This window comes from Poecile atricapillus, chromosome 6, assembly GCF_030490865.1.
Source record: "Poecile atricapillus isolate bPoeAtr1 chromosome 6, bPoeAtr1.hap1, whole genome shotgun sequence".
Lineage (NCBI taxonomy): Eukaryota > Metazoa > Chordata > Aves > Passeriformes > Paridae > Poecile > Poecile atricapillus.
In genome coordinates this window covers 33,492,870-33,564,958 of record NC_081254.1, presented here as the reverse complement: position 1 = coordinate 33,564,958, position 72,089 = coordinate 33,492,870, and the positions used below count along the sequence as shown (strand labels likewise).

Genomic DNA, 72,089 nt, shown 5'->3' with positions numbered 1-72,089 from the left:
TGGGCTCATGTGTTTGCACCCATGGATGGGCCCAGCACTGCAATGTTGGTTCTTAACCAGCTCTCTCAAGAACTCTCAACCTTTAGGTAGAAATTTAAATATTATCAAAGAAGTCAATAGCTCAGAGCTGTGTTCCAAAGTGGTTCTGTAGGGAATGAGTTTCTCAGGTGTTTTTTTAGGAAACCAAGCACCAAGAGCTTTGGGGGAGACCTTGGAGCCCCTTCCAGTGCCCAAGGGGGCTCCAGGAGAGCTGGAGAGGGACTTTGGACAAAGGATGGAGAGACAGGACAAGGGGGGTTGGTTTTAAACTGAAACAGGAGAGGGATAGGTGGGACATTGGGCAGGAATTGTTCCTGGCAGGGTGGGCAGGCCCTGGCACAGGTGCCCAGAGCAGCTGTGGCTGCCCCTGGATCCCTGGCAGTGCCCAAGGCCAGGCTGGACATTGGGGCTGGAGCAGCTGGGACAGTTTGAGGTGTCCCTGCCATGGCAGGGGTGGCACTGGATGAGCTTTAATGTCCCTCCCAATCCAAATCATTTTGGGATTCTGTGACTTCACCTGACAGAACCAACAGTGACAGGGATCAAACAAGTGTCCCCAAAGCCTCCTTGGCCACAAGCCAAGGATTTCCTTAGAGAATATATTCTAACCTCTGGTTACTTAACATGAAAATGTTCAAAGGAAATGGAAAATATCTGTTATACACTGGGTTATTGCAAGCTAGAATAAGTATACATCAAATACTAGCAATAGAGAAAGAAAAAGAAGTTTGGAACAGCAAATATTTCCAGTAAATTATAAATATACTTTAGGATATCTTGAGTTACATTTCAAAGAACTCAGAATATTCTCCCACTAAGTCAAGTATTTACTCTGGATCCAGTCTTGCAACCTCCAGTCATATGAGAGTCTCATCCACAGTAACTGCACAGACCATTCAGTTGGGTACGCAGTTTTAAAGCCTGCTGTTATTCCCTTAAATGCCTTAAAATTAAAAATTTCCATTTACAATACCATTGGATATGAGAAACAGGTTTTAAAACACCAGTCTCCATTCCAAGCTGGTCAAAATTCACAGATAAAAATCAATCATAAATGCAGCTATTACCCTTGTAAATATTTAGATATTTCAACAGACTTTGAATGAAATTTTGTGTAAACAACAATTAAAATCAGTATGTAGCATGCAGAGAAAAAAAAAACAATTAAATAAACCATCATATTGTAACAATTTATATTAAAAATACCTTCTCCTCAGGGAATTTATTAAATAGCCATGAAGTCTAACCTAATGACTGGTAGGTACAGAAAAGCTAATGTTGTTTTGGATACCTCCATCCTACTTTCAAATCCCCCAAAGAGGTCAGCATCAACAAGGAAATAAACCCCAAATTCCTACCTCCTACATTCCCAAAGACAAATCAACATCGATATTTGTATACAATCAGTTAAGCATATTCTAAGAGAAGCATAAATAAAGAAAGAAAAAAAGAAAAAAAACCCTGAGGACTCATCAACAAAGCTGAAACTGCTTCCAGACATCCAGCATTAATAATACACACCTGCTTTAGCAGGTATTAACTTGAGATGTGATTATACAATATTCAGAGTTCTTGGCTTTGGTCAGCCATGGTTAAACAGATGCTGAAACTGGAGTGTGTGAAGAGTGGTGTTGGAACATCCTGTGTGCCGAGCACTTGAGCTCTTAAGGCTCCCCCAGACCATCATTTTGCTGCTTTTCAGCAATTTTCAGTGGTTAAAGATGAAACCTGAGCGCAGTTTCTGTCCTTGGCTGCATCTTTGCAATGAATAGGAAATAGGAAATATAGCAAAAAGGAAACCTGTCCTGTGTTTCCCCATGCAGGGCAGGCAGTGGGGGCCACACCAGCCACAATTCCTGTCTGCTGTCTTCCTAAAAGTGCCCAGCCAAGATCTTTCCTAGAGATATGGAACAGCTCCATCAGGACAGGCTGGATAAACGCTCTCCCAAAACAGAGCGGGCAAGTGACAAATTCTGCCCCCCAAACCCCAAAGCTGTACATCCCTGCCTCTTCACAGAAAGAGAATTGTCTCAAAGGCCACCACTGGTCATATTTTCTCTTGGTTTCCAGTGTCTAGAGTCAAGGACCTGATAGAAATCTCTCCCTGGTAAGGTCAGGCTGCCCAGGGGGCTGCAAGCCTCCATCCTTTGAGTTTTCCAAGACCAAACCACAGGAAGCTCTGCACAACCCAGTGGGGTCCCAGAACTGACACTCTCAGAGCAGAAGGCTGGACCAGAGCTCTCCTGGGGTCCCTTCCAACCTGCCCTGCCCTGGAGTGCTGAGAAATCCTCTCCCTCTCTCCCCTGTACTCCTTCTGCCCCCAAAATCATGCCTTCTCTAGGAATATTTTCATTTGTGCCTTAATATTTTCTTCAGGAAGTCTGCTGACACTGAATTAAAAGTTCAGTTTGAGAGGGAATTATGTCTTTATGAACAGTCAGCTATCTCACACTTTTACTGTTATTTCATTATTGTCACAATCCTTTTTCCCCTTAAGCAAGAGCTGCCAGCTCCATCTTCCAAATGACCATTGTAATGAAACACTTGATTTTCAAATGTTCATTGAAGCAGGAAATATTTTACACCCCCTTAACTTTCCAGAAGCTCAGGAGCACACTTCTTCCCCCTTAACAAAAGTTTCTAATGGCTCAGATGTGTGATCTGTGTGGAGGAGTTTATGGCTGAGCAGGTTGGGATACCTGGATCCCGACTGAAAGGCAGCATCTCTTTAGATAAACTAGAGAAAGTAATTTATACAGGCAGTGAAAATGTAGCTTTCAGACATAAAACTAGAGTGTAAGAGACCATGAGATGCCAGTCAGTCAACCTTCTGCCCTTGGACAATCAATCTGTGCTGCTCCCAGCAAATGTGTACCCTGGTTTCTTTAAAAAACAAAATTTCTCTGGTATAGATTCCAAAATCTCCCTTAGAAATTTTTAATTCAAGAGGCAAGGACAATATAACAAGCTCTGGTGGTTTTGGCTGTTGTCATTATTTGAAATGTGTCTTATTTTTGTTCTATTTTCTATTTTCTGCTTGTGCCCTATGCAGTGGGAGCTTGGACACCAAGTGACCTTGTGCTAGCAGAGGTGATCACAGCGCTGCCTCTCTGCCTGTACACCTGGGGAAACAATTCCCTGCCAGCCTGGCAGCTGTTCCCTCCAGAGCTGAACCTCTTGACCACTCAGAGCTGAACATTCATTTGGCAGGAGACAATCAGCAGGGACAAGCAGGGGCAGGCAATGGGCCCCAGACACAGAACGGCACAGAACCTGTCAGAGCACGAGTTCCTGCTGCTCCAGGACTGCGTTAGCTCACACATTCCTCTCTTGAAAGCTTCTTTTTATTAAGTGTACACCGTGGATTCCTCCGAGCTAGCACTCCCTTTCTGGCTGCATCCCATCTGGAGTGGGAATAAACCACTTCAGAGAAGCTTTTCTGGGCATGATGAGAGAGGTTTGGCTAATGCCTCGTGCTCCCAACCTTCACCTGCTGGCCCAGGGCTGGCTCAGGGTCAGGGGACCCGGTGCCCCATTGCAGGAGCACAGCCTGGCTTTGCAAAGGTCTCCTGTGGGGTTCTGAGTCAGCAGAGGCACAGCAGGGCTGCGAGCTGGCTCACCAAGCCAGCTACAGAGACAGGAGGGAGGGAGGGATTCAGGAGGGAACCATTGCTGAGACAACGGGAATTCATCCTGCAAGAGCTTGGAGAAAAAAAAAGGTGGTGGATGCAATGGCAAGGCAAATTTTGTTGAGAGATTTAACAGCTTGGTGGCCAGAATTCACTGGGGCCAGGGGCTCACAGGGACCTCCAGGCTGCTGAATTGCCTCTGACATCCTCATCCACCATCGGAGACACAACTCTTAGCTGCAAGGTCTCTTTTTGGAATCAGATGCTAAAGGAAACCTACAGGAAAGATGGAGGGGGATTTTTTACAGGAGAGTGTAGTGACAGAACAAGGGGAAATGGCTTCAAACTGAAAGGGAGTAGGTTTAGATTAGATATCAAGAAAAAAATTCCTCCCTGTGAGGGTGGGCAGGCTCTGGCACAGGGTGCCCAGAGAAGTTGTGGCTGCCCCTGGATCCCTGGCAGTGCCCAAGGCCAGGTTGGATCAGGCTTGGAACAACCTAGATTTTAAATTTGGGCTCAAAACACTGCCAGAGGAAAGTTATCAGAGCAACAATCCCCAATAAACTTGCTTCTATAAAGATCATCCAATTGTAGTATGTTCTACTCCACAATTTTTTTTTGGTATGAATTCAATTCCACAAACAGAGAAAAATGGAACTTTATAGAGGGATCCAGGTCCAGTTTAGAACAAGGTGTTCTACTAAATGCAGCCTTTGCATTTAATCAATATTAAATGTCACTAACCTGTTGTGCATTTGTGCATGCCTGAATCAGAGAGGATGAACAGAATTTAACTGTCTGCATTTAAACAGAATTCTCAAAGGTTTGAGAGGGATTTTTAATCCCTGAACAGCAAATCTGACCCTGATTCAAAACCATATGCACCAAAAAACTCCTCAGGCCCCACTGGCCCACACACCTGAAAGTTTTTACCGAAAAATAATTTTGCTGCTTATGTTTTGGTGAATTTTGTGTGTTTTTTTAGCCAAAGTTGAGTCAGACAGCACTGGAAGGATCACAATGGGCAGTGATTAAATGTGTAAGCAGAGGGAATGGCAGTGAAAGGGGCAGGGCTACATCCACGGTGCCTACACCATGTGGGAGCAGAAATTTGGGATCTGGGTGCCCCTGGCAGTGGAAGATGCTGTCGGGATCACCCTGCCCAGGGGCCAGAGCTGCTCCCACCTGGCTTTGGCCAACAGAAAAATCCTCAGCTCCACCTCAGGATGGCCAATTCCTGGAGAGGAATATTGGGAATATTGGAGAGGCAGCACATGGGCTTTTAGCAGAAGCTGTAATTTTAAATGAGACTCTAAATCTGGGGGGGTTTCTAAGAGCCGACCTGAAACAGAGGAGCAGACACGGGATCGTGTGGCACCTTGGGAGACAGGCTGGCTTTTCCACCTCAGGAATTCATGTATATTAAATATGGACTTCATTTTTATCCTCTCCCACTGTCCAGAGATGTCAGAAATCAGTATAATTGCACAGACTGTCCAGACTCCCTGGGAATTATGTGTACTTTCACTCTTTCTTTCTCATACAGAATCCATCTTTCCTCTGAATAATTACTGCCAGAGCTGAATCAGAGCCTGCCAGTGTTGCAGAAAAGAATCCAACCCTTTTCTACAAACTCTCAAAACAAATATGACTTCACTTTGCTGATCTTTTTTTTTTTCCTCAATTTTTTTACATCCACTGTCATTTGATTCTCTTTGAATAACTTGAATGAGTTTAGGGAAGGCGTGGTACATAAGGAATCTTTGGGCAGACCCTCAGCTGGTGCACAATTGGCTTCAGAAAAGCACTGCTCAGTTACATCCTGAAGGTGCCTCACAGTGAATTTGAAAAGCTCTCTTGGAGATTATTCACCTCATGTGAATGCCACTGTTCCCACCAGCTATGTCATTTTAAGGATTTCAGCTGTTAAGTCAGAGAGCAGACAATAGGATGGGACAGAGCCCAAGCAATTAACTCCACTGGGTTTTATTACTGAATCCTCAACTGGACTCCCACAGGGAACCTGTAACATTTTAGTCAAAGGAAAAAGGGCAAAACGTTAAATAATTAAAAGTTTGGAAGATGAAATTAAACAGCAGCCTATGATTTGCACACAGAAACTTTAAGAAAAACCCAATGAAACAAAAAAAACAAGCCAAAAGAGCATTAATTGAAACCTTTAATCCCAACAAAGTATTCATTCTGAGATAATTACCACCATAAAACCCTCTGACACTGACAAGAGAACTGTCTTCAAAAGTTACATACGTAAGCAGCTTGGAACTTGAGAGAGGATCTGGCAAATCCTACAGAGATGTGAAAAGGAGGGAAGATTTTGGAGGGAACTGAACCTTTCAGTGTTGTCATTCCTCTGTGAAAACATGTTTTCATCTATAAGAGACTGAAAGAGGAAAAGGCTGGAGAAGATTTGCCTGCAGAAAACCAGTTCCTCCAATAAATACGAAACCAGTGGGTAAAAAAAAAATAAAATAAGTAGCAACAAACTGGACTTTGAAAGGCATTTGGGACCAAATGTCAGCAGTACAAGGTGGTTAAAACTGAAATCACACAATTCCTTACTCATGGTGCATGAAGTGCTGCAATCTAAAAACCTCCTGCTGCGATTCCCCTGCTCTTCCCAATTACAAACATTTCTGAGATGCACAAAATTAAGGTTGTCACTGTCCTTTGCTCCAGTCCTGCTCATTTTGGCACTTCCCCAAAGATGACAGCAGCTCTTGGAGCACAGCAGCGCTCAGTCCCTGCTCCATAAATTTGGTTTGGTTTGTATTCCTGGGAAATGACACCTGCTTTAAATAGAGACAAGGTTGGCTGATACCTTCAATCACCTTCTCACCCTCTGTGAACTGGCTAAGAAGCTTTAGACTGACAGATAAATATTCTTGCAAAGATTCCAAAGTCTCTTTTCTTCTCCAGGAATATTGTTAAAGTCCCCCAGAAGTGGAGTCCATCAGTGCTGCCTGTTGTGCCAAGAGCTGTCCTGGGAAAATGCTCCAGTCCATGCTTATGGGCCTTTCCTACTGATTAGTTATTCCTATATATCTGCAGATAAAAAATTGCTTTGGCATGTTTTTCCTGAACATTCCTTATGGCAAAGGGATAAACTTATCAGCAACCCACTTTGTTGATGTGCTTTTAAATGCTTTTAACAGTTGTATAGTTAAACATCTCTGTAACAAATGATTATTTGAAACAAAATAATTTGGGTATTTTTCCCTTTTTTTCATGAAATCTGATCTTGTACTTTAGAAGTCACATCAATACTTGATATGCAGAGGGGTAGTGCTCTAAAAGTTGCACTTAGTTACTTTGAAACGAATTCTTACTTTATTAAGGTCAAAAATCAGTCTGCTTGTTCCCATGGGCCTTCTGGCCCTTCCAGCAGTCATGGCATTTTTACTTACCTGGGAATAAATCTGCCAAAAGGCACCTCCAGAAGTTCTCACCTAGGGAGCAAGAAGCTATTAGAAATAGGTATTTTAAAAAGAAAAGGCAATGGAGATTTTTAGAGCAGATATTCCTGATTCACGTGAGGTTAAATGACAGAACCCCAGACAGAGCCAGACCTGTGGTCACAGACCAGGGGCTCTGCAGCAGCCTGGCCAGCAGTGGCCCAGCTTCGATACTGGGAGAGGGAAATTCATTTCCTTTATGAGAAGAGAGCTAAGCAAAAACTGCATTACTGAGCCCAGAATTGCTTCTGGGAGGGAGCACCCCTGGCATTGCATCCTCACGTTTATGTGAGCAATGGATCCTCTGCTGGGTGCAGGTGCTGTGGGTCTGAGCTGGCTCTGGGCTAAATCTGCAAGTGAGGGAGTCAAGAGCACTCAGAACTCAGAGCATTCACCCCAAACTCCTGGGAGAACAAGCACAAGAGCTGAGCCAAAGCAGCCCCCAAGCCCATGGGATGTGGGGGAGCTTTTTGGGCAACCTGTGCCAGGGCCTCAGCCCTTGGAGGAGCTGTCAGGGTGAAGGGGAGGGTCCTGTCAGTGTCAGATTCAATGTTCTCCTTCTTTTCCTGCCGTTTCTGACCATGAAGAACTGGATGCAGCAAGGGAGAGGCTTTGGTGGCAGCTCAGCAGGAAAGCTCCCGGTGCCTGCTCTTCTCAGGGACACACACACAGGCCTTGAACAAAACCATGTCCTTTGCAGAGCTGGGCCTCAACATCTGCCACCACCCCGGACTCTTGTCACCAGTTACAGACATCTGATGCTCCTGCCAAAAAATGAAACCCACTGCTGTGTTTGTTTTCCAGCTGCAAATGCAGAGGTTGCTTCCTGCTGAGCTGAAACTGCCCCGGGCTCAGAATTATCTCAAGCAGAAATTTAAGCACCATGGCAGGTGCACATTGAAAGAGAAATCACTTGGATTGGGACCCCTCAGAGGGGATGCTGTGGAGATGAAGGGACAGTTTAGTTCCTCATGCAAGAGTTCAAAGTTTTAATGACAATAATAAAAGATTATTCCAGAACATCTGTTGGCCACTACACCAGTGCCTCTGCCCGGTTGTGTTGCCAGTACTTTTTAGTTTACTTAAATATACTAAAATCATATAAAATTCACAGACAACAACTTGCTGCTGACCACAAACACCCACAGCAGCAGGTGCTGAGGGTTATAGCTTTGAAACCCACCAGAAAGAACTTTCCCTGCGATAACTTTTCACTGATCCTTTCCTCTTCCTACACACAGACACAAAGGATGAGGAGCTGTGCTCTCTGCTGGCACCCAGGAATGCTGCCAGCAATTCACCAGGGATTGTTGGCACCAGCAGCCTCAGATCCCCAGGTTAATGCACAAAGAGTTTTCCTTCTGCTGCTCCAGCTCAGGACTCTCTTTGCCATTCCTGTGTGTGCATTAGATCTGCTCCCAGCACTTTCTAGGGAGCAAATCTCCCCTTGGCTCTCAATAATTAAGAGACAATCCCTCAGCACAAAAAGAAACTGAACCAGACTTGACCACAACCAAGTTCTGAAGCAAACCCCACCTTTCCAGCATTAGATGCAAAATAAAGCTTTAAATCACGGTTATTAATGCATTTTCAAGCATTTCCTTTTTGCCAAATCAGAACAGATTTCAAGTGAGACGTGAGCTCGTGTTTAATGACAACTTGAGCTCCTACTTTTATAAGAAACCTGCAATCTCTCAATGCCCTGCTTTCCTTTCCTGTAGCTATTTACAGCTGATGCTAAAATCCATATCTGAGATGGGATACTGCCTGAGAGCTGCCAATCCTTCAGGACTGAAAATAAAAGGAAAAATTTAAAAAAAACCCGGCCCCTTTGACTGGGGTGGTTTGGCTGCTCCCAACCCTCTCCATTCGCTGATCTCTGCTGCCCTCTCCTGCAGCAGCTGGAAACTCCCAGGATTTCAGCGAAATAATTCGATATTAAAGCTGCTGTAGTGGGGTGTTAAAGCTCTGAGGGGATGGAGCAGGAGTTTTAGGAGTAGGGAAAATTTAAGCTGAAATTGGAAAGCGCTCGTGGCAGCGTATTGAGCACAGCAAGGGGCAAATTAATGATAATTAACAATGATGCTAAAATTATAATAATGCTAATAGTGATAACAGTAATTATAATAAAAATAATAGGAACCATGGTAATAAATTAAATAATAATATAATCATTAAAGTTGGAAAATACATCCAAGATTAATAAATCCAGCTTTTGACTTAATACCACCATGCCCACTAATCCAGATTGTCACCAAGTGCCACATCCATTTGTTTTTTGAGCACTTTCTGGGATGGTGACTCCACCACTTCACTGAGGAGCCTGTTCCAGTGCTTAACCAGTCTTTCAGTGAGGAAATCTTTCCTAATATCCAACCTAAACCTCCCCTGGCCCAGCCTGAGGCCATTCCCTCTCCTCCTGTCCCTGTTCCCTGGGAGCAGATCCCAAATTCCCCCGGCTGTCCCCTCCTGCCAGGGGCTTGTGCAGAGCCAGAAATTCCCCCTGAGCCTCCTTTGCTCCAGGCTGAGCCCCTTCCCATCTCCTTCATCCACTCTTCCTGGGACTTATGTCCCTGAATTAATTGAAGATGTTATCTCAAAGCGCTGGAGTTTCACAGAAACACAAACATTTTGAAAGTTCATCAAACATGAAAATGTGGAGGAATGGGAAAAAGGAAAATTTGCTTTGCAAATAATCTTGTGGCTGAGGAATTTGCCTGCAAAGCAGTCAGAAAGGATAAACAGATGATTTCAGTTCAATTAGAAGAATGTGCCTTGGCTTTTTGACGAGATGGTTGTGGCACAAAATAAGAATAAACTCGCTCCACACTGACCTGGTCCTACTGGGAGAAAAAGCAGCTACCAGAAAACATCACATCCAGGTGACCTCTGGTAAATTCCCTGATCTATTTCCATATTAGCCAGGCTGATTTTCCTTGCATTAATCTGCCTTTTAATCAAAGCCAGGCTGAACTCTGCAGTGGAAAAAGAGAACAGATGCTGAGGTAAACCACAGAGTAGAACTGGAAGAAACAGTCAGAAGGAAAAGGCTCCTTGGCTTGATAAGGATTTAAGAACTATTTTTCTAGAGGGAAGGGAGAAAAAAAAATGCTCCATTTTTTTTCCAGCTTGATAAAATGGCTATGCCTGCCTTGTTTTCCCAAATGTAGGAAGCATGGGCTGGTTTGCACAGTATTTTGCATGTGCCAGCTCCTATTTAGTTGTGCAACATAGAAAAAGCCAAAAATCAATGCTGACAATTTGAAAATCAATCTCCTGACTGTGGAAATGAAATTTTTGTGCTGTCAGCAATTAAGAAACAAGCCAACAAGTACCCCAAATCAATCAGCTGCTCTAGGGAGGGATTGTGTGCAAACAGCCAGAGACTGGGATCCAGTTTGACCATTACTGTAGGTACCAGTTAAAATTCCAGATGCAAGAAATTATTGAAACAGAACACAATAGGAAATAAAAGTCTCAGATATTTGAGGGGAGGGAGGGTTTGTGTTGGTTTCTTCTCTTGGTTGTTTTTTGTGTGTTTTCAGGTTTTTTTGGGGCTGTTTTTTGGGTTTTTGGTTTTTGTTGTTTTTTGTTTGTGTGGGGGTTTGTGTTTGCTGGCATTTTTGTTGTTTTGGGTTTTGTTGTTGAGATCCCCAGCTGCCTTTCAAAGATTAAGGCCATTGCTTTAATAAATGTCCTCGTGTTCCCAGGGCAATTTTCTTCTGTAAAAAGAAAAGTGGTTGGTCACTAAACCACTGAGGAAAAAGTTCATTTAGGAGCCAGGAAGATAAGACCAAAAGCTAGTCTTAAAAAAATGGCATTTGCAGCAGCAACCTTGCTGGTTTTCCCTAGCACAAGCAAATACTGGAGCTGAAGCAACACAAAAGAAATACACAGTAAATTCATAAAGTGTATAAAAGCTCGCAAACAATGCTGGAAAAAAGTATTTCCAAAGGCTCACCAAATTACACCATTATTCACGAGCCTGTGGTTGGATTCCAAAAGCAGGAAGGAAAAAAAAAAAAAAGATTTACTCAGTAGGGTCATAAATATGAAACCAGTTTGAAAAAATGACCACACACAAAAAAAAAAAAAAAGCAGAAAGATGACCTTTTTTTTTGGCAACTGAAATTTGTTGCCGTAGCTTTTTATTAGTCACAGCGAGTGAAATAAAAGCCAGACAAGTTTAATGTAACTCTATTATCTCCTGCTACACCAGGGTGAAAAGCAGTAACACTGCTTTTTTTTAAAAGCACCTGTTGGCATCTGTTTTGCCCCGTGTACAACAGAATCACTCAATAAAGCTCTGGAAACAGAGTTTGCCAAGGGAACCTCCCTGAGCTGCAGCCTCCCTTTGCTAAAGGAAGCAGCCGTGACAGTGACATGGAAAACAAAAAGGATCTTCAACCTGGGGATCTGATTTGCAGAAAGAAAACCTTTAAGTTGGGCCAAGAAAGTCACATTGGGGGAATATTTAACAGCCTTGCCTTCACCAGCTGCTGAATTTGGTCTGGCAGGAACTTTGGCTTTCCCTGCAGGATCTGCTGATGTTCCCTCCCCATCATCCACAAATCCTCCTTCATTGGCAGAGCAGGAGGACAGAACTGGAAAGTGGAGGGGGAAGTTTAAAGCTTTGAAAAGGGACCAACAACTTCAATGAATAGCATGGAAACAAACTTAGGATCACCTAATTGTAATTGCTTCTCTAAGATTTTCAAGACTGAAATCAACTTATCACTTACCTTCTGTGACTGCATTTTAAATGTGCTGCTTCCCTCCTTTGGGGATCCACACTTTTCTTCCAAATTGTTACATCCAAACTAGAAAGCCATTTTAAATCTCAAAACAAACAAACAAACAAAAAAAACCAACAAAAAAATTCCACACTAATAGCAAGTTAAATACAAATAAATTGTAGAATTTATATTAAAAAAATCTTTAACTTAAATCTAGATGTGCTATTTCAGCTACATTTGCATGTTTTCTGGTTTTGTTCTGCCAGAGCAGATGGATTCAGATGGATGAGGTGCCAGCTGTAATCCCTCAAAGAGTGCCTATGACTTCCACCTGGATGTTAAATTTTTCCCTTTCCACTATTTCCCCTTTCAGCTGGCCATCCCACACCCAATCATTACATCTTAATTTGTTCAGATGGGCTGAGGAGGCAGGAGAACAAGAGAGAACAGGGCAGAGTTCTCTGTTACAGGAGCTTGGGAACCTTCTGATCATCAATTCTGTAGAACAAGCTGTGTTTATGCAACTCCAGCCTGTTTGTTACTGATAGAATTCGGAGGAAATCACTTGAATTGTCAGTTAAGTTGTGAGGATGTGCTTTGGTAGGAGGGTTTAATTCATTACACATAATAAATATTAACAGAATAATTAAATACTAATCACACAATACTCATCAGAAACCAGGCATGTTTCAAGAGGTGGATTTGGTCTTTTGGTTAAAGGAGCAAATATGAGAGGGAGGAAAGGAGATGGACAGCAAAATTTGACTGCATTTTCTACCAAGCTCTGCCCATCCTTAGGGCAAGCACGATTCAGATCTGCAAAGAGTTTGTACTGTCCTTCCACAGAAAAGAAAGTTCAAAGAGTCAAAATCCACCAGACTGCTTCTAAAAAATTAATTTCAGGGTTTTAAGGTGTTTCTTTTCCCCTGGAATCAACGGGAGTGGACAAAATGCACCTTCCCTCTAAGGTAACTGTGAGATCCCAGCTACACAAAGCAATGACAACACACCACTAACTCGGGCAAGGGGGTGTGGAGCTGGAAAAGAATTTGAATCAGCTTGGGAAATGAACAGCTATTGACTCTGCAATTTAATCTTTCAGTAGTCCAGCCTTTGGAGAGGTGAGAACACAGCTCTGCTGAACCCCTCTGTGAATACCCTACATTAAAGCTGTCACTTTTAGCAAAATGCTTTTGCCTTGAGTATCAGCAAACACCTCAGCAGCACCCACCTCCTGCTTTTGTTTTGCCATTCTCCCATTCCTACAGGAGCCTTTTAAACACTTTTTCCTCATCCTCATTTTTCCTCATTTTTTTATCTTTCCCCTTCCTAATCTTCAGTGTTTAGGTAGAAACTGAAGAATTTACTATCAGAATTCCCAACTCAAAAATATCAGTGGCTCAGTATCGGTCTCATTAAAGAATTTTTTGCCACTGCTTGGATCTATAAGTTTTTTTTTACCCTGAACTCATTAATGAATGGTTCACATAAATATCAAGGTTGTGATTAATTATTCTGAGAAAGAAATAATGATAAAAACTCCCAAGCCCTACTCTTTTGTAAGCTATTATTATTCTCCTTCTCCCCAACAATTTAATTTTTAGTTGAACATTTAGAATACAATTTTGGGCAGGAAGTGATCATCCAAACCAAATCCATTTCCCATTGAAGAATCTGTGATTGTCCTCATTTTCTGTTTCCAGACTCAGCTGCCCCAAAAATGAACTCTCAGATTATTTGCTCAGACACTCAACATCAACACTCCAGGCCAGGTTTCTTGATGTATAATAAATGCCTCTCTCTGGCTGTGGTGTCTCTAAACTGGCAGACTGCATTTTAATGAAAGCAAATGATAAACAATTTGCAGTACAGTACTAATCATTTTTACACTGCAATCAAGTATTTTGTGTTGTCATTTTCCCTAATTATTCCCCCTGAATCAATTCTATGTGTATGCGTGTATATGAACACATGCACACACCATTAAACTGAATTTTTTGAGAAGTACTTCAGAAAGTGACCCAAGTTAGACAATTTTAGACACTGTTGGTCCATATGTTTAATTTACAGGCTGCCTTTATTGTGAAGCACATCGTGATCCAATTAAAACTCTAATTAGGGCCTTTACTGAAGCTAAGCTGAAAGACCATTTTCTAGACTTTCCACTGACAATCCATTATCTTAAAACTGAAATAATTTGGACTTTTTTAAAGAATCACATCAGGAACTGAAAAGAAAATAAGCCCATTTTTAAAATCCAGCTCTGCCAAAAGAGTCCCACGACAATATTCAGTGTAAGCTTCCCTCAGGTTGTACAACCACCAGTGGAATGTGGGCACACAGATTTGGAGAGAAAGCGCCTGTGGGACTGACTGAGCTCCAGAAATGTACAAATTCCAGATGCTTCACTGAACTGAAGACAATTTATGCATCCCTGCACTCCATCTTATGCTTTTGTTTTTTGCTGTTGATCATGGAAGGCCAAAATTATTCATATCAAACAATGAGAGGAGTAACCAGCACTAGTTGTGCTGCAAGATTTTCTTCAACCAGAAGTTTCTCATCTAGACAACCTAAATGCCCAAAGAATTCTGTATTTCCAAAGGTCCTGGCCTTATGCAAAAGAACCCTTAAACAGTTACTGAATACTCTGCTAATTAAACATCCCAGTTAATTAATACAGGGCTGGTGTTCAAAGACAAATGCACAAAGAATCTCTGTATATTGAGGTGCAAACACAATTTTACCATTTCCTCATTGCCAAGCATGGTCAAACACCAGTTCCAGTTATGGCTTCACTGCTGACAGAGGCTTCAAAAGAAAAAGCTTAGAAAATACAGATTATAAATGGTAGTATTCACAAAGCTTTGAGGAAGGAATTCTCAAAGGGGTTTAAAGGAGTTTAAATCATATTTATTTTAAAAACTCATTCAGTTCACTTTTTAGGCTGTGAGAACAGAAAGGGAGAGGATTTTTTTCATTACTTATTTCTGTGCTTTTCAAAACTCAGGATGTGCTGACCGTGTCCTGCTCTAATTTAACCCATACAAATTTTATGTTTGCTGCTAAAGCCTGGGAATTAATACTGCTCAAACACAATGTTTCATTAGAACTAATATGGAAAATGTGACTCAGATGTACAAAGGATAATCACTTCCTCTATTAAACCCAGCCCTGAGCATTGTTCCTGTCCAGAAGGCAAAATGACAACAGTTGCACAAGCAGCACTCAATTCCAGGGCAACAGATGATGGGTTTGTATTAAATCAAGACACACAGAGATTTTAAAAATATTTTTATTATTGTAATGAGACTGCAGTATTATCTAAATAAACTTTTCAATCACTATTACACTCTATTTTCCTCATGAAGGTTCCAGTTGGGAATGCCACAAAGTACCCTGAAACCTGCACACTTAAAAGTTTATAGAAACATTCAGTATTAAAAGGCCTTTGCAATATGTTGTTTTTTTAAAAAAACAAACATCAGAGTTACAAATCCAAGTGTATTCTGAAGGAGATTTACTTCAGAGACCCACTGACAAACAGCTCCATGACCTGTCAAAGAAAAGTTTGGGTGTGCTCACAACTCTGTGGGAGCCTTGTCCACAAGGGCTGCTACAAAAGCAAGAGCAGGGACTGAGCAGGGACTGAGTAGAGCTGTAGTAGTCAGTGTGAGGCAGAATTTAGGCCACTGCTAATTACAGCTCATTTTGATTCATTCTGTTGCTCATGTAGTACTTAAGGCAAATTTCCTTGTATACTCATTTTCTCAAGCTAAAGCAACACAATAAGCATGGTTCACAATACACTGAACAAAAGGTATTTTGTGGTTATTTATGTAAGATGTGGCAAGAACAAAAACAACACATTGCAGATATATCTCCTATTTTTCTGTTTAGAATGATGAAACTCTCTTTTTCAGTTTGTACTCAGAATGACTTGAACAGTGTACTCTTTCCCATTTTATCACAAATATTATTTAAGATTTGAACCAAAAGTTTTCTGGAGCTGGAGATGTCCCAAAGCTGATGGGGGTTCTCAATACATATCCACAAATCCTTGAACAAAAGGAGAATCCAATGCACTGTTACTGTAAGTAGACAACACAAAAATTACATTCAAATGACAGACATTTTATAGGATTCTTTTCACGACAACAAACTCAACTTCAGTAGCTCCAACAAGCAGGGAAATAGAAGAATTTAGGATTTTAGCCTAAATGCCACAGTCTTCAGTTTGCAAGGGCAATGTAGCATCAGCATCCACTCCTCAGCTGTAAAATTTCTCAGCATGGAAAAGACACATCTGACATCAGAAACAGTAACACAAACAAGTACTGAAATACTGGCAAAAAATATGAAAAGAGTTTTTTGGTGGCATCCTTGTGTCTGTGGACCATAAGATACGTTAGCAGGAGAAGTATCTCATGAAAAGCCATTGTTTTGGCTTTGCACAATGCTTTTTTCACCTTTTGTTAATCAGACATTCAATAACAAAACAGTGACAGGGGACAGCACCAGCAGTGTCCTGACCTTGCTGCTCTGGAGGTAAAACCTTCTCCCATCCTCTGACAGGCAGAATTCAGTCCCCAGGGTGTGCAGGGAGTGCACAATTGAGAATAAAATGGATTGTAACAATTCCTTAGCTGAAAAAAGTGATGTTTCATGGATTTCTGGAATGTTAGGAGAGCAACATTTGTAAGTTAACCTGTTAAAGATTCCATCCCAGGCAGTTATGGAAATGACAATACAGTGAATTGATTTAAAATAACAGTAACTTTAAACAAGAAATTGGACTGAAAAACCCATGATTTTCCAGGAAAGAACTGTGTGCTTTGTGATCTCTGTTTTTTTAATATATTTATATTTTTACAGTACAGACTCAATAATTTTTACATATAAATACAACAGTATTGAAGTTCTACTAAGATTTGATTTTTAGAAGTAAACGGGCCAGACTTTTATACATGTATGGAACCCTTTCAGCACATTTTTCAATTTTATCCCTACTACATTTGAAAAAGTGGAAATACTATTGTATAATTTTACCATAAGCTTTTCTCCCCTCTTGTGAAAGCAAAGACAAATTTAACAAAAAGCAACACCACAGTTCTTAATCCTGACTTTAAACACATTTAACAGTATTTGCTCAAACGACACAGATCAGTTATTACAGTGATTCAAGAGAAAAATGTATTTTCACCCCGTGGAATCCCAGTCTGCCAGACAACCTCCCAACACGGAATCCTCACTCCTGTGTCACCTCCTCCTTTGGCTGTTTGAGTTCAGCCAGAAGCTCCTTCCCACTTTCTCCTGCTTTTGAGGCAAAGAGAGCAGCTCCCTCTTTAAAGCCCAGGAGCTTCAAGCTTCTGGCATAATCTGCATACACAGCATGGATCAATTTATGTAAATGAAGCATTAAGGAAAACACAAATTAATAGCAAAACAAAAACAACCTCAGAATCCCTTTTTCCCCCCTTCTTACTCCTTGCCTCTTCCAAGGTGAAAATGCTGAATGTTGCTACAAATTGTGCTAATCCATTATTTTTCAGCACAAATAATAACAAAAAGGTTGCTTCTAATCCTCCTTTTGAACTCATATTAGTATTTATAAAGCAGCATGCAGAGTGCTGTAAACTAAACCAGACACACTTCAGATATCCTTAAGTACCTACCATGATACAATGGGATAAATTGCAACAGAAATTTTAATGTCACAAAGATTTTTTTCATTACTTAGACCTGAAGTTACTTACATGACTTATTCGTGTATTTTTTATTTACAGGGTGATGACTCCATAGAACAGGATCAGGTATTATTTACATATACATTATTATTTATAGTATATAATACAAAAGTTTGTGTAACTGCTCAGCTTTCCAGAACACATGTGAAGATTTAGTGAGCAAAGACAGGGTTTCAGAAAAAGGATATTTGTATCATCATTAACTTCAAATGCCCCGTACTTCAGACAAGCTTCTACAAATAAAGCTGCTCTATCAAAGTACCTCATACTGTTAAATGGGAAAAAAACAAAAAGAGAATCATTTGTTAAGATACAAACCAGAAAAGTATTCCAGGACATCACACCAAAACACTTGCAGAGAGGCTTTGTAAAACTTTTTTATATCACCCCTCCCTCTTTGCACTCAAGAACTGACACTTGCTATAAATTTTTCTGAAAGATCAGGGCTGAAGTTGCTCAGAACAAATCATAGATACTATAAATCATTGCTGCTTGGTCCATGGGTGCTGGCAGTCTTAAAGCCTGTGCTAAAATGAAATACCAGTTGTAGCCCACAGGTTAAAATTAATTAAAGATAAACCTGCTAAAATAGAAACAGATGTCAGAAGTGTGGACAAGAGAAAACACAGCTGCTGTTTCACCTTTACCTGTGCAACATCTCTGCAACTTTTGTGAAGCAGCCAAGAGACAAGAGGACAAGAATGGCCTTGGATTTCTGGTTGACCTGTGGGGAGCAGAGGTGATCCACCCAACGCCGGAGCACGTCCGCGCACTCCTCCGAGCTCAGCCGCACCTGCGGGACACAGCAGAGCCTGAGCGAGCTCCCAGCTCCCACACACACACACTGCTCTCTGCTGCTGCTGCATTCTCCTCAGGGAAACACTCTGGGCAGAAGCAAAAGCATCTGCAACCATCATTTTTTAATAAAAAGTAAGCATATTCCTTGAATTAATATGACATTAAGGAAAATCAGAGATATCTGGGTATAAAAATACTTCACTTGGGTCACTTCATTTTTACATGTGATTAACATCATTTTTACCCCAAGTTTTTCTTAAGTTTTTTTAAATAAAGAAGTTACTCTTCATCCTTTACTGAAGACTTAAGGACAAAAAAAATCTTTATTTTTCTGAAAAGCAGCATTCACTTATTTAGAAAATCTAAGTGCTTTTTCCATTCCTTCTTCAGGAAACATAACAGAAAGTTTAGTTGAGAGACACTGAAAAATCCTTACTAACCCCTGCCCATTTTTAATGTGGAGAATTAATGCTGTGTCTGGGTAGCTTTGCTGTAATTATGGCTGCACACCAAAACAGAAGATGATGCAAATTTATATGAGTGTTGGTAATTTTGAAATCAGCTCATACACTACATAGAGCTCAGCACAAAGTCACTGCCCAGTTATTTACCCACATCCAGGAGTGGATTTTTATAGTTTATTACCAACTTTATACTGCTGCAGCTATATGGACCTTCCCAGACTACTGAAAAATTAGGAAATTGAGTATTCCAAGCCTTTTTAAGCCTCAGTCCTATAACACAGATGAGGGCAGAGCTGTGTGGTCAGAAGGCTGAAGAATCTGCCAGCGCTGATTGAACGGACTGGCTTTGTGTAGCTAAATGGTATTTCTAACTGATGTTTCAGTTATTTAGGGCACTTCAGCACCCTCCTCAGCCTTCCTAAGCACAGATGCCAAGCAGGTGGTTGGTGTTACCAGCCTGGAAGCGAGGAATTGCCCACCTTGGCCAGCCATGCCGCGCGGTTCCACTCGCCGTAGGTCTGCAGGTAGCGACAGGCGTCTGCGGCCTTGTCAATCAGACACAGCAGCTGCACCCCCTCTGGAACACAGAAATTCACTCCACTCAGGAAATCCAGGGAAAAAGGAGTTGCTATCTCAGTGTGGAAAGGGATCTCCATGTCCTCAGCACCTGAGGATGCTGAGACTGCCCTCAAATAACCCCTGTGCCAGTTATTGCACCTTTGTTCTGGGCGACAGAGGCCAAGCAAAGCTCTCATTTATCTTTATTCTGAACACAAACTTAGGGGCTCACAGGACTGCTCATCATAAAGACATAATGATCTTTGCAAATGAAATAAATAGATTTCATAGGTAGTTCTTTGTTTTAATTTCATGTTGTCCACAGTGCAATTATTAACAGTCTAAAGAGTGGAAAGTAGTTTTTCCAGGCAAGTACAGACTTTTAACTTTCTCGGCATGTCTGAGTATTTCAGTTTTATGGTTATAACTGAAATATTTCAATTATGTTGCAGCTCTTGCATTAAGCAAAATTAACCTGTACTTGTAAGGAAACACATATTATGAACAAAGTTCTGAACTGAAAAGGAGACTAAATCCATGTTTCATATTTTGTAACAGGACATCAAATTTTAGTTATTCTTTAATTAGAAAAGTGGAAAATACATATTATGTGCTCAGCTTTTTTTTTGTGCAAACAGTTCTAAACAATTTCCTCCAGAAGTAAGTTTTCCAGTGAAAATAAATCAAGACAAGCTGGATTTTATAACTCAGTAACTGATAATTTTTGTGTTAACTACTCTGTGTAATGTCTGCTACAGCACATGCAACATGTAAGATCTATCACAGCAGGATTCGCTCCTATTTCCACTGGCATCCTTCAAAATGATGAGAATTATGAGTTTACAAGCAAAGAGAAGGAGTTATTTTACCTGCAAGCTTTCCATTGGCTATCATGTTGGTTGCTACCAGTTTGATGGTGCTTTGAGATGGCCCTGACGAGGTGACAGTTGTGACCAGGCAAGCTTTGAGTGAGTCACAGTAATAATGTGCATTCTCTGAACTGGTTTCTAGCAGCAGTTGCACTGCTCTGTCAGTCTAGCAAGAGAAAAAAATACAACTTTGACCACAACATATTAATTTTGTTTAAAAGCCTTTCTATTTTTACCCTTTTTAAGACATGGAGCAAACAAAAATGGAAGTAATTCTAAAACAGGCTACAAAAATACCTCCCCATCTAGCAATGACTAAGATTCTGATTCAATAGGATATTTGAAATAAGGACAGCATTGAAAACCCATCATGAATTTAACATAAGAATGAAAAAAACTCTGCACTGGATTCATACAAGTATGAAACAGCAAATAAAGTTAGCAAAAGCCGTCCTTGAATAGACTAAGTACATGAAACAGACAGGGAAGAAGAATAAAAAATTCAAACATCACCCACAAACCTGGCCCAAGAGAAGAAGTTGATCAGCACATTTCCTGGTATGATCATATGTTGATCTCTTCACTTCCTGGAGATTTACCCTTTCCAGCTGGAATTTCTGGACAAAGAAGGAAAAATATTTTAAATGTAAGCCTACCATAAGAAATAAAACCAGGCATTTAAAAGATATTTACATATCTTGCCAGTTTTTAGAACAGCCTCTATTTTTAAGCACTAGGAATGTTTTAATCCAGACTGGTATGTTACTAATAAAAGTGAAATATGTACAGGGAAGTGAGTGTTTATTGTGTTGATGACATTCCTATTAAATTTGGTTTCAAACTCTTTGACATACCTGGAAGTAAGAATTTTCACACAGTACATCATAGCATATATCCAGAGGATTAACCAGCTGCTCTTGAAGGACGGCTGTGTCTGGTTTTGCAGGCTTCTCCTGGCATAAGCTGTGCAAATAGTGGGCAGCAATAGTCCAGAAATGCAGCTCAGATTCGTCCCCATACAGTCTGAGAAGATACAAAGCAGGATGTGAAACAGGTTTGTATTTTTCCATAAACCACATAAAAATATGATGTATTTAATTTTCTCAAGGACTGTGCACAAGTACTTTGCATTATCAATGGGACAACATTATGGAATGACATTCAGCAAGGTAGGTCACAACAGAAATTAAACTCCAGGAATGTTCAGCATAGAAATATGTGGAAATTGGTATTTATTATTATTTTACACTTAGTCACTGATATCCTCTTTCAACCACAAGGTACTAAGTTTGGAAACCATCTCTGAATACAGACAGATTAAAATTAGCTCAGTTTAGGCAGAGGAACCACACAGAACAAATACACTTGAAATAAACCCCAGGCCCTGTTTGTACAGAACTGTTGTGAAGTTCTAAATGACATTTTGGAGCAAGAACAAAATAATGTGGCTGCCAGAACTGCAGTTATAAAAGTGCTACCAAGACTGAGGGAAGCTCCATATATCCAGCATGCAAATAAAACTGTTTCAGTGTGGTAACAGTTCCATTTTGGACTTAAAACCTCTCCTATATGGGTAACAAAGTAGTTTAGGGACAGTGCTAAATTAAAGGACAACTGGGTGAGTTCCTGTAATTCAGCTCATTCCTATGCATTAATAACAACAAGATTTTCCTAGGAAACATTTTATATATTTATCTGAATCTCTACTACCTGGCAACCAGGAGACATCTCTGCAGCAGAGTAAAATCTGGATCAAGCAGAAGTTTCTTTATGTCACTGCATAAAGTGAAAAAAAAAAAATAGAAAAATAAATAGAAAAATAAATAAACAAAGTGTTAAAGAATCTGTAAAATGCTGTACATGTTTTTTTGTTTGGTTGGTTTTGAACACAAATAGGATACATCACGTACAAACTGAAAAAATCAACCCCTAAAATACACAATTTCTTTTCTGAAATGAAAAAAATGCATCTATGAAAACAATTACAAGAGGAATTATATATAATTTTAAATATAACTGATCTCCAGGAGCAAATGCACAGAGTCCAACAGGAACTCTTTCTCCTTGTAATACAGGGAATCACCACCAGGGTGTATGCAAAGCTGCCAATTAGTCTGCAATAATTCTACTAATTACAATATTAATTACAAATAATCTTGCAGCTATGTAGTGTCACAACAGAAGGGGTGCACATGCACGAATTTAGGTTTTCCACAGGTGTTTCAGACTGGATAAAAACAGGCTGTTACCTATTCCACCCAACTAAATGAAAGGACAAAAGGAAAATGGACAAAATTGTCTATTTGCTAGCTTTAACTAGAATTTTCAAGGTTTAAATTGAAAATGTCAAAATCTGTTTCCTGTGTAAATAGAGCAGTGTGCATCAACATTGTTCTGGAATTGCATCTTCAACAAAGGATTGCTGGAATCATCTTTTTTCCCTCAGAGCTCAAATATCCTAACAAACCTTGGAGTATTTAAGTAGCAGTGTCCAGTGCAGTCAGGATCAGCATAAAGAACCCCTAAATCCCTGAGAAGTACTGCTTATAACATTCCAAATGCTCACAGGCCAGTTGCAAATCATGTACTGACCCTATCAGTACCTTTAAAGCACCAAGTTTTAAATTACATAAAAAATAACCCCTTTTAAGTAAAAACTCATTACTCAAGTGTATCTTTAGAGAGGCAGAAAGAATTCTTTCTTAATTAATTGTGAATTGCCATAAACTTCAGATTTCTTGCCTTCTCTGAGCTTACACAAATAATAATAGGAAAACTCTTACTTGGACAATGAATTCAACTGCTCTTGAAGAAGGTTTTTAATATTTTCATTCTCTGGATAATCACTGGATTAGAAAAAAAGGAAAAAAAAGAGGTTTTCTACATTACCAAAAGGACAGAATTACCTGAAATGAAAGAGCACTACTTGTAGGAGAAAAATACAGGCACATACATAGAAACAATCTTTCACATTCTTTTGGTAAGCCACTCATGCAGGATTCTTTATCCAGTTACCAGTTCCAAAACAGCAGTGAAAAATTGAGTTTGCTTCCACTGAACCTCAGAGCCAGTGCCAAGCTTCCTTTTCCCATTTTTCTTTCATTCATTAACCTTAAAACTAATAAAAATGGCAATGCCTAGAGCATTATAATGTGACTATGAGCCAATCCAGGACACAGAAATGTCCTCCTATGATGATGTGAATGTGGCTCTCCAAGAATACAGCCAGGTCTACCAGAATATCAGAATATCACCTGCAGTTACACTTTAGGAACAACTCTGACTGCTGCATTAACTCCTAGAACAAAGAGAACACAACTTTTCTCAGAAGTAATATAATGCCATAAAAATATTACCCATACTTAAAGCAGACTGCAGTTTTTAATAGCCAAGTGCTACGGAAAGCCAGAAGAAATACCTGACCTTAGAGCCTTATCAATTTATTACTTTCAGTAATAAACAGTGAAATAATTATTTTTTTTACTGTCCCCAAGACTGAGGAAACTTATATATCCAACAGTTATTTGCACAGAAAGACTAATAAAAGATGCAGGCTTTAAAAATAATAGTCTGTTATATACAGAACTATATTTCTTCTTACATGTCCATAATATCTAGAGAATATTTCTCATCCCATGGTTGATGCAGCAGGAATGCTTTTAAAGCTAATGAAGCCCTTGGAACAAGCAGGTAGGGACACCAGACAGGTTCTGAAACAAAAGGAAAAGATTCATTGTCCAGAGGGTCATGTGCAATAATGCTGTGCTCACTGATCAGAAAATGTACCTCCAGGAAATATAGAACAGAAAATGTACACCAGAAAATGTACCACAGAAAATGCACCACTAGAAAATGTACCACAGAAGATGCACCATAGAAAATGTCTCAGCTGGTTTGCAAGCACCAGGAAAATCATAAATAAAAGTCTTCTCACACACCCAGCACAGGCTGCTAGTCATAAAAACTTTTCACTACACTCAAGCAAAAACATTTCATAGAAGGTACAGGGTTATCCACCATGCTCAAATGAGAATTTCAGGACATTCCATAGTGAATTTAGCCATAGACTCCTGGAATGCATTCTACTGGCTTTGGCAGAGCTGTGTGCATTGATTATTGCTACTACAAGGGCATGGTGCAAAGTTTAGTTTGGCTCTGTCCCTGTAATTCCTACAGTACAATGCAAGAATTAAACCCCATCCTGGAAAGGATGGTGGGAAGTTAGATAAAAATTGTACATGAAGTGCTGTCACACAAATGTGAAAGCCAGTTAGTCTGTACTCAGTACAAGGTGTGGCTGACAGGCAGTAAATGCTACCCAGTAAGGTAGTGAGGAGTAAAACAAGTACCAAAACCAGCTCCATGATTAAATATTCACAATTCCCTGTTCCTCTTGTGCACTGAGTGATGTAGGACTGTTGTAAATGTGATTTGGTAATTAAAACATTACCACAGAGCAGAGGCAGAAGGACAGCTCAATCACAGGCAGCTGGCACAGCCTCATTTCAGTGTGCTTGGCTTTACAACATTCATTTTTATAACTTAATATTGCAGAACATTAGATAACTAACCTGGCTGTGATAAATTACATATTTCCTCAAATAAATCTATACCACAGCTCCTCACATCACAGTTTATTACATATATCTTAGAATCTACTGGGTTTTAAGGAAATGACTTAAGGAATTGTATGAGCAGGATTGACTCAAAAGGCAACAAGAAGAGTTATTTGGAACACCACTAATAAAAAATACAAAAAAAGTACAGCTTGGTTAAATAGTTAAACATTTGCATTCCCTTCTTAGACATATGGCTAAAAAGGCAAGTAACACTAATATTGCTATTTTAAAGGTCAGTTTGAAAAGCAATGTATCAGTCTACAAACACCTGAAAAAAAAATCAGGAAATACATTTTCACACATCAACAATTGTTTCTAAATCATGTAATGAGTATCCAATGATGCAGGTACTGATACCTAAATGATGTGCCAATGCTTTGTAAGTCAATTTGCTAAATATCTGTACAAAAAGCTCTTATTTTGCTAATTTATACTTCAATTAAGATATTAAAAAGTATTTATTATTTAGGAGATTAAACTTGTATTAATAAAACCATGCATATGACCTGAGGATAAAAAAATTACCTGTATCTATCAAAATCAGTGAAAAAGCACCAAAATCTCCACATGTGACAATTCCCTGTTCTAACAGAAGTGCTGAGCTCCACTTTCCAAAGGGGAGTGCAGAAGTCTCAAGCAGTGGGTAGCAGAAAAGACATGAGCATACCTATTAAATCCTGTTCATCCATCCTGAAACACGAGGGTTTCATGGATAAGTCCAGCACTCGGATGCATCCATCATCTGATGCCAGCACCACTTTGTCTGACGTGCACCAGTCCACATCCAAGATCCGGAAATTCACATTTCTCCCGCTTCTTAAGCTGCTCACCATTTGTACCTGGAAAAGTTCAGTTATTTTTTATTTTTAGCAGCCTCTCCATCACCCCGTGTGAGGCTGTGTCACACACCCAGGAGGCACAGCACAAAATTCATGATGAAAGGTGAAGTTAGCCATAAATCATTTCAATAATGGTCTTTTCTGGAGAGTGGGAATTTAGAAACCATGGAGAGATCACATGGTTGCCCTGGAACAATACTATTTCCCAATTTGGAGCTGAGAAAAAAATCCTTTTGAGCACAGTGTACAGCTGCCTTCTTGTTATCTTTTTTAACAGGACAGGATTAGATGTATAATAGAACTGAGACTATAAAATATTATTAGATATTCCAAAAGACTCTTGACTGAAAATGTGAATTTAATTTTAAATGCTTTCATGTAGGAAACTCCTTTATCCTAGAAAAAGAAGAGGGAACAGCTACAGGAGGAGTATCCTATGCCATCAAAACTATTCAAACATGCTTCAAGGAGAGATTCATTGGGTAATATCCTACTCAGCTTATGTAATTCACAGAAGTTGTTCCTATCTGCTGCCCATTCTTATCATCAGTGGAGTTTCATATTGCACTAATTAAGTGTCTGAATTTGGAACTGGTGCTCTTTACAAAGTGAACAGGAAAAAAATTAAAATTCCCATTTCATACCCTGATAGCCTGAACTTATTCCAGCAGTTAAAACAGTACAATTATATTTCCTTCCCCATGGTACTATAATCCCCTGAAAGACCTACAAAGCAAAACCCAAAAGGTTTGTGAACATAACTACAGAGTTTCTGAGTACGAAGAGAAGCTAGACAATGTTAATGAACAACATTTTCTGGTTTATTTAATTAAATCTACTGACCATACACAAAGAAACCTGCAGTGAGAGCAATCTCTTGTCCATGGATTAAAGTCTCAGGTTGGGGACTCCCCCTTAGATTTTCAAGGTCTGCCTCAAAACCATTACAAAGAGGATCTCAGATATTGTCAGCTTTAACAGTGGAAGACACTTCTCATTGATGGCAGCTCAAAAATGCTTTATAGGGAATAAAAGTCTTCTGAGAAAAGCCATATGACTTTATCATACAGCTGCCAGCAAGAAATCCTGACTCAGTAAAACTTAATCCCTGACTCATCCTGATTTTCAGAGGTGAGGTGTGGGCTTTGAAGAGAAGTGCCTATTAAACCCACAGCCACTTACCTCTTTTGAATCCCAGATTTCTGCCCCATCGTTGTACATTGCAAGAAGTTTCTGATTTCCTTTCCCTGGGGCAAACCGTATTTTTTTCACCCAGCTCCGGTGTGTAGGAATCCCCCTAAGAAAAGACAAGATTAGGATCCATCATTCTATACCCAATATTGCAGGAAATTGAATCCTGTCCAGGAACTTTGCAGATCCTGGTACTGCACAGATTGAGGAGAACAATCTCTCTATATGCACACACAAATGGCTGTCCAGATTATCAATTTATTAAACTAAAATTATTAAATGCTTGAAATAAATACTACAATATTTAATGTTTTACCAGAACCCATTGCAGATTTAATGTGAGAAAATGATATCTAGCTGGTTTTAAAACTGTGATTAAATGTTAATTCTTCTGAAAACACAAGAGATTAAATGTAGGGAACTGTGACACAGTAGACATTTTCTAAATTTTTATTCTAAAAAATGTGTATCTTTCCCTACAGCAAAGAACAAAAATGAGGAAGGATGAAAACATTCCACATTCTAATACTCATCATCTCATGTTTGACAGAGTTAATTTGCATTCATACCTGGATACTCTAGCTTTCAAATCCCAGAAGTTTAAGTTTCCATCAACATCTCCAAGAACCAGGATATCCCCTTTCCAGGCAATACAAGTAATGCTACCCATACTTCCCTGAAAGTATTTAAGAAACAGAAAAATATCTTGGGATTAATAGACTCAAACATATGAATAAATATTTCAACATTGGTATTCATTTAAAAAAAAAATTATACAACTTGATAGATCAAATTCTACTCAGTTAAAACAGGAGGAGTTACGTATAAGACTGTGAAAACAGAATTGCTATCAGTTTTTAAGTTGGAATTCAGATTTCAGATTTCAAAGTACTACATTACTGACCATTTGCTGCTACAAAGCTTATCCCAAATTTTCTTCTGGCAATCAAAGCTGAGTAAAAACAATAAAGCATTAATGATAAAGAAAAATTGGAACTCACATCTGGAGGAATTCTTGCACTGTCTTTTACTGAGTTTCCCTCTACTGTGAGATGATAAACTTGCCCATCAGCACCTGTAAACACAAAGTGCTCTCTGGCAGAGATGTTCTGGCTCAGCTCTGATTTACTTTCAGCTTCCTGCAACAAGCTTTAAAAAGAACATAATGAGACACCATTATTTGTTTCTTGAAATCAGAATTGCAAGACAAATTCTACCTAGTAATGCACAGAAACAGGAAAAAAAAAAAAGCATATATCCTTCAAACCATTTTACTGAAAAGTTAACTATTTATTACTTCTACTCTTCTGGAAATGTCCAAGGGCAAGTAACAGTTTCACTACAAGAACCAGGTAACCAATGGACTGCCACAGACATCCCTGAGAGAAATAGATGTATCAAAGTCCCACATATAAAAACTAAAGGGAGGCCCATAAAGTTGTTTTGCTTGCTATGTGCTCAAGAATCTGTTCTAAAATATTATTCTCATTAGAAAAAGGGCACATGGTGGAAAAACAACACTTGCTGTAGCACAGGATTCCACCAGGAGCAGGGATACCTGATCACAGAGGATTCCACGCTGCTGACTTCAGTGTCTGATGCCACTGTCTGCCGGGCCATGGCCTCCCTGGCTGCCAACTGCTTCTTCCTCAGGCTTTTTAAGTTATGGGAAGGTGACCACTCCTGTGGAAAATGGCCCAGGAAAAATGGAAAAGACAAAGGTTTATTCCCTGAATTTACTGGGGCTTTACAATGATTCCCAAGGAGATTGCTTTCTGTAGTACCTCCCTCCAGCACCCAAGGCACAGAGCAGATTTCTGCACCATAACCTCCTTTTTTCCTGCCTCCATTTGGTGACAGATGAAATGTTAAAGCACTTACCTGTATATGCTACAGTTACAGTAACACTTGCTGCAAAATTGCTCAGAGATTTTATACTATTTCAATGTATTACATTTATTAAAAGGTAACAGAATTAACTCCTTACCAAAGCAGTTGCTGTAGGGAAGTTTTTAGACATTTCCCTGAGCAGAGTGCAAGTTCTCACATCCCAGATCTCCAGTGGTTTATCTTTAAATACCACAGCTAGATACTGCCTGAAACAAATGAGAATTTACTTCAGCAAGAGTCCTTTGAGCATTTTACTTCACACGTGTTGTTCACACCAGCACTCTGGAGGCCCTCAAGAGTTAGCAGAGCAAATTAAATCCCCTCTGAAGCTCGTGATTCCCTTGAGTTACTGAGGAGCAAAAGAATGTCTGAAAAAGAGTTCTTTTCAAAGGTAACAGAATGAGAAATTTCTGACAGGTGGTTCTGCACAATTACTGTGGAGGAGACAAGGGGAATAATTCAGAGAGAGCAGCAGCAACTCTGATCTCACCATATTCAGTCTCAGTTGATGGCTCAAAATACCAGAAAAACACACAAGACTGCAGGCTGGACAGAGATTTTCCCCTCCTGCAGATGCATGCCACTTCCTAACCCAGGGATAAATGAGCATAAAATCATCTCACACTAAACCACTTGTCATTCATGTCTTCAGATGGCTCATCTGTGGAGCTGGGTGAGTGTAAACACCTTTAATCTTCCGCTTTTCACATTTAACTTGAAAATAGAGAGGCCGTGCAGCAGTTTGTCCTCTAAAGCATTCATCTCTCTGCAAGTGAGCCTCCTTTCTTGTCTCACTCAACACTCTCCAGCCTCTTCATCTCAGCCCATGGCTGTTCTTAATTTTTAATGCATTATTAAGAACATTATATGGCTGAACTCTTCCAAATTCTCTGGAACTCCTACATGCAAAAATATTCCTGTGCAAGCTAGAGGACATGAATTTTTTCCTCCACTGTAAAGAAGAAGCTTTGAAGATTTAGAGAAAATACCCAATCAAATTTAAGACTACTTTAATTTCATTTGTAAATGAAAGTGGTTTCCCAGAGTACTACAATTATTTTTGATACAATGAAGATCAGGGCCTCCTGTCTCAGGCTTCAGCTCAAAAGAATGAGAACTGGAAAGGAAACAACTTGGTCATTTATCAGCTGACCTTTCAAACAACTATATCTCACATCTGGTTTTCCAGCAGAAAATTATTATAAAGGTGTGAAACACTTACAAAAGCTAAATAAATATGAATAATCATCCAATCTTGAATGCCAAACTTCCTAGTTTTAAGTAAAGCCTAAGTTATGGAAAAGAGAATTAACTCATAACAGAATCAAAGTTGAAAAAAAAGTCCAGCACTTTTTTTCTCCTTAATATTATCAAAAAGTCTGTTCAGTAAAAACAACTCCTGTCAGAAATAAAATATTAATTATTGATTTTGCAATGTGATTGGATCCTGAAGTGGCAAAGTCAACCACAGAAACATTCACAGCTTTCGCACTTGGAATTAATATTTGGAAGCATTTTCCTCTTGATGCTGCTGAATATTTTTCTATATACTCTGAAGTGCTTTTTTTCTTGGAATGTCTATGATGTTATGAGGATTTTCATGCAGTACAGTGAAATTTATAAACTTCCCAAGGCTGATGCACTTACTTCAAATGAGACACCTTTATCATTTCGATGGCTGGCTCATCATTGCCTCGCTCCCCACGGAATGCAATGCTCCTGCCTGGAGCACAAAACAGGGGGAGAACAGAAACAGTCAATAAACTAAAGAGAAATAGAGAAATAGCTTATACACAGAACCAGTTTACAAACCAAACCAGCACATCTCCAAATCACCAGTCATCTCTAATGTTACTATTGTCATTGTCAAAGTTTTACTGCATTTCATTTTACTGCATTTCAGAGTTTATCATTATAATTTCAAAGTTTACATTAAATATATTATAAACTCTACTGTCAAATCTAACTCCTGACTCATTCCAGAGCACAACAACTCAAATGGATGCATCAGGATTACATAAATATAGAGAGAGAGTTCCAAGTGTTATTATTTTCCACTCAAAACCAATGAGAGATTCTCTCCATTCCCCAAAGAGGAAATTCATTAATAGATTTCAAGTTTGATAAGAGAAATTAACTCTGCCATGAATTAAGTGTGATAGTGTTTCATGGTGTAATTCCAAATTTATCAGAACCATTCTCTCTTCCTTTCCAGCTAAAATAGTAAATCTCAAGAGTTTATAATCTCATCCCCAACAAAATTTTCATCCAGCTGTAGGAAGTGTTGCAGAATTACAGGTATTAGAACTATCACTAAAATAAATAATGACGTACAAACAGCATCTTCTATGCAAGTTTCATTCTCCTTAGCTTCCAAGGAAAACTCAAGCTATAAACTTTAGCTCCTCTTGTAGCTCACTGCTAAATTACTTAAGCCAGCTACATGAATAAATCCAGTTATCAAGAATGAGTTAGAATTCCAGCAGCCTCTGACAGGAGAGCTCTTTCTCCTCTATTTACAACATCTTAGCAAATTTCTTTCATATTTTTGTTCAGAAACATACATCTGAATTTTGTCAAAGTAAATCTGAATTAGCAGAGTTTGCCTAGGCCTAAAATAGAAAGCTGGGCTCCAAACTTCCCTCCAAAGAGGGAAGAAGCAAAAATCAAACAGTTAAATTGCTAAAACTTTCTTGAAAGCTTTCAAAGAGGAAATGTACCATTTTCAAGCAAACAAAATGCTAAGGTCTCAGATATTCATATTTACTTGAAATTTGGTTGCCTGCAGAAATTCTGAATCTTTTATGACTTCTGTCTATAAATGTTCTACACTGATTCAAAAGCTGAGTGAAAAGTCAGATTCCCATTTTACATGAGATTAATTTCTCAATCTTTTCTGTTTTGGTTTTAAACAGATGAACAAAAAACATTATATGAAAAAACTTTACAATAATATTATGCTACAAGAATAGCTTCTCTGTGCAGCACCCTGGAAATACAACAACTGAGATTCTTCCATAAGCTTAAAAAAAATGGAAAAAACCACAATCACTTTATATAAAGCAATTCAGAACTAGCCATGTGCTGCAAGATTTAGGCTTTTCAATTAGAACTTAAGTGGCTCCAGCTTTTCATATTTAAAAATAATTTAAAATTATTGAAGTGCTTCCTGTTCTGTGCTGTCTAATCTCCCCAGTTCTACCTCCTTGTATTGTGCAAATATTGAGTTCATTACAAATATATTTATAATCCATTATGAGGTCAAAATAGTTGAAAAAACACATGTAACCTGTTAACTTTGCTATCAATAGTATCTTTTAACAGTTATTTACTTTTTAACCTTTCCAATTCTTTATAAAAGTATCAGATTTTATTGTTTAAAATCCCTTTTGCACTCATTCACACTCAAATCCCAGCCACGTGCCTGACCTGTTGCTGAAACAAGCCACAACAAATGGTTCAACACCATTTCAGGGGCACACGAAACAGTGGGTGCAGACTATGACAAAACACATTTGGAAATCTGGAAGTATGTGCAGTTTGTGAACAAAATCCACCACTAATACCCTGTGTGGCTACTTCTAAACCCTCTGCTATATTTATTATTCTTTTAAAAAGGCCAAGATGTTTTTGCAAAGGTTGGTTCAAGTGTGCCTGCAGAGCACCAGACAAAACACATCTTTGTGGCTTCACAAAGAGGAGCAGAAACAGTTAAAGCTCCTCTATTATTTTATTTTGTCATGACAACAGAAGGAATAAAAAGAAAATAAATCAGAACTTGTCACTCCCCAGCAAATCTGTCATCTCCTGGAGCAGACTTCTCAGGAAACACAAACCTGTTGGAAGGTCCACCAGCTGCAGCTCATTCCTGACCAGCCCCAGATTGTTGGGTGTTGATGTGGCAAAGGAAATGAACCCACTCAAGCTTATCCACTCAATTCCCCTGTGATCAGAAGGAAATACATGGAGCATATCAGCCAAAATACTTGAATTGCTACAAGTTTGAAGTATTTTTTTTAATGTATATTCTTAAAAAACCCAGCACAGATGTAACTTTCTGCACTTTATGAGAACATAATATTTAAGCATAACAAGAAGCTACACATTAACAACTACAGTGTGAATATAAAGTTACTGAATTAAATTTAAGAGCAGCTTTCTTTTCAGACTGCATTAGCTCTACTTTGGTTAAAATAAAAAATTCAGGTAGAAACACTGCTAACTTTTGCAGAAAACCCTCACAGATACTCAGCACTAGTGTGAACTAAAAGCCCTGCTCTGATCAAATTCGTGGTTACTATCAAACAACTCCAATTTCCCAGCGCACAGGAAATACTCATGTGGGAGGCAGAGTGGGTAGACTTAATTCTTTCAGTCCAGAGAGAGGAGAAATAAAGATGATATAAAAAGAGAGGCCCTGAAGAGATTTCACAAAAGAACCAAAAACCTGGTCTTTTTTTTGTTTGTTTTTGATCTTTTAGATCACACCAAAGCTGCTCCCAAGCAAATCACGTTGCAGTGCTGCAAGGATGTAAAGTTCCAGTGCTCAGAACATATTGGCAGCACAGATGGATTCTCAGCCAATTCCTGAAATACACCACAGGGCAAAAGGGACAGAAAGTGGCACTGGGTGGGCCTGATCCTAAACAAGACCCTTCTCCAGCCCCATTTCCCACACAGTCTTGGTGCCTGCAAAAATTGCTTTATCTGCAAAATAAATCAAGGAGCTCTTCTAATGAAAACTGAGCTCTAATACAAACGTGCTCAACTTCATTTTAACACAGATAAAAGGATTTAAGGTTTCTTCAAAGCCTTCAAACACAGATTACTTAAGAACTGTTCCCAGGACAAGTATTCTGTTACATCAACTACGTGCTTTGCAAGAATATATGTGCAGTATGAGAAAGATAAATAACAGTATTTATGATTTACTGTCAGTAAATCCAACTTACACTGCATTAAGTAGAAGTTTCCTAAATACAATGTACATGGGTGAAACCAAAAAGCACTCCCATAATATTTTGCATGTACAATTTACAGCTATATTTATATTACTTTAGTTCAAGCTTTAAAAACATGGGAAGCTTTATTCCTAAGTCCACAAAAAATTTAAAAATTTATGGCCCAGTCTTTTTCCCAGCAGGACCTATGGAAGTTCAACCATTAATTTCAATCAAAATGAGAAGTATTCAATTATTAATTGAAACATTTCAGGCATGATTGAGTAGAAATCTACGACTGCAGTAATGGGTGACATTGCAAGTCTCCAAAGGGTCATAAACCCAGGGAGCTTTCTGAAATGGAAGAAATATGAATTCTGACACCTTTCCATTTCTGTTACTCAGCTATGGTTTTTGGAAAATGTCCACTCCTAATGCATTGTTATTGCTGGTAGTTATTCACCATTCTCCTGTAAAGACCTGAAGCATTTCCCACATTTCTACACTTCCTTCATCAGCTCAGATTTAGCAGGGCACTTCTCTGCTGCTGCCTGGCCATTTGTCAATACCAATAAAAATCTACAGAAACCCAAGACACTCAAAATCAAAAGGAAACCTTAGCTCAGCTAACTGCTTGCACCTGAAACAACATCATTTTTGTCACTGTCATACACAGAAATTGAGAATTTGAAGACAGTGGTTCAAATTCCCTAATTCAAGTTCCCTACTGAAATAGCAAAAATTTCCTTATAAAAATCATCTTTGCCTACCAGAATTAAGAGTTACATTCAGCTGCCAACCACTTCTCAGACTGAATCCACTCTTTTAAAATGTAACATTTAGAGATTCTATACATTCAACTTGTCTCAGGTACTTCAGGAGTGACACTCAGTTGTTTTGATTAATGTTTCCAATGCAAACAAATCACGAAATGCACTGAAGTGGATAAAAACACAAATTACATTTCTGCTTGAGAATAGATTGTTGTGACTTTATGACATGGCAGCTGCTACTTAAATTTAAGGATTGTGAAAAAAAGAGAAAGGCAAAATGGGAAATTAAACCATATGTGCTCCCAAAGTGGTGGTAGATATTTTTCACTCTAATTTCTCTATTCAAGGAAAGTTTTTTTAAAGAGGTGATGAATGTTTGCAAGGCAGTTTCCCAAAGTGCAGTCAGCTGAAATTCAAATGCTAAAACAGCTTCAATTCAACTGCTAAAATTTGGATGTAATGTAGTAATTTTCAAGTCGTGCCTGCAGGCCATAGACATTCTTGTTACAGTCAGTGAGATTTTAATTTTCAAAATAAAAGCTGTTGCAGCCTTGAACTTGCTGAGCTTCAGTGAAAAAGAATGAGCAGCACTGCTCCAGTCACAGCTATTTCCCTACCAGAATAAGCAAAAGCTGCACTGAGAACTGCAAATGTGCCACTGAACTGAAAGCTGCACTGCAGGCATTTTTTATTTGCAGGTATCAAATATATTTTTCTCTGCACTGAAGATGTTTTGTTATCTCCTGTACTGTCTACTGTCCACAGCGATCAGACTTGGTTATTTCATGGTTCTTCCACTTTCTCTTAGTAATAAGAATGATTTGTATTTCTCTCTGTCCTGAAGGAATCCTGACCTCCTGCTCCCAGTTTCTACCAAGCCAAAATCCCCTTCTTGATTTTCCCCCTCCCTTACACTCCTGGCTGTGGCCTGACTTTCCCTCTTTGTGTGCTTTAAGCATTTCTGCTGCTTCTTGCCTCAATCTCCTTATAAAAATGAAATTAAACTAAACAGCAAAGTATTTACTTCTATAATTCTAAACAAATAGTGAAAGCTCAATAATAATCATAAATAAAATGAATATTCAATGTTACCCACAAGTACAGATTATTTTAAAAGGAAGGAGAGAGAAGCAATTCTTCCTCCTTCTAGTCCCAATGGAATTTCAAAGTTTAAATAAAAACTAACTAAACAAAAAAATCAGCACATGACTACATATGTAGAACACTTTGATTTCAGAAAAACAAAAATCATAATTGCTAACACCCAAACAACTCAGTGCCCATTAATTTAGAACATTTAATTTGTGAAGGAAAATTGCCTTATTTTTATTACATTCTCTTCCTAAATACAGAGCACTGAGAACTCTGCTGGCCTTGAGTGACAATTTCAGGGTACTCTCAATTACTACTAAAATAATGATGGTCCCTGAAGATGTTCTTCAAGATAAAATGGAAACAGAGGCATTATTCAATCTGCCCAATATTTTAGAGGTAAAGTAAAAATTCCCAGTGGAAGAAAAACTTTTGCACTCCACAAAAATCAATTAAAAAAAGAAAAGAATCTCCATGCATTAATCTAATTTGCTTGAAGCATTCCCTTGAACTTGTAAAAATTATGTAGAAAGTCACTCAGACAATTGAGGAATCTATAACAAATATTTAAAAGCCTTATCCTGACAACAGCTTATGGCTAAATAGAATTCACAAACATTTTATATGGATTCTAAAAAGACTTGTTGAGAGCATTTGCTAAAAAGACAACATATTCTTAAAGTTTCTCAAAAGCTGCAAATCCCTTACAAAATTGAAAAACTTAAACTAACAATACTTCTAGTAATGCACAAAGCTTTTTTTCAAAACTATGTTTATTTCTTCCTCCCTCTCCATCTTAATTTTTTTTTTTGACATGTGAAATGCAAATAGGGGTTTTCATTTTGAGTTCTGTAATTGCTGTAATAAAAAAGGACTCTCCTCTTGTGCTGCATAAGGGAAGATCAAATGAAAATAATTTCATGTGTAGTCAATGGTATGAAATCAAGAGATTTAAATGGTTTAGAAGAGAAAGGGGAATTCTACTCTTACAGTGCCAAGTAATCACACCACAAACTTAAAGAAAGTTATTTCATTTTGTTGGTAGATTCCAAGCAGGTTTCCATGATGAACTCTCAGAGCTGCCTATTCTCAGTAACCTGTACATAAATTTTTGCAGAATGCACAGTAAAATGCAGACCTGAACCAGATGAAGGCTTTATGACACAATTCTGATGCAAATATTTACTAATATTAGTACTAGAAATAAGTATTTTATTTTCATGCTTAAATCTACCTGGCAATATGTAACCAGCAAGCACCACCTTGAATATCTGTGCCATCAGTTATTCAGAAAGTTCTGCCATTGTGTACACACAAACACACATCACAAAACCTTTAAAACTTACTCTGCTCCTTCTTAGGATGGATAAATACCCATTCCTATATTCAGTCTTAAAAAAATTATCTTTACTTCTCTTAGAACTACAACTCTCAACAGCAATTTCAGCCCCAAGGGGATAAAGTAAATAAACCCTGACACACCAACCAGCACTATTTCAAAGGACTCAATCCCAATAGATATAAAATAAATAAAGTTCCTTGTCCTAAAAAGACTTCTTTGTCCTGCAGTGCCCTGAAGAGACTGGAAGTAGTTGATATGCATCCCAGATCAGCAGGCACAGATGCAATTCCAGTATTTCCTTCAATGTAATTTTCATTCCAGTTTTGTCAGGGTGTTACAGCTCTTACACAGCAAAGGCAGTGTCAGGGTAAAGCACTCAACAGGCAATTTTCCTGATTTCATTAACAGCAAGGCAAGACACCCACACTGCTGGGTAACACAACTCAGGTGTCTCAACATTGGTTTCCTAGAAGGATTATAGCAGGAATTTAAATGAAAATCTTACTTGACTTCACAGGAATGGATGCTTAACTCTTTGTGGAGGAGTCCACTTGTCAGGTGAAACACCAGGACAGAGCCATTGCTTGTACCTATAAAAAATGATTAAAAAAATAAAGGCACACATTTTTGTTCTCCCATGCTTTAGTGAAAATGCAGGATTTACAGGTATTTCTCTCTCTCTCATTTTTAGATACCTGTAACTATTATATTTTACAATTTTACAAAAACTATGTTAATTTCTAGAACTTAAATCCCAAATATTAAACCCTCTGCAGCCACTGATATTCACTTGGATCAAGACATCTTCCCAAACCTTTTTGAAGAGGCTGTAGAAAATCTGATTATTCTTCTTACATTTCCACAACACACCCACCCAGCTGAAGAAGAAAAGAATGTTTCTTTTTGCTTTGATTACTGGAGATGAGTAAATGCCTCAAGGAAATGTTTTAACTGTTATCCCAAATAATGCCAGGGGAGAATCTTGGGTAGGTTTTATGGAATCATTAAAGCAATTCTGCTTTCTCATCCTGAAATAATGAGTTCTTTCAAATTAGAAGTCAGTAACTTAGTAGCTTTGAGCTTCAATTACATCAAAAACCTTCTGAAACACTGAAACTTACAATTTTCCATTAGACACTTCTTTATATTCATATCAAACCTCTGAAATACAACAGGGGATACCTAAAGAGCCATTCAGGTATGTTAAATTTAAAAAGATCTTGCTGTAAATGCACTTTACACTTATTTATTTTCTAATCTTACTATTTCACCTGTTTTAACAGTTGCAGCTCATGGAAAACCACAAGTTACATTTTAGCAGCACCACATCATGTTGTGATGGACTGCCTGTGGTTTAGAGCACAACTGTGAAAGAGGATGCCAGAAAAATCAGCTTTAAATAGGGAAAATTCTGAGTTAATACATCAGGTGCTGGCAACTATTCTAATAGCTAGATGTAATAGCTAGATGAGTTTAACTACATTTGTGGTGAGACAGAATAGATTCATCCAGAAAAAGTAACGTGCTGCAAGTGTAATTTTAGGAATTCATATCAGAGCAAAAATGAAGTCTCTGTAAGTCCATTTACTTGTTGTAGGAATGCAGGGCTGCAGAAGTCCCTATTTCCTGGCATTCAGAATTAAGTGAGAGCAACATGTAAAATGCTGAGTGTATCAGCAGATCAATATCACAGAAAATAACAGGATAAATAAAAACTTGCTATGATACTGCATTTTTCAGTCAGCATTGCTTAAACCCAAGGCAGGGAAAAAGAACCCAAAGACTCACAGAACCAAACCAATACAAGGGTCACTATAAATTACACTGGCTCAACAGACAGATTTATTTTTTCTCTGTATTATTAACTAAATTTGTATTTAATACAGGATCTGCTCTTTCCAGAGCAATAAATAAGCTGCTCAAGGCACTCACCAACAGCAAGGATGGGCTCATACTGTTTGATGTTTTTGGTTGTGAGGGGTGGGCACATGCGGATGGCGAACGGGGGCAGAGGCAGCCCTGACAGAAGTCCTGTCAGCAGGAATTTGAGGTGCACTTCCTGCAGAAATGAATTCCTTAACTCTTCTCCAGCGCTTGCACCTTGCCCTGCTTAAAAATTAAAGTTCTTGTTAGTATGAAACTTTAATTGAAGATGTTATAGAAGGTTTTCAGACAGAAATTTCTATAATGAAGAATTACAAACAATGGATAAGACACATTTCTTCCTCTTGAGCTTTGCATGATTAAACTTTCCTGAAGACTGGTTGCTGGTTTCACAAAGAGAAATGTGAAATTATGTGTCAGATAAATTGGCTTCTAAGATTAGTAACAAAAAATCAAAAAGTGTTTTGTCCAAATTCCATTTTAAAATACTTCTTTTCCTCAAATAAAATGAATTTGGAACATTGGTGCTCAAGATAAAAACCTCAAGAGGATTCATTTGATAATTTCTTTAGCAAACAGGAATTCTTCTATTTCAGAGTTACTATTAGAAATAATTCTAACAAATATTTTAAGTTCTCAAGTCAGGTAATATGTACAATGATTCAAAGCCACAAGAAATTAATAGCTGTGGTATCAATGAAAGAAATTCTTACCAATCATGTTGTCTAATGAGAGGTCTGGAAGTTTATTTTGGAATGTTCCTACAGGGATTCCACAGAAGGAGACTGGGGAATACAGAGGTGATGCACTGGAGCTGCTGCAGAAGAAATGAAAACAAGTTCCCCATGCAGGGACAATCTCCATCCCCAAGGGACTCAAACTGCCCCTGCAGCCGTGTCCTGCTGGGCTGGGGCAGCTCTGTGTCATCAGCAAAGAGCACAGACCTACCTGGCTCTTATAATATTACATTTTTCCTGACAAAGATCAGTGCTTTAGAAATAATTTTTAAGAACAGAAGAATTAAAAAACAAGAACATTTGGGTTCTAAACAGCTTTCCTGGATATGCAGCACAAGGAATCCATCTAGCACTCTAAGAATAAAAACACTAAATTTCTGACGAGCAACAAGAGGATCTATGCTGAAAATCTGGTACTACTGACATGTGAAAGAATTCTATTTCTTTTATGGCAGTAAGTTATTTATTTTATTCCATAGTGCTTTAAAGGGTTATTGCAGCAGAACAGCCTTTGTACATTGACTGTTCAAAGCACTGTATCACTTCACACAGTATTTGGAGAGACTGCTCCAAATCTAAAATTCTAAAAGCTGTGTGTATAAAAACATTGTTGATACCACCATATTCCAGTCACCTGCTGTGCAGCTGGAATAGTGCCAAATACACACAAATCCAGAAGAAAGACATTCCCCTACTAAAAGTGTAGTTCTTTACAGACTCATTTTGGTCGTTACATGTGACTGTAATTGAGGGATCCATTCCTAAGGAAAATTAGATGATCTGAAGAAAGCCAAAGAGAGGAAAACACTCCCCCAAAATAAAGAGAATAGTCATTCTATCTTTTGTTTTCTTAGTCAAGACAGTCAGGATGGAACTGCCTTTAAAAAAAAATAAGAGTAAATACAGTTCCTGCACTTCCCCAAAGAAAGGGAACTGATCTATCTGGATGGCACAGTTTGTTCCTCCTCCTTCACTCACACACATGTACAGCAAATGAAACACTTCCAGGCACAGAAGGATCACTGCTGCCTTTAAAATACAATGAAATACTGAATACCACTTGGAAAAAAAAAAGAAACTTTGGTAAGAGAAGTAAATCCCATTACCTGTTCCGCACATTTCTGCCTGAAATGCTGGATTTTAATTCCCAGATCATCACCCTGCCATCACTGACTATGAGAGCTGCAGCATTCTCATTCACTGGGCAGCACACCATGCTGAAGGGTCGAACTGTTTTGGTCACCCTGATGGCATCACACTGACTTCTTAAATCATAAACCAGCTCCTGAACTGGCTCTGGATCTGTACAGAGAACAAACAGAGTGAAACACATGGGATGTGAGCAACAGAGGGAAATGTGAAGCATGACTGAGCACTTTGATTGAAATCCATGTGCTTCCTGTGCAACAATTAGGAAAAGCAATCAAAAACAACACTCTCTTGATCTTGCTGTACACAACAAAGATCTGGAAAGTTCTCCAAAATGTAACTTTGTCTTTGTAATATATTATTCCATATGAATCTTGCAAAACCTAAAACAGTAACTGTTTCATAGCTGGGCAGAACCTGCATCTGCTCCCCACAATCCAAAACTCCAGGTTTATTGGTAAACTTGGAAGCCAGTAATGTAGCTCACTAGAAATTAGCCAACTGCCCAATCCAAAAAGAACAAACAAAACTCACTGTCCCTTTTTTCCAGTCTCCACCATTTGGTTTAAAAGACCATTCCTAATAATATTCCATGAGACAAAGGTTTAATAATTCAGATTTGAAACTAAATTTAAGCCCATATCTTAGGTCTAAAATAACTTTTTCCAGTTGACCAAATTACTTCCAAAATCTTGTGTCTGCATAAAAAAATTTTTTTTCTTAAAGATAAAAAGAACACACTAATATTTTATTTAAAACATTATTGTATATGTGACTTTTAAGCCACTTATTAATTTAAGTATTATTTAGCAATAAAAGGATATTCAGGGTATTAATATAACCTATTTCACACTTATTATTAGGGAATTCAAAAACTTTTCAGTTTTGAATTTGTTTTGGGAATTTGTTTTGGGAAAACACAGCATAAATTTAAATTTAAATTCAATATATAAGGGACAAAACACTAGAAGGACACTAGATTCACCATCTTTTATGAGGCATGATGGTCATTACTGGTGTTAAACTATTAATTAAAATGCATCAAAGTTAATTTCTGGACATTTCTGATGTAAAACTCACCTGGCTCCTCATTTGGTGTTGCAGTGATGCTGCAGTTGGATCTGCGAACCCTTAACGTGATACAACCATTTTCGTGTAGGCAAAATAACCCATCCCTCTGAAAACAAGGGATTACCTGGGCAAAGAGATGGCTGTTAGATTGCACATTCAAAATCTTACCCTTTGAAAAGGACACTTGCAAGGGAGCCTACAATCCCTGATGTTTAAGCAAATCATTAAAAATGTTACCATTAAGGCAACACTTCCATGGATTTCTTCAGCTACAGGATTTGTGACCATGGAAGTCAACGAATTGGAAAACATAATTGAAAGGTTTTGATTGAATTGTTTGTTGTTACAATGATCAAACACAATCAAATCTTCCTCACCTGTATGAAAGGCACTCCTGTCCTTTCAATGGCAATCACACCCACTGTCTGATTCACTTCCAAGTCAAGAATCAGAATTTCCCTGGGATACAGTAAGAGCATGTAGTTTCTTTTGGAAGGCAAATATGACAACTGAAGACAGTCGTTGAGTGTTACAGATTCAGCACTGTAAAATCAGACATGAACTTTTATTAGGTTGTGTCAACGAAGAGATCAAGTTCAAAATAAAATTAACAGTTCCATTTTTCCTGCAACTGCATTTTTTCAAGTAACCTCTATTTTGATCACAAGGCAACTGCAGATTTCCATTTACCTGTCAGAGTAGTGCAAAGCATCACTGACTTCCAAAAACACATTCTGTTGACTTTTGTCTAAATAAGATTATAGAGCAATTTTAAAAATTGTACTTCATTCAAATGGAACAAGTGTAACTCTTGCACATCTCAAATCCAAAGCAATTCACTGAGGAACAGCGCTGACTGCCCTGACATTTACTGGCATTCATGGGAAATTACCCTCAGACACACTGCTTACTTCACTTCTTATACTACTGTGTGTATTACCTTACAGGCTTTAACTTAAGTACATTGAAAAAATCAGGTATAAAAAGCATTATCTGAGAAGAAATATTTGTAACTTACCTTGGTTTTTCATTACTGATTAGGATTTTTACTTTATCAAGGGCCTTTTTGGCCCCTGTAGCAGCAGCCAGTTTGTTGTGAGAAGGACTGGAATGGGGACTGGAGATGTAAACTTTCTTCCCTGAGCTGGCAGGAGCTTTGGAAGGGGAGAAGTCAGAGATGAACACTATTCCTTCACTGGTGAGCACTGGACCAAGAAAGAAAAATAGCACAGTTCAGTCTGCAATTTGATTGTGGCATTCCATTTTAATGACATTTTGGTGAGGAAAAATGCTAATAACTTTGGTAATACTGTATCAGATAGAACACTCAAAATTCTAGACTGCCAGCACTTTCTAACTGAAAGAGCAGCAGATGGTCCATTAAAATCAATTAATATCCAAAAAACTCAACTTTTCAAAATTAAGTTTATATTAAAAATTACTGTATTACAGACAGAAGCTGAGTTATTCTCTCTCACCAACTGTTTTTCTTTAAGATTCACAATGCAAATCGAAGACAGAATACACACTGACTGTAACACCATTTTTTGTTCTCATGCAGAGCATTGCCCAAATAATCATTAATTCACATTATTTATGTTGCAGCACAAAGCTCAGCTGTACAGCTGCAGTGTTTATAGAAGGTTGAATGATATGGCAGATAAAAAAAATCCCCAAACTACAGACTGGCAACTGTACTTTCTCATTACAGATCAGGAGTGATGAAGCTAAATTCAAAAATAAAATGGTGACTCTCCTATTTCTCTCCGTTTCTTTCTGCTAAAATTAATAAATCTGCACTACATCCCCCTTGACATCTGAATCACTTCTGGTACTGATCTCACACTGAGTCCTCTGAAATCTCTTCTGTTGGAAATAACTTTTATTCTTGGTCTACTTATCTCAATGGCTTCTCCCTCACCACTCATCCCTTTATAGCCTTTTATATTTCACAGGGCTCTCTATCCTTGGCTTTCTCCAGCTCCCTCTACACACTTCACAATTCCTCTTGTAAAGTCTCAGGTATTTCTTTTCAGATCTTTAAATCTCTAACTTCTCCACTCATGCCAGCTTTTCCCTCCCCACACAACAGCAACTTCTGAAACAAGATTCCACACTGGCCAAAGGCTCCCTGTCTTCACTTTCTGACTTCTTATTGGCATTTCTGACATTATTCTCTCCAATCCTTTACTTTTAATTTCAACATTTACATTCCAGTTTAACAATTTTCCTGGTCACACATATCCAGGCCCCTCTGGATTTTCGTTTACATATAAACTTACAAGCTAGATGTGAGGGATCAAAGGGGTCAAATGAAAAAGACAGGATATTTTCAGCATAACTTTTCTTCCAAAGTTTGGTGCCTGTGTCTGCATTCCATAGTACAATATAATTTGGTGGGTGAACTGCAAGCAGTAAATCTCTGGAAGCATCTTGATTCCACAGCCACTGCATGTCTGTCAAAAGAAATAGGGAACAAAATTAATATTTGGGATGGTATCAGTTTGGGCCTGGACACAAATGTCTGCTCCACTCTAATCTTCACTCTTCTCCACTAAATCTTTAATCAGTTTTAAGCTCAAGGGTAAAATGAGACTGAATATAATAATCAGCCCTTTCAGAGCTGGTAAGAGCTTTTCCTGGTTTCACAGAAAATAAAAGATCTTCAAATGGCATGGTAAGGACTTCTTTAAACCATCAGTGAGCTGGTGTCAGGAGTAAATGAAACCCAATTTATAATGCACACACAAACAAAAAGTAGTAAAACTAAAACCAACTGTAGTCAATTAACAAATTTTCAGTGGCCCAGTATCATTTAAAATGTTGCAATTTCTTTAATGGGATTTATAAAACAGAGTAATAACAAAAACAAAACAACCTAATTTCATAAGAGGACTTTTATATAATAGATTTTAAAAGCCCACCAGGTATAACGTAAGTGTCATCACAAGTTTTTAAAATCACTGAAATGCCCCAAAAAAACCCAACTCCAGCTGAGGAGCAGGAAGATGTTCTTGACATAGTAAATGTTATGATGTCAATCAATAACATTCATAAAAATAGATTCTACCTTTCTGTCACAAGATCTTGGAAAACATCACCATAATGAATTAAATCTCACAGCATTCCTCTGGGGGACAGTAAATCTTACATTTACTCATAAAACAAACAAGCAAACATACAGAGGGCTGGTAATCCCAGCAGGAAAATTCCCTGTCAGAACTGAGCACAGTTTATAAAAGGCAGGTGATGGATCTGTACACAATGCTCCATAAAATAACTCCCATATAAACATCAGGCACTGTCATTACCTTGGATGGGCTTTGAATGCTCCTGTATTTCACAGCGAGCTGTTCCCGTTGCCACATCCCACACGATGATTTTCCCTGTGGCATCAGCAGAAGCCAAACGTAAGGAATATGGAGAGCCAATATTGTGGTGGTAATTTTCCTTAGCCCATTTAACCTGAAAATACACATGGGAATCAGTTAAAGGAGACAAATATATGGCACAGACACCATAGCTCGTATTTTTCAGATAATGAACTCAGTAAAAAAGCACAGTAATAGTTAATGCCAAGAGCACCTGTAACATACCTTTAAGCCACCATCACTTGTGTAAATTTAAGGTAGGTCAGCACTGTGCTGCATGACTGCATGGCTGATATTCTCAAATTACATAAATCAACAACCCTTGCTCCTGAAGGTAACTACAACAATATACACTATGTATATAGAGAATTTACTCAAATATTTAGAGGAAACCAAATGGCAATGTTTAAGGTTCTGTGGGCACCCACAGACCTAAATTTACTGACTTATAATCAAATGAAAGCTGAATTATCATTCCATTTTTATACACATCCTAAAACATGTAATTTTCCAAATCTGACAAATACATTGTGGTATTGGTGAGGAAGTAAGGTTAGTCTGTAATTTATATATTGTCTCATAACAAAACAGAAACAAGTTACTGTTGACATTTGCTACCTTTTTGGTTATTTTCAGCACATTACCACCTCTGATTTCCAGGTACCACTTTGCAGTTTGGGATTTCAAGCTGCACAGGCTTGTAAATTGGCAGTACTTATGAGAAATCTGTGTCTTGAGATCTGAAAACACTCTGTCTACAACTCCTCCCAGATTACAAGGGGATGGATAACACTGACTTCTTCCTTATCTATCCCACATGGAGCTGTTTTTTGCTATCTGCTTTTAAGGTGAACTTCTGCCCCAGGAGAGACTGCAGACACTGGCAGAATGAAGAAACATTATTGCTAAGATAATGGGAAGTCACCTGCTACAAAAATTCCATCCTGTGTGCTGTCACTGCCTGTCACAGAAAGGGTGAGGCAAACACAGGACTTTCTGCAGGTACTGAAAATGTGACATTTGAAAACTGAGACAGGACTATCATTAGTCACCACTTTCTTTTCACCATGATCCAGATTTACAGCAGCATTCAGAGCCCTGCTGGCACCTCTGTGCTGCCCCTCTCAGAGGTGTGAGCAGGATGTGCTTCACAAACCAGCTGAATAAATTAAACAAATGTGACACAGGCACAGCACACAATCTCTACCTCTAGTTATAAACTCAAAGCATGTTTCTATCAGAATCACAAAGAATTCTTGAGAGACTCTACCTAAAATTTCATTTTTGCAATTCCTACTTCCCTGCTGTTCCAAGAAAGAACTGCCCCTGAGGATATCTGCAGGTCGCTGTGTAAGTGTAACTGCAAAAACCTACAAAGCTATTTATTTCTCAGTTAAATGTATAATACCCCAAAGCAAATTCCAAGTCTGGAAAACATCCTTTCTCAAGGGAGGAGTTGTCACCAAGTACAGAACAACAAAAAAGGAGATCTTTACATGATCAGCCCTAACCAGAGCCCATGTGGTGCTCCCACACCATGAGCCTCTTTCCTCTCTGCAGTCACACTGATCCAACAAGTCCCCACACAGGACCTGACCTTTGCTAAGAGAAATTATTTTCTAGCAGTGTTACTCACTGTCTACTTGACTTCAAAATACAGCAGCATCAGTCAGAAACAAGAACCAGAGGTAACTTTTTTAATTTTCACAATCCATACCACCTCATTTATAAAGCCTCATTTTCACTGTTTATTAATGCATCAAAAAGAATACAAATGTCATGTCAATCCTCTCATTCTTGTGACAGATGAAAAAGCTTCTCTTGTAATTAGATTTTCTTCTGAAAAAGCACGATTTCAATAATCTTTGTAAAGGTAAAATCAGATATAATCCACTCTGCACAAAGTCATCAGTCCCCCACAAAGACCTTTTGGACAGATGGACAACTAACATGGATCCATTTTCAGGGAAGCTTTTACCTATTCCAGACACAGCTACAACTCCAGCCAAAGGAGAGGATGTTTTTAAAGGAAAATAGCAAAAAGGATTATGAAACAAATGATCTCTTTGTTTCCTTCATAACAGATGTGGTGTATTTTGGAATTTTTCTGAACTGAAGCACACATTTTTTGGGGAGATCCCCAGTGGACTGAGTTTACTGGTGTGAGCCTCTACTCCAAGGAGTTTAAGTCAGACTTACACAGCCACTCCAGCTTATTTATGCTCTTAGCATTTACAAATTGTTTAAAAAAACTGATCTAGGAACTGAAGAAAATTTCTTAGAGATGTAAAGGTACCTGCAATGACCATGGCCTCAGAATAATTTCTCATATAATGCCTATTTCTTAATGTACAAGGGATTTTTTTTTTATTCTTCCACATCATAAATTAGCTATTTTCTTCCAGCCTGCTTTTGTGCACAAAGCTTCAGGTAGTGGCTTTGAAAAAATTACCTTATAAATTATTGGACTTTAGCACTTGGTTTCCTGTTAAATAATGTAACTTCTCAAAGCTAGTGAATGTATCCAAAACACATTAAAATGCTATCACTGCATGGATCAAAAGGGCTACAATTTTTACCTAAGCTAAGTAAAAATGTTAAAGCAGAAGACACACTGGACCTTTTTCTTCTACTACAAAACACCAAAACCTCACTACCTAAGACCCTATTATTCTTCATAAATTATTGACTGCCTTCTACTAAATACAGCACTTGTGCCAAGGGCCATGAAACACATCTGCCAGCCAAACAATCCTCTGAACCCTAAGTGAATCTGTCATTGGCCACAGTCAAAGAAATGATAAATCAAAGAAATACATCCTGTTCTACCATCTACCCAAAGCCAAACTCTGCAATTTCAAATCAAGGACTTCCAAAGGAAAGTACAGGTGTCCTACACTTAAACTAAAATTTTAGCCATAAATGCTCCATTTTGTCTGCAATTTCTCCTTTTCTAAGTAAGAAAAGAAGAAAAAGGTTAAAAGTAACTTTCTAGACAAATGGTGCACTTCCACAACAGGGAGATCAGAAAAGGCAGCAGCAAAGAGGTCCATTTGGTATTATGTAATGTCCATTTGAAATCCTCTTCTGTTAACAGCCTTCCTAGAAACATATCTATGTTCTGTAATGCTAACAAATGTTTCTAGACATTCTTTTATATTCTATGTTTTTTAGAAAGATATACCATCAACCCTAACACAAACTTCAGCATGCATGATGTGACTTAACTGCAAAAGATCACATAAAATACATGTATTTTACATCAGATTTCATGTGAAAATCACATGATACATCACGCCAAGCTGTTTACAGGGATTTAGATGATATTTCAGATATCATGTCAGATATTTACAGTGATTTAGAAGGATAACATAAACCCCAGAATCAAGTAATATACCATAAACCAGGTACATCTCACCTTGACAACACTGGCTTTGTGTCTTTCCAAAACCTGCAAGGTCTGAGCAGAGTTGGCATCCACTACAAGAACGAGGGAATGGCATCCATAGGCAATCAAACCTTGCCAGCCCCTGGAAGAGCACAGAGCATCATCAAGAAGTAAATCAGAACAAAAGCTCTTCACATCAGGAATGAGGGGGGTTTCGGTAAGTTGAATGCATGCTACTAGACACTGTATTTGATGTTTATCAGATGATAAATACTATTTAGTAACCTAAAACCATTATAAAATAATATTGCACTGTCTGCTGGAACCCTAAGCCACCACAGAGCATCTCTCTGTGTCCCTCTCAGAATCTTCTTCTGTAAGTTTAAAACATCAGACGGGAATTCATTAAGAGTGTCCCCAAATTTTAGATGTAAGAACACAGGTAAGAAATATATTTGCAATGATACAATTAATTGCTTATCTTTTTGTTTATTTATTTACTTATTTATAGACAAAAAAGGAGCATGGAAACAATTATTACAGTAATAGTGAAGATCTGCTGAGGACTGTCAGGAGAAGTTAAATACAGAATCACAGAATAGTTTAGGATGGAAAGGACCTTAAAGATTATCTTGTTCTATCCTCTGCCTTGGGCAAGGACATCTTCCATTATCCCAAGCAGCTCCAAGCCCCGTCCAACCTGGCCTTGGGCACTTCCAGGGATCCAGGGGCAGCCACAGCTGCTCTGTGAAGCTGTGCCAGGGCCTCGCCACCCCCACAGGGAACGATTGCTTCCTGATATCTAATCTCAACCTACTCTGCTTCAGTGGCACCCACATGTCACTGCCGGGAGGGGCCGGGCCCCGCTCGTCCCTGGGCACGGCTCTGTCTGTGCCCAGCGCCGGCCGGAGGCAGCAGCAGCCCCCGGGCTCTCTGCCCGCGCTGCGCCGGCCTCTCCAGGGGACGGATCCATCGCTATCCCAGCCCCGACCCCCGGCGCTGCTCGGGGGCTCTACGGACACCCGCTCGCGAGGGGAGGCAGGGCCGGGGCAGAGCCAAGCCCGACCCGAGGCCGCGGCCAAGGAGCCACGGGGGAGACCCGGGACCCCCGCCCGCCCGCGGCCCGGCCCCCACCCCGGCCCTCACCAATCCGCCGCGCCCCGGTTGGGCGCGCTCAGGGCGCCCGTCAGGGTCCGCGCCGGCAGCTTGATGTTGACGGTGAAGCGCTGCATGGCGAGGCCGGGGGGAGCCCGGAGCGGAGCCCAGCGGGGCCGCCCCAGCCCCGGCCGCCGGTGCCGAGCCCGCGGCCCTGCCGGCACCGCCCCGCAGGAAGCGCCGCCTCGGCGCCGCCGCCGCTCCCCGCTCCCCGCTCCGCCGGGGCCCCGCGGCCCGGGAACGGCGGTTCCGCCGCCCTGCTCTGCCCCGGCCCGGCCCGGCTGGGTCAGGGGCACACGCGGATCTCGGAAGGGTTCGGCTCGGCAGGAACCTCTGGGGATCACCCGCGGCACGTGCCGCAGGAACGCGTCTAGGTGGGGTCGGGATGTCTCCAGAAACACTCCTCGCTCTCCCTGTTCAGCTGTTCCAGCGCACTTCCAATTTCAGTCTTCACTTTCAAGTTCTTCCTCATGCTGAGGTAGAACTTCTTGTATCTCAGTTTGTGGCCGTTGCTCCTTATCCTGTCGCTGCCACTGAAGAGTCTGGGGTCATCCTCTGACACCCCTTAGAGATATTTGTATGCGTTGGTGAGATCCGCTCTCAGTCTCTCCTCATCACAGAGATGCCCCAGACCCCTCGTATCTCTGTGGCCCTGCCGGACTGTCCCAGCAGCATCATCCCGGCTTGCACCCAGGGTTTGACAGAGGAGGGACCCCCAGAGCTGCCCCCATGGCCAGGGACACGGTGCTGCTCTTGGCTGCTCATCCCTGGCTGGGACGGGGAAGGAGCCGCGGGATGCCAGAGACTCCAGCTCCAGGGATGCTTGTGCTGCTTCTCAGGCTGCAACCTGGGACACCTCTCCGGGAAAAGGGCCCCCTGTCCCATCTCTAGGATGCTGCAGGACATTTTTCACCGTAGTGTCACCTCTTCAGTGACAAAACACAGTGGCAGACCTCAATAGCAGCAGCAGCAGCACACGTTGCACCACAAGGTACCAACCCATCCTCCAACTGTCCCCAAGTTGTCACTCACACCAGGCAAAGCCAGCTGGGATGACACATCCCTGTGCAGGAGCACTCAGGTTGCTCAATAATGTCAAAGGTCTTTTCCAGCCTGACTGTGTGATTCTGTGAAGCTTCTATACCAATTTTCTGTGGCCCAGCATTAATAAGATAACAAGAATTATGTACTTGCAAGCTCATTATTTAACATACATGAGCTGTTGTTAAGGTGTTTGTTTCTCTTTGAAATAATAATTGTTTTTTTTGTTTTATTTAGTGGAGAAAAGGATGCCACTAGGTGGCCAGAGATGGCAAGAATGTAATGCCAGTGACTCGCTCTTACACTGCTGCAGTGTCACTTTGTCACAGAAGATGCATTAATGTCGATCCTCCTTTTCCCTCTTTTCATTCTAATCACAAGTGCATTTGTGCAAGTGGGAACTCAAGAAACAACCTGCAGCTGATGCCTTTTCCAACTCTCTTCTAAAGAAATCTGCTCTTGAAGCACAGTACATCCCTCACAGCCACTTCCAAGTCACCATAACATTGGAACTTATTTCTTGAAACTGTCTTGTCCCAAAAGATCTCTCTCTGCTCTTAAAACTGAAAAATACCTGTTTGGAGAAGTAAAGAGCTTTTTTGTTCCCTTCTCTTTGTCATTATTTGAGGACTATGTTATCTGCACCTCTGGAGATCAATTTTGTAAGAGCCTGAGCAGCTACTAGCTTCATTAATTTTAGTTATTTTTGCTAATGATGTGTTTTCACTCTGTATCCTTGGGCAACATGCTGCTGCTTATGTTTTTTGAGGAATTTGGTTATTTTCTTGCTTTGTTGAATTTGGGCTTTGTGAGAAGGGTCTTTTGGAGCTTTTATTGCACAATAAAAACAGAACCTCTTCTTGACAGTTTTCCATCCATTCTCTTGACATCAGAAAACCAAGCAATAAATGAAATGCCTAAAGGAAATAGATACTTTAAGGCAGCTGAAGATAAGGATAGATTCATAAAAAGAGGAAATGAGGGCTGTGTCACCAAATTGGTTGAAATAAAACAAAAACCTGAGTGGTTTTCAGTCAGATAGGGTGAAAATCAGGGTGCAGAAGCCAGGTGAATACATACTGGAAATTCATCAGAGGGATAGGGAGGAGATGAAGAAAGGTTTTTGAACAATGATAAGGATCACTGGAAGAGCTGAAAGGAATAGAAATGTGATCTGACAGAGAGAAAACAGAATATGCACTGGGTGAACTTCTAATTCCACTTCTGATCCACAACTACTCACCAACACTGAGTGCTCAGGACTGATGCACAGCAAATGGGTGTGAACTAAGGATGTTCAGAGATGTTAACTTCTTTTTTGGGGGTGGTTAACTGGATGTTCTCTTTCACATCTTATTGTTCATTTAAACCACTGCTGAGCAAGAATGCGAAGTACATCAAGGCACTTTATCCTCTTACTCTTCTGTAAATATAATGATACACTATAGATATATGATACTGTTATAGCAAAAGCAAATAGCAAGCTTTCAGCTGTTTAACTGCATAGTCAGTAATGCCATTAAAGCCACCAAAACCTCTCAAGTATCCAAGATACCCAGTGGGAGAGACTTCATTCCAGACAGCTCCAATAGTTCTCACTGAGGACATATGGAGAATAAAGTTCTGGGTGATCATAAAAACAATTTGAATAAATGAATGATAAAATAAATAATGAGAAGTATGATTCTACACAGCTTTTGGCTCATGACTGTAAATTATTTTTCAGTGAATTAGAACAAGAGAAACTGGGAATGAAGTAGAGACGTGCAGTCTCCCTTTTAGGTTTCTTCTTTACATAGTAATTATTGCAGGAATATTCCTGTGAAAGCTTCTGGGACCTCTTTGATTTCCATGGCCTTAAGTTAGAGCTGCAGGAGCTCCTGGGATCCACTGGTGAACTTTGGATGCACTTTGCATTCCTTTATGCAAACCCCAGTTTGAGATGGGGGTGTGTAAGCAGCCCACACATGCTATGGGGCAGGGTTCCATTTGCATTACAAATTACGCTGCTCTTGCCTTGCTGCTGTCATTTCTGCTCTGTGCATTTAAAGCTCCTCGAGTTTTCTGCTGGTTAAGTGTCCCTGGCTGAAAGGGGGCTGTCTAAACACTGATGCCTCTTATCAGAGGTTTTGCACAGAGCAAGAGACTTGCACAGTTCAGTTTTGCCTCACACTTTGGGTTTTTTCCTTTTTCTTTTTTTTTTTTGCAAAGGGAATATATCTAAAGTCAAGATTCGTTTAATCACAGTCTAACTTCATAATCCCAGTAGGGATCTTTTTATTTCATCTTGTATTTTCAAAAAAAGATTAAATAAAACATATTGATGGAGGAGATTCTATTTCTGGAGCATCAGAGTTCTGCTAAATTTAACACAAAAATAAAACCAATATATGAATTTCAGAGTGTGGAATATTTAGCTTCTAGAACTCTATCAGCTTGATGCAAAACCAGATGGCTTTAATCAAAGACTCAAATGCTTGGCTCCCTTTCCAAATGCTTTCAGCTGAGAAGTTTAAAATTATCCAGAAACTTCCCTCCAAGTGCGAATGGTCTAATCCAGTTCCACTGAACCTGCTGGACATGTAAAAGTAAATCTCAAAGTGGGAACTCAAGGGGTGAACTATGAAGACACTCTAATGACTGCTTGCAGCCTTGTTTTGTTTTCACCAAGTTTCACCAAAGGAAAAATTTCTCAAATGCTGTTGTGTTTTTTGGTGAAAATATTTTCCTTCCCCTTATATATCTCTCTTTTCCTAAGGGTACAAAATGATGATGAAGTGTAGAATTATTTAATTCACATATTAAACTATGTGAATTAAAGAATGGTGCCAGGTTTGTGCCATTTCTTTCTAATTTTATCCTAGCCACAAGTATCCATGCCTGCTGTAGCACAATCACTGAGGAGCTCTGGCCCTTACATTTCTTTCTGGTCCTTTCTTTGAGTATTCCTATATGTAAATTTATATTTATTTGAAATATCCAGATGAACATTTACCCACCTCCCCGAAGTACATTCACTGAGTGAAACATCTCTGGAGAAGTAGTGCAGAAAACAAAGCCAGAGGTCTGAAAGCTGTGTGATCCCTCAGGGACACAGAGGGAATGAGAATGTCAATCCCAGATATCAGCATCCAGGACCAATTTGGATGATTTGGACCTCAAAAATTGGGGGTTTTCCTGAGAGGAGAAATCAGAATTTCCAGTAGCAGAACTCTGAGGTTTTTAGAGGTGAATATTCCTGGAATTCAGACACTGGCTCTTCCTTTAGGAAAGCGTGGAGAGTGTGATGCAACAAATGGGTTAAAGGGGAGAAGCTTGAAGTGTTTCAGAGCTTTGGAAGCATCCTAGCAACCTGAGAGAGCATTTGTTTATTTTTTTATTAGGTATCAATAAAGGACTTTTTTTTTTAGCTAAAAAATAATTATCAGTGCATTATGCTGTAAGATACAGGATGAGAGCAACAGTGGTGTGAAGCTGGGATTTGAAATCTGTGTAAAACAATGCAGGATACTCGACACTGATGAATCAATCACTGTTCCTGACAACATGAGGTTCCATGACATAAATTTTTAAAGAGGAAGAAGTCTCTAAGAAGACAGGCTTCCTGAAAAAGTAATGGAAAATGAAGCAAAAACTGATTTTAAGAGGCATCTGCAACTCCATGACTACAACTAATGAAAATGCGAACACAGTAATTTACTGAGTTTGATAAAGTGCATATTGAGAATTAAAAGTGTCCTCATGTATATTGCATATTGAATAGATGGAAAAAGTTTTAATCCATTTTATTAATGTTTTGTGTTGTGCAGGTTTTTATAAACTAAATTAAAAAATTCAAATGGCCAGAAACCATGGTAACCATGTATATCCAATAAAGTGTTATTAATTTCTGCACATTATATAACCTACACATTAATATTTAAGGTTGGATGCAGCCCAGAAATAATTCTTATGAGAGCATAAACCTTAATTATTTCATGATGTATAATATTTTCATTAAATGGTTTTCACATTCTTTGGGAAACTCCATATTAGCACTTGTTTGTATCCAATGTCCAATGGAGTTTGGGAGTCAAAGTGTGGCCCTGCTTCAAGACTCTGGATGGAAGACACACATGGAAAATAAATGTGTAGAATTCAGTATGTAGCAGTAAAATCTGCATGCAGGAAGTAAAAAAATCCAGCCTGGCACATCAACCACAACAATTCCCTCAGCAGTGCCTCTCCTCCACCAAAAGGGGTGGGAATTCTGCATTCTCATGGTTTATGATGCAGTGAAACTTTGAGTCTCTTATAAGCTCAAGGGACACTGAAGATACTTCAATCCTGGCTTGATAAAACAATATAAAGTATCAAATAAAATGCTGGGATGACCTGTGAAAGACAAAATCCCTCTGTAAATAGGAGGAGCATTAGCAGGCTGACAGTGACATTAAAGTGAGGTTTTGCTCACCATGTCTGCTGTTCCTGCAGCTGGCAGTGGTTCCTGTGGCTGCCCAGGTGATGGATGGATTCCCACAGTCCCTCTGAGAGGCAGCAGCTGATTCTGAGAAAGCATCACATATTCAGTCTTTAAAGAAGCTTTGTAATCGCTCTTTTTCCCTAATAAAATATATTTTAAGAGTGTTTATGCAGTGTTTTTTGCTGTAGGATTTGAGTTCTTTGGTGGATTTTACTGCTCTTTTTTGTAAAGCATCCTGAACAATTCTCTGATCTCTTTGATATACTTACAGATATTAGGTGGAGGGTCTGAGTCTAGCAGGTAAACAGGAGCAAAAAGTGGATGTTCCAAAAAAATTCCATATTATGATGCACAAAGTTTGCTTTCCATCTCAGCACAGTGATGACCTGTGACTTCCCTCTGGCTGTGCATGATTTCTTTTTCCTCTGGAGTAATTATAAATTGATCAGGCAGGAAGAAAAGATGCAGTTTTTGGAGTACAAGGTTTAAGTGCACCACAGTACCCAGACAACTTGATTTGGGATTTTCCACGTTTCCAGCTTAAATAAAAGAAAGAGTGATCATCAAGGAACCAGTCTTTAAGAAGCCTGGCAGAACAAAATTATCATCTATTACAACCTGTATGGTGGCAGCAGAAAAAAATACACAGATTTGTGTCACAGAGAAATTCCACACAGCAGCTGGAATCAAGATATTAAATAAAGATATTTTTAAAATCAGCTTCTGGAGCTGGTTCACTGATGATGTTACAAAGGTTGTGGCTCTTGTTGACAGCAATTAAAATCTGGGAGCCACAGGAAAGAGAAAAATCTGTGATTGGTGCACTGAAGGTAGAACACAGGAGCTGGTTCTTCAAGGCTGCCTTTCACACTTTAAACAGTTTCTCAGGGGCCATTGAGTTACAGAAAAGAATCAGATGAGTCTTAATACGATTTCAGATTTCAGGTTTTAAAGAGCTTATGTAAATATTTCCCATAAGTACAATAAATATTTGACCTGACTTTGAAATAGTGCTGAAAAAGCAAGTTTTATGACCACTGATAACGGCAATGTAGAGGTAAAAATCCTCATAAGGCCCATCACTTTTGACATAATAAGTGTGCTGTCCTTAAAAGTGTCTGCAGGGTAGGAAATGACTTGGCTGAAATACTGAATCTATTAAGAGACAAATACAATGTATCCATAGATATGAAAATCATCCTCAGAAGAGTCCATTAAAAAAAATATAGATCTTCTAGTAAAGATCAGAACCCTGCCTCACCAACCATGAATAAGATGTATTTCTTTACAGCACTCTTTGAGCTGTAAATGTTGGTTTATGTTCTGTGGCATTAGCAGTATCCATCTGTTTTTTCCCTTCAGTGAAAGTAGTGAAGAGAGATGTTATGGCTTTGCTTTACTGGTGATTTTCTGCAGTGTTCACATCCTTTTCTTTAAAGATGAGTCCTTAAAATGTGAAATTGCTCTTCCAGCATGCAATGAATGCCAGAAAAATAATAATATCTGATGGTTTAGTTCATTCTCATATATGCAAGAGAGATTTTGACTGGCTTCAGTCACAATAAACTGACTTTAAGGCCCCCCACACTGTTGCAATGTTCCCATACTCAATTTTATATATCTTTATTTACCTTTCCAGTTCTAACTTTTCTCTCTTCAGCACAAGAAAAGCAAAGGTAACTAAAAACAAAAATCACCAAAACCCACTCCCAGACACATGTACAAATCCCAGCAAAACCCAACCAGGCCTTCAGGAGTTTGTACAAAAGTCTTTTTAGGAATTTGATCAGTGGAAGACATCTCATGCTTGAGAGGTGTGAGTTCAAGTGGGAATTATGATGAGATGCAGGAAACTGCGTGCCTGAAATCCAGGACTTCTACAGTGTTCTTGCAAAGCTCATGAAGCTTGCCTGAAATGAGTCAATCAGTGTTGAAAAAATTCAGAAACAATAAAGAATTTATCTTTTTATAACTTCACTCATTGTGGGGTCGTAAGTCAGAGCTGTAAGAAATGCATCTGTGAACTTAAACTTACAACAGGGCAGTTTATACAGGAAAGCACAAATGTCTTGATTTTTTTCACACAAATGATATTTGGAAGCATCTGACAACAGCTTTGTCATGACAAACTTACATGGAAATAACCTTTAAAAGCACCACTGTATGAGGTAATTTAAGAAATCAGATTTTTCCAGAGTGCTCTTTTGCTGGGGAACTGAAAATCTATGTTAGATTTTCTTACATAAGGAAATGTACCTCTCTTTTTTTCAAAACATTTTCAGGTTGTTGCCTTGAAGCTCAGCCCTAAAGGAGTGTCTGTATTCCTGTGCTGCAAATACTGGTGGTGGTTTCAGTATTTCATTTCTTCTGCTCTCCAGAGCAGGACTCCTGGGAGAGCAGGAAGGGTGAAATATATTCAGATGGAAGCCAGTTCACTCAGGATGGATTTAAAATAAAATAGTCATGACTGGCATTCTTGATGGGACATAAATCATGAGAATGCTTCCAAATATTGTCATATCTAACCATGCCCCATTTTTTTTCCTATAAAACAAATTTCACTCGAAGCCAGATCTTCAATCCTGACAAAAATGCTTATTTCCATGAAACAACTGCTGACCTTCTGCCTCTGAATTGATGATTTCTGTACCTCCATCCCAGAGGAAATGCTCTTTGTGCTGCACACTTGGGCTGAGCTCCCTGCCTCTGAATCCTGCCCATCCAAACTTCCAGGTTGTTTTCCTAAATTATAAAACCAGACCTGTTTATCTTCCTCTGTTCTTCAGAGGAACATTTCTATTCTTCATCATGCTAAAATCCCCCAGATCCCTGATAATAGGATTTCCACAATTATCTCCTGTAATGGGGAGCAAGAATATTCTCTTACTGGGGATATGACATAAATTCTTCTTCCCTTGAGAATGAATTAATTGAAAAAAAAAATCTATTCAAAAATTTTCATGATTTAAGGACTATTTATTCCTTAATTCTTAATGGATAGAATTCAATAAATGTCTGTATTGATGACCATGTGGTTTCAGTATACTTTAGACTTCCAGAAGTGGAGAAAACACTTTTCTAAGACTGTCAGCACTTTTGATGGATGCTGAGTGAAGAATATTTCTTGAACTCCCTTTGGGGGAAAAAAGAGTGGTTTTCAAGGTTTACATATCAGTATTAAAAGCACAGGATCTGCTGTCACCAAAGTTCCCATCTTCAGAACTTCAGCAGGTGGAAGCAGGTGGCAGCAAGGGAGAGAAACTGGAGAGAGGAAGGAGCAGAAGACAACAATGAAACTCCTCATGAGCCTGATGAGCACAGCTCAGAGCTCAGCTCCTGCCAGCCAGGGCAAATAATCTGTGCTAAACACAATTCTCACAGGCTAAGTGTTCAGCTATTCTTTAAAGGTTTACTTCCTTTTATTTCCTGTTCCCCTGCAAACTGTTTCTTCCAGCAATTCTGGAAGTTTTGCTGTGAGAAGGAGCTGATATTCAGTTTTAATACAAATTAAAGAGCCACTTTTTGACTGACAAGGGCAACAGATCTAAAATGGTTAGCCCAAAGCACCTTTCCCCTGCTTATCAATTCTGTTCCATCTTTATCCTTAAATTTTCATGTTTCTTCTCTTTGTCTCTCTGCTGCATTTTGCTCATAGTGGGGAATAGAGATGTTTTTCATACAGTGGATTATTGTAGATGAGTTTTCCATAATAAAACAGTTCTCAAGCTTGCTATCCTCCACAGAATTTTAAATAAAATATCCCTGATTTGGAGACAGAATGATCAATCTGAATCAGTTCCCAGACATGAAAGCTTCAGAACAGAAAACATAAAAAAAAATTAAATATTTAGCATGAGTTATACAATATTAAAACCAAAGGAGACTCAGAGGAGTGATATTTACAAAGCATTCTTGATTTTGGCACAAGAAAACTGTTTAACCTATTAACAAAAATATTCCTTAAATAAACCCACAAGTTCCTAGACCCTAACTTCCCAACTTTTTGCCAATGTAGCTTTAAAATATTAATACATACTACCTCAAATTTCTGACTTGCCTTTTTAATAATAAAACTTTCTTTAGACCAAGTAAAACATGTGACAGCCCTTGCAGGGCTGTTTTCAGCCTAGTGGGAGCCCCAGTCCTCCTGCCCCAGAAATTTCCTTCCCTCTGCAGGAAGGGAGGAGAAATCTTCCAGAAACTGAGAATGCAGGACCTCACTTCATCCTCCTCTTACTTGGCCTCAGTATAAGAACCTTCTGCACACCCTACAAATGTAAAATTGTTGAGCACATAAAGTGAGTTGTAGAAGTTAGACATAAATCCATCAGGTTTTTTCTATCTGACAAAACTGTTTTCCAGAGGATTTTAAGTCCCAGGGGACTTAAATTTCCAGGGATTAGAAATGCTGGTTGGCCTGTAAAAATCAACAAATTGGATGGATGCTAAGTAGCTAACAGTCATTATTTCTTGCATATTTTTAAGGGAAAAAAGACAGTTTTGGAATGTAATCTTGTAGTTCATAATATGCTGTAGTCTTTTTTAAAGTAATTTAAACGCAAGTAATCTAAGGGCTTGTTTTCTTCAGGATACTGACAAACATGACTAATCCATTGTGACACAATTTACTGAGGGATAAGTGCTCCTTTAGAGGTTAAATTAAACAGCAAAAAAACCAAAATAACAATACCAAAACACACAAAAAATTTTAGTATTCTCTCCCCTTTAAAAGATTTCACTTTACTTCAGTTTTTGTTTTATTTTCTATGTTTTAAAACTTTTGAAGGACTAGTTATGTGGCTTTCAGGAAAGTATTTTTGCAACAGGTAAGACTATTTGACACAGTGAACATCTGCACTGTTCTGGCCTTCTTTGTATTCTTATTTATGCACTGACTGTTGGGCAGTAATTTAAAAATTATTGTAGCAAGATTAGAAATTACACAAGGAAAGTGGCAGAGAGGGATAAGAAGAGAATCAAATAGAAACCTGATTACTTCAGGTATTACCGTTGGGATGGTATAATTAAGTGCATTCCCCATTTCATTACAAAATTCAATGAGAAGTATAACTGCATTATTTTTCAGTCAGCAACCTTTTTTTTTGTTTTAATTCCAATTTCCATATTGATCTCCCCAGTCCTCAGAAGGGCTTTGGGGCAAAATGAGCTCTTGCATTTTTGATTAGGCTGAGAACAATCTGATTTGTGATTTTTCTGTATCTCTTCAGTTCAGTGAGTCACTGTGTGAGACACCTTTGTGCACAAGATTCAGCAGTGGGCAGCACTGTCAGGGTGCAGAGGGACCACAAAATCCTGGTAAATTTACAGGGGTGGGAAATGATGGGTTGGGCTGCAGACAGATCACAAAATCCTGGTAAATTTACAGGGGTGGGAAATGATGGGTTTGTTCATAATTAGTCCTGAAGTAGGAATAGATAAATGTGCTACTCAAACATTTTGCTTTTCACTTACATAAAGAAAGCCCTGATTGGTCCAAACTCAGTAGTACCCTAAAAACCAACAAGTTTTTCCTCTGATTAATGGAGATTCCTCACAAGATATGACTTCAGTGGTAATTAATCCTATTAAGTGTTTGCTGCTGATACCCATCAGTGTTAATGGCCTGGCAAAGGCATTCCCAGCAAGGCATCAACCATGGACAGCTGCTTTGAAAAGGAAAAGTTTATCCTCTTATTGAAACTTGAATTGTTGTTGAAATAACAGTGCTTACCTGTTGCAGGGCACTGAACATTCCTCACCATGCAACTTCTCAAAGGAAAAAAATACCACATTACAGCTTATTTTGCTGTAGGAAAAACTGTGCTGCAGGAAGATGAAAAAGCTCATCCAGGTCACCCAAGAAACTGGTGGCACAGCCAGGAAAAATGTGAGTTTGTTATGTCCCTCAGTGATGCCCTGTGATCCTCAAATAAAAGGATTCACAAATAGCAGCAGGCTTCATAGCAAAACCTCCTCATTAACTGATCCATCCTGGATCTCACATCCACCCTTCTTTGAAAATCAGTGTTTAGCTGTGAGTAACCAGTGTTTCCCATAAAAGTGCTTGTAACACTGAAACCACTTACAACTGCTGGGATACAAAGCACATCTGTCAAAAGAAAATCCTCATTAATAAAGGATGAGAACTCTGGCTCTTCTACAAAGCCTTAATGTGGCACCAAGCCCTTCTTGCTGCTTATGATAATTTTCCCTTTGAGAAGAATGAAGATTTCTAACATGGGCTGACATCAGTGCAGTTACTGCAAGGAGGAATTTGGTCCCACATTTTCTCTCTTAACAGCAGTGAAGAAAACAGGTGCAGTGAGAAGAAATAGTGGCAAAAGACCCATGTGAGATCAGACCAGCTGTTCCAGGTCTGCTGGTGTTTGCACATCTGGTGGAAGAGGCTCTGATGCTCTGGCCAATCCCTCTCTCAGTGAAAAGATGGATCCTGGAAGCAGTATTTATTTGCTCCTGGCTCACCAAAACACAGCCTACACGTTAATATTTATAATGTTAATTAACATCAGATTGATACTCTGCTACAAAAGTAAAACAGCAGCAGATCAATTATTTCAGTGAAAAATTGTTGCCTTTTCAAACAAAGCTTCCAGTTTTTCACAACAGCCATTGGTGTAAAACTTGAGGCATTTGCATTTTTAATTTCCCCTTGCCATGACTGGTTTTAATTAACAAAAATTACGGTGGCAATGATTGGCACGGATAATGCTGAAACTAATTACTAAGATGGCATGAGTTAAGATTTAAAATGTAGATTTAATTCTGGAAAAGAGCAAGATAAATAAAAATCAGCTCTGTAATCTTACAAAGATTACAGATGGCACCAGTGAGCTGACCTGTCTCTTACAGGGAAGGGGATTTTATCAACATATTTGCATGCAGTGCTCTGCCATATTTACTGAAGCCTTTCTTAAAAGTGGTTTCTCATACATTTGTTATTCCTCTCCATCTCTTTGATTAAACAATTGAGCCCCCCTGCAGTTTTTCTATTTTTACATATTTTGATCCATTTGGTCACTGTAGGGATATGTTTTCAAAGCTGTCTCAAAGCATGCAAAGACTTTGGATTGTACCTCCTGCAGTCCTCAAAGGCAGTGACATCTCACAATTAACAAACAGCTCTGAGTATATTAAAAAATGTATTCCCACAATTTCATGGTTGAGGAAAAAAAAAAAGACTTAGAAATTAGCTTGACTTGGGTTTTGTTAAGTTTTATTCCTCTCAGGTTTTTATATGGTTGGTCTTGTAAAAGTCAAAAATAATGAAAGAAATATCAGAAATTGGGAGCAAAGCAGAAATGGAAAAGAAAAAGAGAGAAAGGACTAGATCAGCCCCACCTGGTAGTGCCAAAGGTTTCTAAAAACCTATGGTAAATATGTCTGTTGTTCTTCCCTGTTCTATTTCACACTTCAATTCAGAAAGTGGTTGGCCATTTTTCTGTGTAATTGGTGGAAATTATTTGGGTCAAAAAATCCTGTTTTGTGGACTACAAAAGGTGTAGTCCACTTATGTAGACTACAGTTACAAAATTTCTACAATTCTACAATTTCTACAACTATTTCTTAATATCTTTGAGCTGAAACTTTTGGTTACCAGAAGTCTCTTCCTTTTGTTGAATTTCAGTCCATGTTCTGCTTCTGTATTTCACAACACACGGTTCACATATTAATTTTATATTAATGAGTTTTAATTTATTTTCTCTGTTCTGTAAGTTACTCTTTTGGCAAAGTTCCTTTTAACTTAGGCTTTAAAATAGCTGCTTTTTTAAAAAGCAAGCAGCAGTTTCACTGAATTGCTCCTGTTCTTCCCAAAGGTTTGAAGTCCAGGAGTGATGGTGGGATCTGCTCTGTCTCCTCAAGTCACAGGGACTCAGTTCCCTCAGGCTGGAGATCAAACAGGCACAAGTCAGAAAAATGGAGACCCCAGATTTCATTTTGAATGCAAACTAAACATCTCTCAGCAAATCTGAAGTTTTCCTTGAAATGATGGCAAAATAACCAGCATGGGCTTCAGGGCATGAATTATTTCAGGCAGTCTCATTCTAATATTGTCCAAAGCACCTAATTCTACAGACCCTAAAGTGTGCAAGAAATAAAATTTTAGAGAGAAAAGCATGTCCTCTCACCAAAATGATGAGGCAGAGAAAAAACCCAGCAGCTCACTGTAAGATCTTTATTAATACTACTCTTGTAATAATAATGCACATTATGGCTGTTTTCAGCTGGAGAGGGTTTGATGAGCTGATGTTTACAGAGTGTAAAATGATGCTCCTCTGCTGAAATGAATGCAGCTCTGCTGAGTCATGTGAGGTATAAATTATCTGATTGTTGTGAAAGTGGAGAAGAGAAACCATGGTGGCATTTCAGCAGACAGAATTTGCTCAGATTTTAGGGATGCCAGGTTTAAGATTCCAATATGGGCAAAAAGTGGAACCCAGCCTTTGCTGGCCACAGCCCCTTGTAGACTTGACTGATGTCTCCCACACTTGGTAAACCCCATCAAACCCTTCCTTGAGCAGGAGGCAGAGAGAAAGGTGCTGCCCCAGACTCCAATTCTCTTTAGAGTGTGTTTCCCCAGCACATTTTCATTTCAGGGAGGGAGCTGCAAATGCCTCACTTTGCCAGGCAAACAGCGCTTTTGGGATGGAGACAGCCTTTAAGCAGGGGTGATTTTAGACTTCTCAGTTAGGAGCCTTCTCAGTTACTCTAGTTAGGCATCTCTGCAGAACTGCAAGGAATGCTGAGCTTCCTAAGCTTGTCTATCTTTAAAAACACAAATCTTTTTACCTGGAAAGCAAGCGCCTTTCAAGGGCATTTGCTCAATGAGACATTTTCTCCCCTGCATCCTCTCCTCTGCAGGCAGAGCTCAAGGTGCTGCTGAGGATTACAGCCAATCCTCTGACCTCCTTTTAAATAAAAACCTGAATTTCCCAGTGTTGTGAGACACAGCAGAGACTTGTACCATTCACCCCTTGACTGGACCAGAATAAAAACTCTCCTTTTGTTTTCCAGGTGTTCACAAACATCCTTATTTCCCTGGAAGAATCCCTCATGTTCATCTTGTCATGTCTTAAGCACCCTCAATGAGGATAGACATCATTTTTATAGACATTTTTAGATGAGCCACACTTAAACCCTGATGTTTTCTCTAAATTAAAGATTTGTTTAGTGAATTTTCCTTCCTTGCTGGCTTTCTTAGGCATACAGTGTGCTCACCAGTGCAAACACTGCCCTTATCTTCACTCACATTGTGTAAAATGTTTTAAATTTCACCACAGAGCTGGAAATCATGTCAGTCTGGCAAATTTAGTTGAAACATCCCAGTTTTCTTCCAAGAACCTGGTTCTTTCCTCTGAAACTGGATTACACTGAAGAATAAATTATAGAAGGTGCTAAGAACTGCCAACAGCCAGCATCTAAACTTCACAAGACTCTTCTCCTACAGATGAAGGTCTGAAACTCCTCCAAAACAATAAATAAAACCAGGATTCTTACTGCAGATTTTTAAACATCTTGGAAAACTGACTCAATTTCAAGATTCCTAGAGAAGTTTTGCACTGCATTTACATTTATTACTGTACCTGAAGAGTAGCTGCTCCCAAGTTGCCCTCAATAGAAATCCACTCAGACACATTGTTGGTAGAATACAAAATTTTGGTTAAGGAGATAAATTGACCTTAATTTCAGTACATGGCTGTATAGCTCACTGAGGTTGTTTTAATAGGCTAGTAGAAATTCAGCTGGTGCACAATGATGTGGTTGTGATTTTCAAACAAATTCAGGCATGAAGTTTACAACAGCATATTAATTTCTAACCTATGTGATTTTCTAAGCTTAAAAAGGGGAGGATGGAACTGTTCAGAACTGCTGCTTTTCATTCCAACAAAACTTGTCCAGCTCAGGGCTGTCAGCCCAGGCAGGGATTTCAGCCCAAGCAAACCTTGCAGGTGAGCTTGACCACGATCCCACTGATGGCTCTGCTGGCACAGGGTGCACCCAGGTGAGTTTGTTCCTCTGTTATCTTTCCTCCACCCTTTGCTACCAATTCAGAGCACCTTTCTAAGTGCTGGAATCCACACCTGATTTCCCAGTCCAAATGAACTTGAACAAATTAGAAGATGCTGATTTGCTTAATGCCTTTGGGAAGCAGACTGTCCTGTCTAAATACACACACTGGGTATTTATAGGCCTTCAATACACAAGCCTGAAAAATATTGGCTTCCTTCCTTGGCTGAAAACTGGATTAATGAGGAGAAACATCTGCCAGTCTGGAGATTCAGTGGTCCTGGCCATGTGGCAAGCATCTTAACAAGTAATAAAACCCAACAACTTAAACTAGGAATAAAACTAGGAATAAAAGTTATTTTCTTGTAACAAGACTATCAGAAAACATCCTCTCTTTTTATTTCTTAGATGAGCTGCTAAAAGTCTCAGGATATGATTTGTCTCCTGCACTGAGGGCAGTGGAAAGGCAATGGAACAGTGACTGCACACAACCCCTTATCCAAGGCCTGTGCAAACAGGGAACAGAAGAGGGAGAGACGATGCTGATGAATTATTCATGAATAATAATGCACACTTTACACAGGGTGGGTATATGAAGCCCTCATCTCCATTTCCTCTGCAAACAGCTCAAGGAACAGCTCTCTCAACTGGTAACTCCAAAACTCCAGTGTTTTGTTCTGTATGGGATGAGCAATGATGACCAAATGGATTTGTAAGTTCTCAAAAAAGGCTTCATAACCTCCACGACAAGAACAGTTGTACACCCCCAAGCAGCACAGTTCTTTATTAAATTGCTTGGTTGAAGTTTTGCAGTCTGTTCCTTCTGAAAGATGCAGCACTGACAATCTGGAAGTGACCTTGAGAGCTGCTCTGCTCTGTCCCGTCACAGATTTGTGCTGGAAGCACTGGCAGAGACGGGAGAAGGCTTCTGTTCAATCTCAGGCTAAGGACAGCACATCCTCAGTGCCAGCCTTTTGCTAAGCAATCATCGAGGATTGAGTTTTAAATGGTGGCCCAGAATAATTTACGTGTAGGGAGCAGGAATTTAAAACCTTTGATTTCATTCCATGATGTCCAGTGGGGCCTAAATGAAAGTCCAATAAACTTATGTCCTGAAAACTTCTGTAAATGCTTTTAAAAGGTAGACTGACCTCTATGTAGGACATTATCCAAAAACACTAATCCAAAATCATGAACTCCCTTTGCAGAAGGGACAATATCAGAAAAAAGACTAACAGGTGAAAATATAATTCAAAGTATGGGCTAAAGCCCATGAGTGGTGCACAGTGTCCTGAGTTTGTATCCATTGTGATTTCATCTTGGTTGGAATATTCAACACAACTCTGTTTTGAAAATCAAACAGCAGATTTTGATTTCTGAAACAATTCAGAGCCAAACTGAGTTGAAACTTTTTTTTAATGCTTGAGTGTTTTATTTTATTCTACTGGCTAGGCAGAAATTCTGGGGGAAGGCTGGGAAGTGGGGAGGGATTTGCTGCAGCTGACATTATTTTATAAAATCTGCCTCAGGGCTCTTTGTGGTGCCTGAAATGGTATCAGACATGCAGGAGCTGCTCTAATGCTCAATGTTTTCCAGGGATGCTGCAGCAGTGCCACTCTGTGCTATTAACAACTGGAGCAAACGTTAACCAGCTCATTGGGAGTACCCTTCTTTAAATAATGAAAGGAGCTCTTATATCCACTGAAACAGTCCCAAGGAGAGAGTAATTAATTTGTACATTTTCCATCATGAATCATAACCCCCCTTTAATAAAATGTAATAAGATTGAACTTAGTTCTTTGATAAAAATGTACAGTATTGTTAGAAAGATGTTAAATCTTCAGTTTACAGAATTATTTAGGAGTTTGTTTTTAAAAAAATCTGATACTGCTGCTGTGGAAACAAATTATAATCCCAAGGGGTTTCAAAGTGAAAAAAATAATTAAAAATTAGCATAATAATTTCACTAGAGGGCTATCATAGCTTGGATGTTTATTCCTTTTCTACTTAATTTCCTCCTTATCAGGGACACGATACACAGACCTTCCTGAAATATGGAAAGAGAAAGGGGTATTATTAAAAGAACAGGAAATTATTTCTGACAGGAGGTTTTCTATCTTGATGCTATGGGCAAAATTAGGGGCAGTGGGAGACAAACACCCATGTGGGTAAAATTAAAACTATTTTCCACCACCACCAAGACACTTCCAAAGCTTTGTCACAAGGATGATGACTTTGGCAGCATTTGAATTGAATCTGTTATCTGTGGGCGTGGGCAGCCCAGTGAAACTCATCTGAGAGCTGCATGGATGTGTCTTCATTAACTGATGACATTAAGCTAATGATAAAATAATGATCTGTGCAGGACTAATGTTTTTACTGTAATGTAATAACCCATGAAGACTGCTTTGGTATTTCCTTTAAATAATTCCTAAAACTGATTTTTATGAGGCTGTTTTCTTCTCCCAGGATGTCCAACAAAAGGAAACACCACAGCAGGTGGCCTTTGCAGCACGCAGCCAACTGTGCTTTGATAAAGAGTTGTTTGTGATGACATTTTTGGTTGTAAACCTCATCCATTTTTCAGGTTTGAAGGGATCTTCCCACACCAGCTAAGCCTGGACTTTTACCAGCTGCAGTAGAACTGCAGCCTGTGAGAAGCTGAGGGTTAGCAGTTTCAAGAGTGGTGAGAACCAGGGTGACACAAAGCTTTGATGGCATTGTGGGGCCATGAATAGTTATGGAAAAATCAGAGTGCACTCCAGAAACTTGAGAAAGTCACACTTAAACCTCTCAACTTTGCCCAGCACTCCCAGAGGCTAAAGCTGAAGATTTTCCTGACTCCTTCTGCTCTAAAGGAGGGCCAAGCAGTGAGGCAAAATGCAAGGGCTGAGATGAAACCTTCACCTACAGCTGGGCAGGGAATAACCTTCTCATTTTCAGTGTCTGCACATCTCCCAGCTACCAAGCTCTCAATGCCTGTTCTCTGCTTTTCTGATCTTCCTAATCCAACAGCCCCCATCTCTTTCTTATCCAACTACACAAAATGTTCTGTCACTGTATTCCCTTCCATCATTTTCTCACCCCACTTAGCAGACCAGTCTGGCCCAGGCTGAATCTTTTCACATACCCAAGTCTGACTTTCTGCAGCTCATTGCAGGGCAATTTTCATTTACTAACTTAGGTAGAGCTCCTTCCCTCGGATACCCTGACTGTGAGATGTAGAAAAGGGTTAATTATTAGATCTGGACAGAATGAAACAAATAAAATGGGTTTTGAGATTGAAGGCACACAAAATAGTGAATTGTTCATATATCCTTCACAGGACTCACAACACACTGCACATAGCAAATAATTAAAAACACTTAAAAGCAGCATTTTTTAGATAGCCTGAGTCCTTTGCATGTAGTCACTGTTGGAAAAGAGTCCTTGATTGCTTGAATTAACCTCCATTTAAAAAAGTAACTGAATGATTCAGACATGAAAATTCTGGGGAGGTTCAACAAATGGTTTAGGACAGGGAGGCACTGGAGCAATACCAGCCTGTTTGAGCTCTTACTCATGTCCTGTTTCCTCAGCTCAGGGAGCCAGAGGATGCTCACAGCCACCACATGGCAAAGTTTTGAGACCCTACACTTCCAGCAAAGCCCAGCAGGTTGTAACCATCCACTCCTAAGGGTAGTTTCTCTAATTACATGCCAGAGAAAGATGTAATAATGACAGAATTTGGTAGCAGATATTTATTCCTGTTCCTTGTAGGAAATTTAGGTTCAGAAGAATTTCCATACAGTAATAGGCTCCACATTGGTATTTTCATTTTCTCATTATCCAAGCACATCAATTGCAAAGAAGATTCATTGCAGGCCAGCATTGCCTTATTATTTGTGGTGTGATTTGCTTTTACCCACACTTAAGTGAAACATCTGCTCACACAACTCTGCTGCATCTCTTAGAGAAACAATGACTTTTCCAGGCACAGCCAGAGCGTATTAGAAATGGAATCTCACTCCCTTTGCTTCAAATCACTGGGGTGATGAGAAACACAAACTATTTTATATTTTGTCTCATGAGAATTAGAAATAATGAATCCTCTAGCACAAGATCACTGAATGTCACCATTTCAGTTTTCATCTATAGGATGATGGCAAACCCCAATTTTTCGTCCTGTGTATTCACACACTCTAACACCACCACCAGAAATTCAGTTTTTGCCTTAATAATTTCAATCATCCTTCCACATATAATTCTGCCTTTTTCACAGAGATTTTCTCCATGGTTTGGTTGTGACTGACTGGATATTCAGGGCCTTTTTCCTCAAGACTCCTTGTTAATCCCTAAAGGCTTTCTCTAGTTTCCTTTCATCTTCTACCACTTCTTTGATGTTGAGGGCTCTTTTCTTTATCTCTCTTGAAGCTTACAGGCCAAATTTTCAGAATTAAAGCTGAAACTGCAAAGAGTAGAATGGAATAAAGTATATATTGTTAACTTGGACCGTGCTGGAGCATAAAATAAAATATAACATTTCAGCCAAGCAAAAGTGCACTGCAGAGCAGGAGAACAGAAAATATCCCAAGTAGCTGAAATCAGACATTTCTCTAAACACTGAGTTTTCTTCTCTGTGAGCCACACAAAGTATGAGCTGCCCCAATGCTTTTTATGAAATAGACCCTCTAAAGTGTAAAGGTAAAGCTAAAGGGAAGTTATGCACTCCTTGTTATTGATCAGAAACCATAAAAAAAAAATAAATCAGGAGCAGAGGTGTGGAAGAAATGAAGTCCCACAAGACACACAGGAGAGGTGCAGAAAAGCCTGGAGAACTCCCTGGAGCAGCAGCAGCTGGAGGAGGCACCTCCTGATGTTTGCCCTTCACTCCCCATGTTTTCAAATGTTCCCAAAAAGTCTCCTTTTTATTCAGTCTGGAAAGCTGTATGTATATCTGTTCTCAGAGGAGCTGATTTCTTCTCAGACTCCATGATAAATTGCCTCAGTTAATATCTTTTTTCAGAAGAATTACAGTCTTCAATTTAATAGAGTTATAAAAGCATAACTTGAACTCTCCTGATTTCATTGTAAAGCAGGGAGATTTGGAAAGATTTAATAACTGATAATCTGCTTGGCACAAAGCATGTAAGTGTTCTTCAGATGTGTATTTCTGAGCATGCATGGATTGCAAAACAGTATTATAAAAACATTGAAAAGAATGATAAACTAGACAAAGACAATGAAAGATATAGGTTATGGGAGTCTGATAAGCACAGTATTACATTTTGTAAGATGATGATCATCCTAAAATGAGATGCTATAACAAAATCAATGCTCACTGCTCTGTTTGCAAGGGCTTAACAGGGAGAAGTAAAATCTGTGAGGATCCCAACCAGCTCTTAGCAACATCCCTGTGACTGTAATAAATTACATAAAACCATTCAGGCAGTAAATTACTTGGAGATTGTTACAGATCCAACTTCTCCAGAATGTCTCTTGCATTAACATGTCACCTCACAGAGGTATCTCTAATAGAAGGTACCGGGCTGTGAGTTTTGGCTTCTGGCTTCATCAAGGCCTGGCTTTATTTTCTGTAGTTTTACAGAGCTAGCACCAGCACAATTCTTTGTATCCATACTGATCTCTTTTCTCTCTCAGTCCAATTATTCAAATCATTAATTGATAGCACTTAATGAAATGTCTTGGTTCCCAACACGTCAAAAGTCGATATTGTTTGTCTGCCGTGTGAGCACTCAATGCATTCTCTAATTAACAAAGCCAGTGGTACCTCTGCTGCAATTCTGCTTTTAGCTCAAGCTCAGCCCATGAGTGTTTACAGACATCATTTTGTACAGAAAAATGTGTTGGTCAAGAAAGAGCTTTCACTGGAAGCTGCTCTTTTCATGTCTGTCCATGCAGCCCAACAAACTGAGTTGTTCCCCAAGTTCACTCCTCTCCTGAACTGGAATGATAATGTTGACCAGCCTGTAAAAAACTGAGCAGTCACCATAGAAAGTTTTCTTCTTTTCTAGGGGACATTCTCCCACTCTTACTAATTTTCTGGACTATTTACTCTACATCACCCTCTCTGAAATGGGAAATGCTGATGCATTGCAGTTGAATCCAGGGAGAATTGGTTTAACAAAAGGTCAGGCTCAAAGGGTACCTGTCAGCTTGCAGTGAGTGATGCCATTAGTGGCCTTTTTCAGAGAGGCTAAATGGCATTAGTGATGCTGCCAATTTGTAATTTTAACAGAAAAATCTAAATTCACCTGTAGGGATCCTTTTGATTTTTTATTTCTTGATTTTTTAAGTGCTTCCCCACCCCCCATAAGCACTTGCTTCCTGACCTTGGAGAAATTAGCACTGACTGTATCTTTATTTCCTCTCCTTGTAAGAATGTGGTAATACTTACCTAAATGCTTAACTTTCAGACAAAAGCCTCGATGAGCAGATATCATAAGGACAGGAATATTAAAAAATAGCCACAAGGCAATATAGAAGCTACATTTTCATCACTGACACAGAAGATTAAGTACCAAATATTCTGAAATGCCTGCTGGAGAGCAATAGAATAATAATCCTAGAAGAAATTGCTCTTCAGAAAAGTTTCAGAGAACTGACTAGCATGGAGGACTTTCAGCTCCCACTATATTTCACTGTCAGAACCAGCCAAAATTCCTGCAAGTTAAATCCCCTGATGTTGTGTTTGAAGGCGTTTTCAGTAATTTTCACTGAAGTTGGCAAAGAGGAAAAAAAAAAAAAAAATCACCATAGATCTTCTTCTTGTTTACCTGTCTGTAAATGGACTTTCTGTGCAGTTT

General features: G+C 39.2%; 1 protein-coding gene across 4 annotated transcripts; it reads right to left on the bottom strand.

Moving 5' to 3' along the window:
* Positions 1 to 15,147: 15,147 nt before the first annotated feature.
* On the bottom strand, positions 15,148 to 49,920 carry WDR11 (WD repeat domain 11). Of its 4 annotated transcripts, none has more exons than XM_058841465.1 (29): positions 49,746 to 49,920; positions 48,630 to 48,741; positions 45,152 to 45,305; positions 44,123 to 44,296; positions 42,859 to 43,045; positions 42,218 to 42,383; positions 41,850 to 41,964; positions 40,727 to 40,922; positions 39,597 to 39,700; positions 38,932 to 39,108; positions 37,505 to 37,589; positions 32,689 to 32,795; positions 30,500 to 30,575; positions 28,950 to 29,058; positions 28,521 to 28,645; positions 27,964 to 28,111; positions 27,532 to 27,638; positions 26,954 to 27,068; positions 25,600 to 25,771; positions 23,915 to 24,023; positions 23,097 to 23,159; positions 22,024 to 22,089; positions 21,168 to 21,336; positions 20,835 to 20,930; positions 20,314 to 20,479; positions 19,366 to 19,463; positions 18,272 to 18,417; positions 17,813 to 17,892; positions 15,148 to 17,283 (listed from the first exon to the last, which is right to left on the bottom strand). In XM_058841465.1, exons 1-29 carry the CDS (start codon positions 49,829 to 49,831, stop codon positions 17,126 to 17,128), a joined length of 3,666 nt encoding a protein of 1,221 aa, XP_058697448.1. In that variant the 5' UTR covers positions 49,832 to 49,920; the 3' UTR covers positions 15,148 to 17,125. The 4 variants fall into 4 exon arrangements, with proteins under 4 accessions (XP_058697448.1, XP_058697449.1, XP_058697450.1 ...); XM_058841466.1 differs by having other exon boundaries at positions 38,932 to 39,105; XM_058841467.1 differs by having other exon boundaries at positions 39,597 to 39,697.
* Positions 49,921 to 72,089: the final 22,169 nt, after the last annotated feature.

Bases quoted from the DNA above. Each gene is read 5' to 3' on its own strand.
- WDR11 (XM_058841465.1), bottom strand. From the start codon at position 49,831: ATGCAGCGCTTCACCGTCAACATCAAGCTGCCGGCGCGGACCCTGACG. The intron at 39,701-40,726 runs GTAATGGGATTT...TTTCTTCTGCAG, and splicing joins GGCAGAAATGTGCGGAACAG to CAGCTCCAGTGCATCACCTC. The intron at 19,464-20,313 runs GTAAAATAACTC...TCTGTGTTCCAG, and splicing joins AGCCAATGGAAAGCTTGCAG to AGGGGGTGCAGCTGCTGTGT.